General features: G+C 47.6%; 1 protein-coding gene and 1 long non-coding RNA gene across 3 annotated transcripts; one reads left to right on the top strand and one right to left on the bottom strand.

Moving 5' to 3' along the window:
• Nucleotides 1–36178: 36178 nt before the first annotated feature.
• LOC118206726 (transducin-like enhancer protein 1) lies at nucleotides 36179–64548 on the top strand. The gene is made up of 20 exons (XM_035379750.1): nucleotides 36179–37001; nucleotides 37541–37641; nucleotides 38612–38675; nucleotides 39219–39263; nucleotides 44264–44326; nucleotides 44985–45059; nucleotides 47992–48184; nucleotides 49711–49727; nucleotides 54562–54678; nucleotides 55367–55420; nucleotides 55639–55791; nucleotides 56249–56366; nucleotides 56766–56932; nucleotides 58929–59005; nucleotides 59440–59689; nucleotides 60482–60729; nucleotides 61036–61183; nucleotides 62204–62354; nucleotides 62752–62828; nucleotides 63860–64548. Exons 1-20 carry the CDS (start codon nucleotides 36978–36980, stop codon nucleotides 63965–63967), a joined length of 2250 nt encoding a protein of 749 aa, XP_035235641.1. The 5' UTR covers nucleotides 36179–36977; the 3' UTR covers nucleotides 63968–64548.
• On the bottom strand, nucleotides 48231–48567 carry LOC118206727. 2 transcript variants are annotated; one of them, XR_004761236.1, is made up of 4 exons: nucleotides 48497–48567; nucleotides 48375–48445; nucleotides 48330–48340; nucleotides 48231–48293 (listed from the first exon to the last, which is right to left on the bottom strand). It is a non-coding gene; the product is annotated as an uncharacterized LOC118206727 (long non-coding RNA). The 2 variants fall into 2 exon arrangements; XR_004761237.1 differs by having other exon boundaries at nucleotides 48375–48460; nucleotides 48497–48522.
• Nucleotides 64549–71777: the final 7229 nt, after the last annotated feature.

Raw genomic sequence — 71777 nt, 5'->3', positions numbered from 1 at the left:
TGTTTCGTTTTTTGTTTTTGTACAACTACTGTTCCGCATCTGGTGAAATTTTACTGTTATTATTATTATTATTACCATTTTGTTTCCGTTTTTATGTTTTTAATCTGACGGTTTTTTTTACCTGAACATATGTTCTGTGCCAGATCAACAGGTTGTATTAAGACAGGAATGTTTTAATCCCCAAAAAATGAGCTGCCATATCTGCAGTTCTTCCATCTTTTTAAAACCTATTTAGTTTCCACTTTATTGAAGATGTCACGAGAGTCAAGAGTGTTACTGTAACCAAGGGCTTTTGAAATAAACCGCCAAAGAAATTCGTTCTTTTTATTGGTTAATATGTTTAAGATCTGTGTATATATACAAACCATATATAGTACATTCTCGTTTGACTTACTCGCCTTATATATACCCGTGCTACCATAGGCTAGTTATTTCCGTGCATTTTTAACGCTAATTTTTTCACGTTTGTGTACAAATGACACTGGATTATTTATTTGTACCGAACAGCACGTTGCGGTGCTGGCGATAGACCGCGATGCGTTTGAAGGGAAAGCGGGAAATGGATATTTAATCTCCGAAGAATACGTCCCCGGGGTTCCAGTGGTGTGAGTCCCGGTTTGCGAGACCATCTGTTTACGCCGCCACCGGTCTAATGAGCCGCGCGCAGTCATTTGTCTCAACAAGCGCGAGGGGGGAGTCGGATATTTTAATTAAACAAGGAAAATGCGTGTCAGGCAAGGTTAATGTAGGTAATAAATTCAGCAACGCGCGGGGACAAATTAAACAATCACTTTAAATTCTGCAGCCCCTCTCCTTCAAACTAAAGTACAGCCTCGGTGTTATTAACCCTTTCACCTCTACCCGCAGGTAATTGTTATTAACCCCTTTGCCTGTACCCACAGGTAATTTGAGACTTCACTTCTCCACATTTTTCCGTAATTCTCCAGAGGATTACACTGTGTTACAGTGAGGACAGCTCAATGCGAATATTCACAGATTGACAACTCCGCTGCAATCTACCTTGTTTTTATTGTATCATGGGAACATGTACATGCGTACAGCGTACATACACACACACACACACACACACACACCATGCTGTAGGACATGTTGGGCTTTTGTTTTAACTGCCAGTTGTGTTGTAAACATTTTGTGACTGGTTTAGGGTTATGTCTCACAGCACAGCCTAGCACAGGTAAGCACAGTGCAGTGCAGACTCACTCACATGCACATCCTTATACACATATGCGCACATGCATACATGGGGGGCGACATAGCTCAGGAGGTAAGAGCGGTTGTCTGGCAGTTGGAGGGTTGCTGGTTCAAACCGTGTCGAAGTGTCCTTGAGCAAGACACCTAACCCCTAACTGCTCTTGCGAATGAGAGGCATCAATTGTAAAGCGCTTTGGATAAAATATATAAATGCAGTCCATTTACCATTTACCATGCACACTCATTCACACACATACATGTTTACACACACATACGTACACATTTACACACTAACACATTTACATGCACACATATGGACACTCATCCACACACATTTACTGGCGAACTCACACATTTACACACGCATACGCTCACACACTCGACATGCACACTGATGCATGCACATACACACACTACTCACGAATTGTGTGTCTCATGCTCTCTCTCACTCGTCATGAAACTGGAAGGATTTTGCAGTCTAGTATTCATCATTTGTAAAGTGATTTGGGAAGACTTGTTAAGGATGCTAAGGATAGAATGACGGCTTTATGCAGCTTTAGTGTACTAACTCTTAATCCCACCAGAGGGCAGTATTGTCATACTGTCCACAGTTTATTTTCCTTCTCTAAGCTTTTATTATTTTTCTACATCTACAGTTTTTTTTGTGTCCGAGTTTAACCTAATGTTTCTTTTGAATTTCCAGTGCGTCTCAATTTCTCATGAATTTGAGTGAAAGAAGAGAGAGGTGTGATTACATTAGCAGGAAGGGTTTAGCGCGGCGTAGCATGGCAACGCAGACACGGGGAGATTCTCTCCCTCCGGGCCTCTTTGTCGCTTATGATCCGTCGCTCGCTGCTCCTCCCGAGACCTGGCCTCAGTCGCCCCCCCCCCCCCTGGAACCCAGGTGAGCACCTGTGGAACATTCTGGAAGGATGCTTCCCGCTTCCGTCTGAAACTGTGTTGACTGGCCGTGCACGGTGGGGCCCAACACCGCCAGGTGACCTTACTCTGGAGTTCAGTGTTTTCTGTTCTCTCCGTGCTCCCCTGAGCTGATATCAATGTGTCAGAGGGTGTGGTGATCAGTTGGTGGGATGTCGCGGGTTGATGATGTCAGAGCTTGGTGGGATGTAGCAGGTTGATGATGTCAGAGCTTCCACGGGAGTTCTGTTCTCAGGTTGTAATTGAAGTCTGTCATGCAGAAAAATCCTCTGATTGAGTGAAGCTTTGCTCTGCTGCACTGCAGAGTGTGTGTGTGTGTGTGTGTGTGTATTTGTGTTCACTCACACACACGCACACACACACACTAACAGCAGTGGCAGGCAGGTATTGATTTGTGATCTGGGGGTTTTATTAAAGAGTCTGATGACTGAAATCTCTAACACTCTTATATTCTCCAAACCCTGCTTCTCAGCTCTCTCTCTTTCTTCCCCTCTTTCGTTTTCTCTCCATCTCTCTCATATTGATGTACATAGACACTATGGCTGGAAAGTAGAATCCCTTATAGAAAGCGAGTTACCTTTTTTTTTTAAGTGCAAATGGATGTAGAATTTGGAGATTTGGGGCCCCTGGTGGTCTAGAGTATGGGAGAAGTCATAAAAGATCTAGGAATATTACATTACCCAAAATAATCTCTTCTGTTGTTTATACAAGTTATACACATTTTTTATATGAATGGGAAATATCTGTGAATATCTATGAATATTTAGTATATCAGATGCTGTCTGGGTGTTGTATGCTAAGCTGGTCGTATCGAGGAAGTGTTTTAATATTTAAGGGTGGGTGCATATGATTCGTTTCGTCCTTTCAGACGTCAGTAACCTGACCTAATATTGGCTGATGTGAGCTGGGGACACACCGAAGAGAGTGTGCCACTCCTGGTGGAGATGGATAATATTTTTATTTGATGAGCGAGTTCTGACGGTTAATATTTGATGCTTTTAAATTAGCACTCCGCAGTTCCCCTGGCATTAATGCTGGGAATGTCAGCCAGTTCATCTGTAATGTGCGTTAGATATGATTTAGTGACAGAGGCAATGTTCAAGAGAGGAGGAGGAGGAGGAGGAGGAAGAGTCTTGCTGGAGAGGAGGCCGCACAGTCAGACTCTCTCTGCACAGTCAGACTCTCTTAATTATAATCTCGCTGCAGTATAGGTATGGGGCATGCCGCCCTGCCAAGGCGTAACTTGGCTGGATGGCATACCTGCCATCCCAATAATGATTAGTCTTCCTTTTTCTTCTTCGTCATCTGTATCTTCTTACTCTTCCTCTTCCTCTTCATCTGCGCCCATAGGGTGTTGCATCAGATCTTTGGGAGGAGAGGCTGGGACTGTGGGAGTTCTCCTGACTGCTCAGGAGGAGAATTTGGGACTGTGGGGGTAAATTCTGTCCTGACTGTGCAAGAGGAGAATTTGGGATTGTGGGGGTAGATTCTGTCCTGACTGTGCAGGAAGAGAATTTGGGACTGTGGGGGTAGATTCTGTCCTGACTGTGCAGGAGGAGAATTAATTTGGGACTGTGGGGGTAGATTCTGTCCTGACTGCTCAGGAGGAGAATTAATTTGGGACTGTGGGGGTAGATTCTGTCCTGACTGTGCAGGAGGAGAATTTGGGACTGTGGGGGTAGATTCTGTCCTGACTGCTCAGGAGGAGAATTTGGGACTGTGGGGGTAGATTCTGTCCTGACTGTGCAGGGGGAGAATTTGGGACTGTGGGGGTAGATTCTGTCCTGACTGTGCAGGAGGAGAATTTGGGACTGTGGGGGTAGATTCTGTCCTGACTGATGCTAAAGCGCTAACTCACCCAGGCAGATAAGCAGTGAGTATGGACTGGAGGTGTTGCCATGGTGAACGCCAAGAGCCTGTATCTTACCCTGCCCTCGTTCACCTCCCTGCCCCCTCGCCCCTCTCTCTCTCACACTCTCTCTCTCTCTCTCTCTGACTCGCTCACACCCCTGCCACTCTCTCTCTCCCCCCTCCCTCCCTCCCTCCTTCCATCCCTCCCTCCCTCTCTCCCATTCCCTCTCTCAGCAGGTAGGTGCGAGCGTGGATCCGACGGCAGACCCTCCTGCTCTCGCTAGATTGCGGTAATCACAGGTAATTAGACAGCGGGTGAATGATGGGGGGGAAAAAAAAATTTGGCGGATTGTTCCGGAGAGATGATGATGATGCCGTTTGTTCCGGCAGTCCCTAAATCAGAGGGAGACGGGCCCGGCAAACGAGCGTCTGAAGTAATGAGAGCTAATTAAGAGGCGCCGCGGCGGAGGACGGTGTCAGCTCGTTAAGTATGCAGCCTTTTAAAGCGGGATCAAAGCTCGCTAGATTGACCCGCAAACTAATTAAGCTCCAAGATGTGAGGCGGTTGTTTCATTTTAAACTGTTATTGTACTCCAAAAGACAGGAGCGTAAGTCATTAAAAAGGGATAATTACACAGGAGCTCTGAAGGGGAGCCGCGTGCAGAGCAGCGGGAGTGTACTCTAGCTGCGATTCGCAAGTCTGTACTGATAGAGCGCAGACCCAAACAGCACTGACACAGCACAGACACAGACAGTACTGACACAGCACAGACACAAGCAGTACTGACACAGCACAGACACAAACAGTACTGACACAGCACAGACGCAAACAGTACTGACAGAGCACAGACACAAACAGCACTGACACAGCACAGACACAGACAGTACTGACAGAGCACAGATACTGGTGTCTGTGAGACGATGTTCTAAAATTAGAGCTCAGGGTTCCACACCCCCGGGGGGGGGGGGTCCCTTCCTGCACCCCCGAATAAGCAGGTTTAAAGGATCGCAGACAAACACCATTTTGCGGTGAAACTGGGATCTCTGCAGTAAGGACGGCCCATTTGTTTTATCTGATGGTGTGTTAAACATCCGGCAGACCGTTTTTACCACCCCTGCAGTACTGCTTCACCGCGGCGCTCAGCTTCGGTGCTCCGCGTAGCAACGCTGACGTCGACCCGCTGTCGAAGTGGCACGTTTCAACGGCCCCTTCTCCCCCCGTGAACAAATTCCAGTGGAAATTCAACCTGCCGGGGGGGAGAAGTGGCAGGATTTCAGTGACGAGCGGAAATCGAGGGGAATTACGAGGTATTGATCCTGTGGCTTAATTAAAGGCAGAGATTTTATGGTAAAACGCAGAGAGCTGTGAATTTCGCTATTGGGCGATATTGGCTTAACGATGGACGTCCCATCATGCTTCAGTGGTTGTGCGGCTAAATTGTCGAAGAGCATCTGCATTAATACGTCACTCATTTCTTCGGTAGGAAATCGCAAGGTTCGCTCGTTTGCAGAAACACCCATCCTCTTTGTGAAACCTGTGAAGTTTTTTAAAAAACCGTAATAAACATTTCTGGCCAATATTTTCCTCAAGTTAAAAATAATATTTTCCTTAAGTTTTTCTCTTCAGCATAAGAAATCAATTGGATTCAGCTCGGATAAATGACTTGTCCAGTATTTGGCTTTGAAAAATCAGTTTGTTGCTTTAGCAATATGGTTGGGATCATTGTCTTGTCGTAGGATGAAGCGACATCCAATGAAACATTTATTTAAAATTGAGCAGATAAGATGCTTCTGAACATTTCTGAATTCATTCTGCTGCTGCCATCAGTAGTTACATCATCAGTGAAGACAAGTGAGACACTACCTGTGGCAGCCATACAAGCACAAACCATAACACCCCCATCACCATGTTTCACAGATAAGGGGAAGGGGGGGGAGGGGTGTTTTGGATCTTGTGCAGTTCCTTTTGGCCTCCACACAATCTTGATCTCGTTCCCATCTGTCCACATACCCTTTATCCAGAACTCTGCAGGCTCTTTTAGGTACTTCTTAGCAAACTGTAAGGCAAATTGGTTGTTTTTTTCCCCCCTCAGTACTAATCATATTTGTATTTCAAATCAAACACTGACTACGCTGTGTATGTATGCCAACTGTTTAGATCAAAACCTGGTATCATACAGCAAGAATGCTAATGGGGGTTGTGGTGGGGGGTGATGATTCAGACGAGCCAAGCTCCAGCTGGGGATGCTGACGTCTCATTGGCTGATTCACGGCAGAGGTGCGATTGGTGCACTTATCTCCGCGGCCCGGCGCTGGTGAGAGACAGGCCGCCTCCCCCACACGGCGCCTCGGCACCACGGCAACGCGGCTCGCGCAAACGAGAGGAGATAAATAGGTCATTATATCGTAATTAGGGAAGTACACAAAGGTGCTTCCCGGGCCAGATTAGCGCCATCTTCAATTACCGCCCCGTATAACTGGGCCGTTTCTAAAAAAAAAAAGAAACTCACGGGCGCAGTTTTAGCCGGCAGACGGCCCCCAGGGGAGGCGGGGAGAGAAACGAGTTTCGATTCCGTTTTTCGAAAGAGTCGCCTGGTGACACTCTGAGCGTAGCTGGCAGTGAAGGTGTGAGGAAGAGGAGGAGGAGGAGGAGGAGGAGGAGGAGGGGGGGGGAGGAAGAGAGGGTGTCCAGAGCGCCGCCGTGTGTAAATTCCCTCCTCCGGGAACGCTGTGTATGTGTGAAACGAGGCGCTGCCATCGACAGCCCCACGCAGTTAGGGTCCGCGCTCCCAGCAGCAAGCTGAAAATAACAACACTCTCAACACCCCCAAAAACCTCTCGGATTGGCTGTGTTCCGGTAGTCTGTCTTTCTCTTTCTCTCCTCCTCCCCCCGCCTTCAATTCGATTCAGTTCAAGAATGCTTTATTGGCTTCACCTACTACAATGCCAAAATTAATGCTTTGTTATTGAAGTAATTATTAATTAAATTACCAAAGCTTTATATAAACAATAAACTACAAAACAGTACTCCTCTCTCTCCTCACCCTGCCCCCTCCTTCCTCTCCTCCCCCCTCCTCCCTCCCCTCTCCTCTCCTCTCCTTTCCTCTCTCTCTTTTCCTCTCTCTCAAGTGTGGCTCACTTGTTAATAGCTGTGAGTGGAGGAATCTTTCTGAGCTTTTAACACCACTGTGAATCTAATGCCCAGCTGGAGATTCTTTGTGACACCATCCTGTCTGTCACCGGGCTTTTTGTTGTGATGTCATCGTGTCTGCGACCGACCCATTTATTGTGAGGTCATAATGTGCGTGACTGGGCCTTTTGTTGCGATGTCATCTCGTCTATGACTGGGCCTTTTATTGTGATGTCATCTTGTCTGTGCCTGGATGCATCCTTACAATGTCTCTTTCCAAGTTACAGAGCTGAATAGTTTGGATTCCGTGTGCTTAAAATGGGATGTTCTGTCTCTGTTATTGTTGATGCTAAGGAGTTCCATTGGCTGCGTTTTTGCGAAAATTCTTTTAGCTCTCGGTCAGAATTTGAGCCCGGTTGTCGACTGCACTTTCCAAATTGTTGTAACTGTTTCTTATCACACTAAGATATTTCTGATAGTTTTATTTTATTCTGGACAGTTTTATTATATTTCTGATAGTTTTATTGTATTTCTGTTGGTGTTATATTTCTGGTGTTTTGCATGTGCGATGTGTAACAGGATGCGTTATTATAAGGCATAGTCTGGCGTCTCCCTGGCGTGGGGCTCTGTAATAAAATGGGAGCTTCCTCCCGGGGGGTCTGGGACTGTAATAAAAGTTCCGGAAACATCTCTCATATCATCCTCTTGTAAAAAAATACCAAGAATGAGCCCGTAGATGAGAGAGGGTATTTGTATGCTCGAGGTTGCCGTGGAGATCTTTCCGTCTTTCCGAGCGAGCCCCAAAAAATAAAATAAAAAAAGCGAAATGAAAATATATTTCCCACTTGGGTCGGGGAGCTGTATGTGTAATGCGGCGCGTGAGCGACTTTGTTGGATGTCATATCTACAGGCTGAAATGCGACAGTCGGCAGTTCCGCGTGTAATATACAGAGTTCCCTCCAGGGGGCGGACGCACGGAAAGATCAGGGTTCGGGGCACGAGCTGCTGTTCGAGTTGCAGCGCAGGGGGTTCATTCAGCAGTGATGTCACTGACCAGGCTCCGCCCCTGACCATCTGTGTGTGGTCTTCTCTACATCCATGTGAGTTGTGTCACCTTGCCTTTGAAAAATAATATTTAAAAAAAACATCACAGGAAAGCGCTTACAAAATCTGATCTTCCCAGTTCATAAGGGATCATGGAATCAGCTGTTGCTAGGACGCCCCCCGCCCCCTCCCCCCTCCCAGCACAGGTAAATCTGCTTCCAGCTGTGCCCAAGCAAATGCCCATTTCTTTACTGTCCAATCAGAAGCTTCCTACGAAGGAGACATGCTGTAAAACTCTAACACACATGCACGCACACACTCTTCACAACACACACTTCACAGACACACACATACACGCACACATGCTCATACATAAACACACACACATGCTCATGCACATACATGCACACCCATGGACGTACACACACACATGCTCTTGTACACACACACACACACACGTGTACATGCCAAAACATATCCCATCTGAGTGTACAGAGACCCACATTTTTATTATAAAACAAAACCAACACTGAATACAGAACACAAGACCGAAAAAGAGAGAGAGCGTCCAGACAGAGACCACCTTGGTTGAAAGTAGTTGGGAGTGGTTTGGAGTGGTCGGGAATGGTCGAGGAGTATTCTGAAACTGTCAATCTCTGAAAAATCGAATCCTCTTAATGAGCACTGCAGAACCACTCCAATCAGCTGAAGATAAGAGTGAGTATTGACAACTACAACAGTGCACACTCACACACCAGCACACATACACTAACGTGCACACACATGAACATACATCCACTCATTCGCACGCACACACACACACACACTCACCCAGAACACTATAACTTAACCAAACCCATTTTTCGGTGTGAACAGTTTTTCAGTGAACCATTAAATGTTCACAAACATTAAATATTGACAAAACTCCCCAGCCCCCTGCTGCAGCCCTGCTGCGGAGCAGAACCCGGCTCAGAAGATCATTAATGAGACATCAAGCACAGAAATTGCCTTTTTGTCAGGCGCACCCGATAATTTCTGTGATATATTGAGGGGAGAATGAGGTCTGAATTCGCAGCGACTTCATAAAAATCTCTTTTCAACAATTTAGCACCTAAATGCTGGGCCCGCCTCTGGCTGGTGGAGGAAGAGGTTATTGATCACCTCCTTAGCAGGAAGTGACATTATCAGGACAGGTTGGTAGGTTAGGTGGACTTTTTCTTCTCTGGTATAGTGTGTTTTGTTTGTTATTTTGACCTTGTCAGCTCCTGAATTTTTACGCAGGTGTGATTACGGTGCAGGTAGGGATGGGACAGACGGCTGTGGAGGTGTTTTTCGGTGTCGAGCCAGTGAAAGGTAGGGATGGGACAGACAGTCTTTAATGGAGGCTTCTGTAAAAAAGAATCTCCTGTTAATATATGCGGACACCGCAGCCCTGATTTAATGTGTGTATGTGTGTGTGTGTGTGTGTGTGTGTGTGCACATGTGTTTGTGTGTGTGTGTGTACATGTGTTTGTGTGTTTGTGTGTGTGTGTGTGTACATGTGTTTGTGTGTGTGTGTGTGTACAGATCTATAGAGGGCAGCAGATAATCTGATACCAGGGGAGGGTGGAGAGATTGATAGAGAGAGAGAGAGAGAGAGAGGGCCCAGGGTTGTACAGCCTGTTTGTATCTTTGGGTTTGATATTTACATCATCAATAAAAATGCAGGAATAAAAACACTTTCTACTGCAGCATGTCACCATGATGTATATTCTGTGTGTGTGTGTGTGTGTGTGTGTGTGTGTGTGTGTGTGTGTGTGTGTGTGTGTGGGTGGTGCTTGTGCATGTCTGTCTGCCTATCTGTCTGTGTGAGTGCAAACTGCCTTTAAATACTGCCACTTCTTGATGAATTTAATCAAGTCAAAGTACTTTAAGGTGTGAATATTTATGGGTAGTTCACGGTTGTTGACAGGCCTATGTGTTCTGATAATTATTACATTCTTACGAATTACTCAATGACGGAAATGCGAGCTACATACTCAGATATGCCACAAAGGTGATTTATTCATTCAAGTAAACACATTAAATATTCATACAATAACCGTGGCAGCATTCCACAGGTCAAGTGTGTCTGTTGATTAATTTTGCGAAGCTGGGGACAGGTGAATTCTGGCAAACGTTTCCCACAATTATATTTTCTACCCCAAAATTATGTATGAATATTTATTTGAACTAAAAAAAAAAATTGAGATCTCACTGACCTTGGCACAGTTGCGTTTCATATGACTGTTTGCTAGTGTTTTTGTTGTTGTTTATGATGAATTTAATTGAGTAGCAGAATTCTAATAATATACATATTAGTTACCAATGCTTAGAGGCTTTAATCTTACAGTGAGGGGAGGAAACACACCCCCAGGACCGAACCGGGCTGGAGCAGCGCTTGTAATTTATGGGTCAGTCGGGAATAGGCCGTGTAGCACCCCCACATGTGGGACGGGGCGGAGAGAACCCCCTTATTGTCCTGTCTCCGCGCCGGGCCTCCTAACTCATCCTGACGGGGGGCAGTAAATTATCCGAACTCGGGGCGCTGTGTTTTCGCACGCTGATTTAAACCTGTCCCGGGTTGCCCCAGCAGCCCCCGGGCCTAGCCCCTAGCCCCCTCCCCCAGAGGAGCCCATCTGGAGGAGTGATCAGGCAGCCGATTGGCCGGCTGCTGCTGATGGAATGCTAGTGCAGGCAGGTGATTGGACGGCCGTGGGCTGCCAGGCAGCCTCTGGGCTGAAACTGGAAACCGTTCATGTGGCTCTGTGATGAGGGGACCTTCACTGCCAAAAACAACAGCGCTTATAGAGAGAGAACCCCTGAATCTCCCGCTCAGAAAGACCCCTGAATCTCACACTCAAAGAGACCCCCTGAATCTCACACTCAGAGAGACCCCCTGAATCTCCCACTCAGAGAGACCCCCTAAATCTCCCACTCAGAGAAACCCCTGAATTTCCCACTCAGGGGAATCCCCTGAATCTCCTGCTCAGAGAGCCCCTGAATCTCCAGCTTACAGAGCTTTAATCCTCTGGAATTTTTTGTGCAGAATCATGATTCAGGCGGGAAATGAGTCTCAGTGCAGCACTGCACTTCTCCACCACGCCCTGCCACACCCCACCCCGCCCTGCACCACCCTAACCTGCCCCACCCTGCCCCACCCCACCCCACCTCACCATAACCAGCATCACCCCACCTCACCCTGCCCCACCTCACTGCCCTGGCATTGCGTGGGTCGGGCTGCACACTAATGGGCGGGCTGTGCAGTGTCCGCGGTCTCTGGCCCCTCGTGTATAAATATAACACGTGTGAGCGCTCTGCAGGCTCCGTGCCCAACGACGACTTCCTTCTGACTGACGAGGCGTTGACAGCATCTGACACAACCAAAATAACATTTCTGTCTGGGGCCAAATGCAAAAGAAAAAATGCAAAGGAAAAAATCTGCATTTCAGACTATGAGGACTCTGTGTGTGGACATTATGAATGTGTATGAACTATGAACAGTGAGGACTGTGTGTGTGGACTCTGTGAGGACTCCGTGCGAGAAGTTTGTGAGGACTCTGTGTGAGGATTTTGTGAGGACTCTTCTCCTCTGTTTTTCTCTCCCTGCAGAAAGGAACATCAATTCCACATCCTCCACACTTCCGCTGTCCCAGAGAGCTTTCAAAGTGTGAAAAACCCAAACGATTTCACACACAGCTCTCGCTCCCGCTCCCTCCCTCATCCACCCTCTCTGTCACTCACACTCTCTCTTTTTTTCTCTCACCATCTTTATCTCTCCCCTGACTGAGCCAGACTCTACTCCACTGTGACCTCACAGTGGGGTCGCTGTGGAAACAGGGAGCGGGTCGCACAGCGCCCCTTAGTGGGGCCACACAGGTCCTGCGGGTGAGGTCGGGGTCTCTGGTGTTCACCGCGCTCTAATTGGTTTATTTTTTCCACAGATCATTTGTTTAAAAGCACCTTCATTTCAGCCCGAGAGTCCTCTCTCTGCAAGACACTGCCAGCACAAGCCTAGCCCTAGAACAGTGATGCTCATAAAAACTTCCCCAAGAGAGGTTATGGTAAATGGTAAATGGACTGCATTTATATAGCGCTTTTATCCAAAGCGCTTTACAATTGATGCCTCTCATTCGCCAGAGCAGTTAGGGGTTAGGTGTCTTTCTCAAAGAGACTTCGACATGCCCAGGGCGGGGTTTGAACCGGCAACCCTCCGACTGCCAGACAATTGGTCTTACCTCCTGAGCTATGTCGCTCCGTGTGTGTGTGTGCGTGTGTTTGTGTACGTGTGTTTGTGTGTGTGTGTGTGTGTGTGTATCTACACCTGGATGCATTTTCTTTGGAGATGCTGAAACGAAGCCCTTGATTGACATAACAGGAGCATGACAATGGGAATAATATTAATATTTTACTCATTCAGTCAATACTTACCTGCTAGATGTGCTACTGTCTCTGAAATAGAGCGATACTGGGAGAGACAGACTGCTCTGAAATAGAGTGGTTTTGGGAGGGAGTGAGTGCTGTGAAATAGAGTGGTTTTGGGAGGGGGTGAGTGCTGTGAAATAGAGTGGTACTGGGAGGGGTTGAGTGTTCTGAAGGGGGGGGGCAGACAGAAGATGCTACGCAGGGATTGATCTGTCAGTGTGATTTATGGTTTATAGTTCGTGATTTATGCTTTATGGTTTGTGATTTAGAGTTCATAGTTCATAGCTCATGGTTTATAGTTGAGGGTTTGTGGGTTATAGTTTATGGTTCTTGTTTTGTGATTTGTGGTTCATAGTTCACCATTCATGGCTCGTTGTTTATAGTTTTTTGTTATTGGTGTGTGGTTTGTGATTTATGGTTTATAGTTTATAGTTTATGGTTTCTAGTTATTGGTGTGTGGTTTGTGATTTATGGTTTATAGTTTATAGTTTATGGTTTATGGTTGGTGGTTTATAGTTTATGGTTTGTGGTTTTATGGTTTATGGTTTGTGCTTTATAGTTTATGGGTTATGATTTATGGTTTGTGGTTTATGGCAAAATTGGTTGTGTTGCATGTGCACTCTGTGCTTTTTGGGGCTTGGTTACTGATATCTGTGTGGCTTTTCCTTTAGGGTCCCATCTCTCCATTTCTGCCTGGGACACCGCCAAAATGGGACACACCAGCGGCCATCTCTCACTCAAACGCAGAGGTGAGTCCCTCCATAACAGGCACAGCCCCGCCCCCACACAGTCCCGCCTCCTGCGGCCCTGCCCCCTCATAGCTCCACCCCCTCATCATAGCTCCACCCCCCAGACGGTGCATTAATCATGACTTGGGTGGGTGACAGGATCTCACAGCTGGCAGGGTGGTAGAGCTGTGTCTGTGCCCCTTTGTTTATGCTTACATTATTAATGTATTGCACGTGAGTGTGGGTCTGTGAGTCTGTGTGTGTGTGTGTGTGTGCTTGTTATCTGGGTATCCCTCTTCTGTCCCCCATTCATATCTGGGTCTGCCCATTTCTCTTTCTTTGTCCTTTCTCTCTCTCTCTCTCTCTCTCTATCTTTCTCTCTCCGTCTTTTTTTTCTCTGTCTGTGCCACGCCCTGCACTATAAAAATCTGATTTTGGCATCAATGGGAATGAACTGCATACTCTGATTGTCTATCAATAACTGTGGTAAGCAGGCCCAAAAAATATAAAAAATAAAAGAACCAAACTCGATGATGCCTAATAATAAAAATTTAAAAATAAATAAATGAAATAATAATAATACCTTCCCCACCCACAGGGGGTCACACACACCATACACCCTTCCTCAAGCCCACACGCACTGAACACTACACATACATGCACACACAATACAGACACACACGCAGTCAACACAGCATGTGCATGTGTTTGTGAGCGTGCGTGTGTGTGTGTGTGTTACCTGATTTATTCGCACAGCTCAGTAGCTCTAAGTGCTCCACTTCAGTCCATGCAAATCAGCCCATCCAAACAATTTCTGTAATAACTGTTATGATAACCTGTGCCGAACCAAGAGGTAAGAGCAGCAAATGATTTCAGCTTTACCTGAAAACAGCCCATTGACGGGTGAATTGCATTGTGGGTCCGCGACCCTCTTGAGCTCTGCTCAGCATTCAGACATGACAGGCGCTGCAGAGAGCGAGTGTCTCCTAAGAGACCCTGACAACCACTTCACACACTGGAGAGAGAGAGGGAGGGAGAGAGAGACAGAGGGAGGGAGGGAGAGAGAGAGAGAGAGAGAGAGAGGAGAGAGAGGGAGGGGGAGAGGGGAGAGAGAGAGAGAGAGAGAGGGAGGGAGGGAGGGAGGGAGAGAGGGAGGGGGAGAGAGACATAGAGAGAAAGATAGAGAGGGAGGGAGAGTGAAACAGAGAGAGAGGGAGGGAGGGAGAGGGGGAGAGTGAGAGGAGAGAGAGAGGGAGAGAGAGAGAGGGAGGGAGGGAGAGAGAGAAAGAGAGGGAGAGAGGGAGGGAGGGAGAGAGAGAGAGAGGAGTGAGGGGGGGAGAGACAGAGAGAGAGGGAAGAGGGAGAGAGAGAAGGGGGGATTATATATACAAAGTACTGATTATTATCATACCGATTATGCCATTCCTGTGCTAGTTTATGCAGAGCTATTTTTGAATTAAAGCACAGGCAGTTAAACGTGCTTAATTTTCAGGATAATGAAAACCTCAACAAAATGGACGGCACTGACCAGCATGCGCATGTGCGATTCTGAGGATGGCCACATACCTTTGATCTGCATGAGTTAGCAAGCTAGCCAAATACCAACAAACACCATTACATTTCAAGAAAGGAATATTGCCATAGTTACCATGGTCACCACGCTTATGTTGGGACTGAACAGCTAGCCATTTTTAGCAGTAAGTGCATGAGCTTTTGTGTTGTACATTCCAGTGCTGGGCCAATGTACCTCAGTCGCTGGCTAACTGCCATAGCTAGCTACTTGCTAGCATTATTTGTTATCAAAACCTCCTTAGCATCAGGAATGGCCAATTATGTACTGTACTGTAGGCCTCCTTGCTAGCTTAGGAGGCCCACGTACACCCTGGACCCTGGGTGGGTGAACTGAACATTCTGTTTGCTGTTTAATAGCATTAGCACAAGATGAGCACCAGTCATGCAATATCATTCTCCAAATAATACGGTTACGTAACAACAACAACAAATTTTTTTAGCATGGACAGATTGTTGATTTGTGCACTTTTAAACTATCCAGTGTCGAAAAGGTATCAGTTACATGTATCTGGCTTATTTTACTGCCCAAAAAAAGCACAATTATAATGACATCTGCCATCTATTAATCATGACATGAACACACAAACACTGCACGCACGCGAACACACACACGCACACGCACACACACACACACACACACACACACAGGTAATTATCGATGTCAGATCTCCGGGTAATTGAGGCGCGGTGAGTGCAGTGGTCACACGGGCGCGCGTTGGGTCGTTAAAAACGCATCCGCTTGTTTGAAAGGCACTCAGCGGGAAAGGAAGGACATCTCTCTCGCACGCAGGCGGCGGCGTGCGCCCGCGCGGCCATTCAAACCCGCCCTCCGCTCGGGCTCGAGTCACGGATACCGCATCTCTCCGTAGGGCTGCCGCTCTTTACCAGAGCAGGGGGATGCTAGTATACTCCACCCACACACAGAGAGACGCTCATGGGCTCTACCCACATACAGAGGGACGCTCATGGGCTCTACCCACATACAGGAAATAGCTCATAGGTGCAAGACTGACCCCGCCCCCACGCAGAACCCACAACTGAACTGAGCCCGCCCCCTAAACAGGACATACCACCCCTTTAGCCGGGAGGGACTGACCCCACCCTCACATAGGACAGACCCCCACCCCCTCAACGGGACTGACCCCATCCAAAGCTAGAACTGACCCTGCCCCCGCCGACTGTTTCGATTCTGAAGTTCAGGCCCAGAGATCTGTCATGTCCGTGAAACCCTCTATTGGTCAGCGCTGTGATTCGCTGTCGTGAAGCTGCTGAATTATTAATGAGCGCTCCTCTGTTAGTGCCGAATCCTCTCCAGGCTGCCACAGGCGACACGACGCAAACCCCGCCCCTCAAACAGACACCATTTCTCAGCCTCACACACCAACACCTCCCTCACTACAGACTCAGGGATAGATTTATAACGCTTGCACATTTTATATCTCAGATCTGTTGACAGTCGCTGTGTGTGATTATGGCTGGCTGTTTCCCGTGTAGCCTGCCAGTGCCACCCTTACCGCCCCATATCTCTCCTTACTAGTGAGTAGGAGTCTTACACCCAGCGCTGAGAGAGCCACACAAGAGCCACACTTTACAACGTTATCACCTGGGACTGACTCGCAAATACACACACAACATATGAGGTTACTCTGTTTCTTCTTCAAAAGCACACACACACACACACACATAGGCACACACACACACACACACAATCAAATGGCTTTATTATTTGAAGGAATAATATTTATTATTGTCCCGAGGCTCTCCCTCTCTCTCTCTCTCTCTCTCGCTCTCTGTCTTTGTGTGGGTGTATGAATGTGTGTGTGCACACACATTCTGAATTACAAGCTACCACTTGGTATTATAGACTTTGCGAGATAAAAAGATTTCTATGTAAATGTAAATCGTATGCCAAAAAAACACACTTTAATATTGTTTGTACAATGTTGAGTGTTTCCTCCAAGGGTGAATTCATAAATTTTTAATGCTGATAAAGAATAAGCAAGCAACCAGATTCATTCTTTAATTTCCTCTAGACAATGAGAAAATTAGCATTTTCTTTAATCCTGAATCCATGAGTTTTATTTGATCATTATTGTGTTTCTCGCCATGAAGGACAAATGCGAGGCTTCCATCCTGTTCTGCGTTGTGTGGATTTTAATTAATAAGCCAACAAAAAACAAACAAATGCTATGATATGGCAAATTTAATACGTGAAATCCAAAAGTAATATATTCGTCTGCAGTCAATTTAAAAAGCAAACTGCCGACCCACTTTCCAGAGAAGGGCCTCCTCAGACCAGGCGTTCAGACAGATGACAGTTGAAGCTTTGGCTGATTGCTGTAATGATGTGCTCATTTGTTTGACAAGCATTGCTATTTTCACTTGAAGTGAAATAACTGTTGACAAAATGTAATTATATCAGGAGAACGTATTGTGAGGACGAACGACTCTGGAAATAAAATTTCATTGTTCTTCGCTTGTTCTGCTGCACACAGGATTCTCAGTCAAAAACCCCTGGGAGCTGCACCTGCTTAACTGTGTCACTGCCTGTGTCACTGCCTTCATTTCTAATGCGAAATCATGTTAGTAGGTGTGCAGTGTTGTCTTAGAGAAACAGATAATAAAAACAGAGAACTGCTCCGCCGGTATCTGTTCCCAAACTCAGTTCTTTGGCGGTGCACTATGAGTAAGCACGCGTTTGTGTCAGGTTTGTGAAACTCTGACCCTGTGCGTGTGCTCAGATTTTGAGTAAACGTATCCGTGATTTATGATGGGTTTCATAGGAAGTGTGGACACAGGGGTACTCCGCACTCACCGCGTATCGGGAGCAGAGACTCGCTGTGTTCCTTAAACTAAAGTCATCAGAAAAATGCTTCCTTCTAAGGTGCCTTATTTTGGTTACATTTGAAAGTGGCATCTGATGTATCATTCACCAAGCAGAATATCCCATGGGTCTTTGCAGTTACCTCAGGCTTCTAACATCTGTTAAAACAGAGGCAGCTGAAAACAGAGGTAGCAGTCACGGTGGCAGCAGAGGAGCTTGTTTACAACTGTATGCAGCGAACTCAATAGTTTGTTGTAGCTATATTTAAAAAATCCATTTAAATTATTCAATACACTGGTGCACTGTTGTGTAATGTTTTTAAGCCTCGGTTTGCTTTCAGTGAAGTAGCCAACTAACTTGACGTCAGCCTGCCTTCAAAGTGCTTTCCAAATTCGTTGCCTTTTGAAGTTTTTTTGAAGGAGCTCACTTCCTGGAAGTAGACAGCGAGGCAGCCGTCCATTTAAGACACGGCCTCTGTGTTCCAGGACAGAGATTCACTGAGTTTCAGGGGTGAATCCCCGGGCCCCTGCCATGTAATTCAATAATAATTCTGATGTAAATAGATGCTGATGTGGAGCTAAATAGCAGAGATTAAACTGGAGACTTGCTGCCCTGCTTTGTGCTGACTACAAAATCAGTGCGTCAGTCCTCCCACAATACACCAGGGTGCTGCGCTGCAACCCTCGCACGGTGCACCAGGACAATATGTTGCAATCCTCCCACAATGCACCAGGGTATTGTCTAGTGTAACATACACTGATTTAGTACTATTTGTTCCAATGGTAATCAGGAACTAAAGATGATATTACATCATTAAAAACATCAGAGAACTGGGAAACGAAGAGTTTAATTCTGACCGAACTTAAAAGCATGTTGGCAGCCGTTTACTTTTTATAACGTTTGCAGATTTTCCAACGGTTTGTTTTTATTGACTGTGGTCCACAGAACCAAGGCGCACACGTATCCACGTTACCGACCCCGTACGGAGAGGAGGAGGCGGGGCCTGCTGGCTGCGGGCTTCTCGTGCGATCCTTTCATTACTCTCCTCACGCAGACTCGGCTGCACGCGTGCAGTGTGCGGGTCGGTCCCGCGCCGCCTTTTGTTATGAGTGCTGGTTTTCGGCCGCCATGGAAACGGGTGCGAACGGGGTGTCATTGAAGCGAGGCTGCAGAAGCCTCTCTGGTGCAAAGCTGAGTTTTATACCGCATTGTGTGATTCGCGCAGAAGGACGGTCTCTACAGGACCGAGTGTGGGTAGGGGCTCTGTTAGACCATGTGTCTGAGCTCTATTGGACCATGTGACCGGGCTCACTGTGAGCTCTGCTGCTAACCTTTTAGCCTGAATGGCCTTGAGCAGCTCCTTCTGATGAATGCTGAAGCCTTTTCATCATCAAAGAAGAGAGTGAGAATCACCCCTTCACTGCAGCATCATTATGCAGTTATGTGTGTGTGTGTGTGTGTGTGTGTGTGTGTGTGTGTGGTGTATGTGTGTGTGTGTGTTTATATGTGTGTGTGTGTGTCTTTGAGTGAGTATAATGGGCCCTGTATAATTGGCCAAATCTGCCAAGACACATCAGACATGACTCTAATTAAACATCAAAAACTTTTTATCACCAAATTCATCTGGTAAATGTGGATGTTGCCATGGTTATCTTATTGTTTTAGTAGTATTTTAATGGATACTTCTCATAATGTTGGTTCTATTAGCAACAGGCAAAGCCACTGTAAGACCCTTTTATGTAGAAAAGATGGTATCTGTTTTTAAAAGGTGGTTCTTATTGGTAACAGAGGTTCAAATGCCTCCAAGTTCAAATGCCTCCAAGTCCAGGTTATAGGCCATGATCAAGGAAAGACCTCCACCCAAGTCTTGTAAAGAAGATAAACTCTAATGTTTAATTTTATAGTATTTGACAGCAGAAGGGTAAAAAAACAAGCTCTAAACACTGAAGTATTGGTTTATCAGCTCATAATCTGCGTACTAGCATTTGGTTTCCATTTAACTATAAAAATAAAAAAAATCCAGAGCCCCTTAAATAACTCCCCCTCCCTCCCACCCGCCTCCCCCCCCCCCCTGCCCTGACATAGAATGCACTGCTGATCTGTTCCCAATTAGGCACAGCAACTTAGACACAGCAACTTTTAAAGACACATTAGCAACGAGCACAGGCCGCCCCGCTGCTAACTGACCCCACTTTGTTCTCCAGTTGTGGAAAATCTGGGCTTTAACGGTCCCGTAATGCGCTACAGACCGCTACTGCTAGCCCCAGCTGCGGGCCTGGCCTACGATTAAACACTGCCCCCCCCCCCCACCCCCAAACCCCCTTCAACACCCCCAACCCCCAACTCCCCCCCTCCTCCCACATACTCACAACACAAGCACCAAAAAACCACTAAACCCCCTTTTTTGGAAAATTCCTTGCGCTTGAAAGTGGTACTGTTCCAATGAAAACCCGCAATGAATTATATCTCAATCAAATAAATACTGAAGTTTATAAAAACAGATTTTTTCCCTCCCTTTAAGTGCAGATGTGCAATCTGAGCTCTGCTGTGCCAGTGCCAGAACCCCTGAGCTCTGGCTCGGGCACACCTGGAAGAATATCTTTGGGCTCTTTGTGGCACTTTGATTGGCCGCGTGGTCACATGATCCGAAGGGTGATGAAATCCCATTGGACGGCTCCAGCCCTGGGGGTGAACGCTGTGCCTCAGCTTTAAATGGCATTAGCAGACAGACAGTATTCATGTGTTCATGTTCATTGTGTGCACTCCATGTTTAAGTGACTTCATGAACGTCCTCTCTCCGATTTAGAGTTGCTGTGGGAGTACAGTGTTTCACCAGCTAACGTCCGGACATTGAAGCTGTTCCATATGGAGCAGGTATCAGTGAATAACTGACAGAAAGGACAGATACCCCCAGATTTCCACACTGGGATTTTGTAGAGGGGGGCTCACCTACAGGCACGGCGCCCCCAAGGTCAAGGTTAGAGTACTGCGCCCGGGTGTCCTAAAATGGATGCTGCCCTGAATTCCAGCTGGTTCCGTGCAAAAAGAGCTTCTGTGTTGTGATGCTTTAGCTGTTGGCGGAGAGGGAGAAACGGCAGGGTCTCTAAAAGCAGCTTCGGTGGCGCGTGCTGGCATTGGCGCGCGGGAGCACTGCCGACCTGTTAAATCAGCCATTTTACAAGGCCGTAAGCGAACCAGCCGAACCGGAAAAATAGAAAACGTGAGTGCGTTTTGCGAAATGGACGTGCTCTATATTACGAGCGGGATGCGGTCGGTTAGCGGCGTTCTGTAAGGCTGGAGCTGTCAAGAGAACCCGCCCACCAACCCATCACCCCCCCCCCCCCGCCCCCTCCGCCCCTTGTTTGTTCCTTTTATGGAAGTGATGGGCGACCCATCTGCAGAATTATCTGACTCTTGTTGAACGATTTCTCCTATTTCTGACTGCTCTTCTCAGTGTGGGGGAGAAACTCCCTATCTCTCTCTCTCTCTTCCTCTCTATCTCTCCACTTTTTCTCCCTCTTCATGTTAGACACATTTTTTTATCAAATGGAGAGGGATTCTGTGCGGGAGGGTAGTCCGGCGCACTGGCCACAGGGGGGACGTGAGGAGGCGTGGCTTCGCTTGGGAGCATCCAGGCATTTCTGCTCTCTGCTTTAGCGCGTGATTTAAGGACAGAGAGCATGCTGGGAAACACCGCTCGCATGTGTGTCTGCGGGGATCTGTGTCCCCTCTGCATGGTGCGCACTGAATTCAAACATATACGTGGTGCTTAGTATGAGCAGTGTGACTTTGACACTGTGTGTGTTTGTGTGTGAGTGTGTGAGAGAGAGAGTGTGTGTGTGTGTGCGTGTGTGTACGTGTGTGTGTGTGTGTGTGTGTTTGTGTGTGCCTGTGTGTGGGTGTGTATGTATGTGTGTGTGTGAGAGTGTGTGTGCGTGTGTGTGCGTGTGTGTGTGCGTGTGTGTGCGTGTGTGTGCGTGTGTGTGCGTGTGTGTTTGTGTGTGTGTGTCTGTGTGTGTGGACTGAAGTAGCTTATTGACGGGAGGGTTTGTGCACCAGTGAACATTTACACAGGGTTGTACTGCATCATTCTGAAGTTTAAAAACATATTTTAATAATACATAAACTAATCATAATTACCCTGAGTAGGCATACGTCCGGTAAAGCACTTAGAAGATTGCATATGATGCAAATGCATTTTGATTTTGTTTCCACAGCAACATGCTGATTATATTTATTAGCCACTAAAGAGAGATAATCCGGGGCAGATATTGCAGGCATGGCAAGTTCCGTCTTATTGTTACATGCTGGTTTGGAATGTAGGATCTGTTCTGTTTTCAGTTTACTGCCTTACATTGAAACCAGAAAGCGCGCTCTCTCTCCTTCTCCTTCCCCAGCGCATGAAAGAGAAACAGACTAATCAAAACATGTTGCTAATTTAAAAAATGTTCTGCCCTACTTTCAGATCTGACCAACAATATCCTGCAGATTTAGTGCAGGGAGAAGCGAGCGGTCTCTTTGGTTCTGGGAGAAAAAGGGGATCTAATTCAACCCGTGTGCCCCGGTTTGTGTGTGTCCCTTGCTTTCATTAGGCCCATGTGTTTCTGCGCAAGACGGGTTCAGGAAAGAACGGTTTCACTGCTGCACGAAATAAAACTGTGCTTTTACCTCTCGGCTCTCTCTGGGTGAGTTCCTCCAGGGGTCTACGGGCTAAAGGTGGGCAGCTATCTTTTAAAATGGGAAACGGTGTCTGTCATCCTTGCATAATCCCGACCACACTATCCTCAGGTGGAGAGAGAGAGAGAGAGAGAGAGAGAGAGAGAGAGTGGGAGGGAAGGAGAAGGGCGCTGTATTTTTAACAGATCCCCTCAATCAAGACGTACCTACAGTGTGTGTGTGTATGCGCGTGTGTGCGTGTGTGTTTGTGTCTGCCTGCTCGTGTGTGTGTGTCTGCTTGTGCATGTGCATGTCGAAGCAGCTGTAGCTGGTTATTAGAGCGATGTCTTATTACGAATTCAGCGCTGTAATATAAACAGGCTGGGCCCGGGGGTGCCGGGGTGTTTTCTGTAATATCGCCAGACGAGGACCTGTTTTATGAGGACAGCGTATTAATGCATGTTAATGTATCTGCTCCGCAAGGCTGGCAGAAGATACACGGCATGGTTTGTCTCCGTGGTTACCAGAGCCATATAATGCATTTTCTAACTCCCGGAAAAAAGGTAAAAGATGGCAATCTCATCTCGATTCTATTTCTATAACTCGGAGTCGGAGGCCAGTGTGACCTTTACCGTTCCGTGGAATTACTCCAGAACGTCTCGGGTTCGAATCAGACGTTAACAAAGGTTAAACCCTTTCTTCCTCGGGTCGTCCTCTGTGTCTCCGGGAACCCCGGCGCGTTATCTCTGCATCTCGAGGGCGTTCGCTCGCCGCGTGAATTTAATCGCTCGGGTCTGACAGCACGAGAATACGACAGCAGGGCCCGTCAGTCAGAGTTCAGTATTAATAACCGAGTGTGGGTAAAGCCGTGACCTCTGCTCGCTCGGTGAAAGGATATCGTTTCTTCCTGGATCTTCAGGTGACTCTGCTGATCTCAGGTCAGTGTTTCGGGCATGATCTCTCCTGCTCCTGGTTGACCGCGCTGAACTGAGGTCAGTGCAGCAGTAGGACACTACACAGGAAAAGAGTCTTGCCAGAATGAAGTGTGCCCAGGCCTCTTCATTCTGCCACCAGGGGGCGCTGTTGTGGCTGGGTTAGCCACAACATCGACAGTTAACAATCGCCCTCAACAGCTAACAACCACCCTCAACAGTTAACAACTATCCTCAACAGTTAAAAACCGCCCTCTACAGCTATCACCAATAGTAGGAAGCGCTAATTTTGGAACTCAGCCATATAGCATTAACCCTCCTAATTGAGTGCCTGTCCCAGGCCAGATAAATTTAGCCCTGGTTTCAGATGCTCATGGAAGGGTCTTCCCCTGTCTGAGGTGAACCTATTAGTGCCGCACCGATCCTTCCTCGTTAAAAGGTACTGGTGGCTAATGCCTAGTGTCTGGCTAGCGGCTAAGCTGCCCTTAATTGCCTTAGCGATCGCCGGTATAGCCGGCCCCCAGAAATCGCGGACAAGCCATAAGGGACGCCCACGCACCCCGCTAAAGCCCGGGCCGTTAAAAAAAGCAGCTCTCCCTCCCCTTGCTTCACTACCCGTGGGAGGAAATGGAAACACAAAGCCGCTGATTCCCATTAGCGCTCCCCAAATAGAGCGCAAAGGCTTTAGGGGCACTGCCTGTTTTAGCCACACAAGCTAATCAGAGGGGGACTGGGTCATTATGCCACCGTCCCGTAGCCCGGTTGGAGACTATTTGAGAGTTTTGCTCTTTATATCACACTTCCTGTATATAACACATCTTGTATATATTACACTTCCTGTATATGACTTATTTCCCATGTATAACACTTCTTGTTTATCACAGTTCCCCTAAATTAAATGGACTGGTAAATGGACTGCATTTATATAGTGCTTTTATCCAAAGCGCATTACAATTGATGCCTCTTATTCACCAGAGCAGTTAGGGGTTTGGTGTCTTGCTCAGGGACACTTCGACACGCCCAGGGCAGGGATCGAACCGGGAACCCTCCGACTGCCAGACAACCGCTCTTACCTCCTGAGCTATGTCGCCCCTAAATTACACTCTTCCTACATATCACACACTTCCTGAATATAAAATACTTCCTGTATATCACACCTCTTGTATGTATTGCACTTCCTGCATATCACACTTCCTGTATAAAACGCACTTCCTGTATATCATATTTTGCATATTTTGACATTCACAGCAGTCAGATTGAAAGCGCCCGTTACCTGCAACAGACACATTACTGCCCTCATTACTGTGTACACACAGCTTTACCTTTGGATTCTATATCTGAGCATGTGACAGGGGGGTTTGGGGAGTGTGGTGTAAATTGGTGGGGTTAACCCCCAGCTTTGTCAAGCTCCAGTGGGTGCAGATGGGTCTGACCTGCTGCTTCTCCACCCTGCCCTCTGGTGAGTAGTGCACAGGCTGTGGCTGTCAAACGGTGCTGGGGGTCCATGTGCGGTGGATCTGGGTTCTTTGAAGGAGTTAGGGTTGCGAAACGGTGCAGATTTCACGGTGCTGATTGGAGCTAATCCGGGATTGGACAGAGATTGGATTGCGTTAATTGAGGTCACGGAATCCTGGGGCAGGGTGGTGACCGCACCGTGGCAGATCACCTGACGGTGTTTGATATCCTGCCGGTCAGGCCGTTTTCCCAGGGGTGTCTGATTCGCAGCTCTATGCTCTGTGTCATTTTACTGCATTTTTCTGCTTACAGTAAACCACCTGTACGTCTGTTCCACCTGCAACCAGCATCGCCATGGTAACTTCTCTATAAAAGTGTAAAGCAAATATTCACACATTTTCTCAAATATTGTTTTATTGGTGTCTCATTATTTTGATAATATATGTAATGTAAATATGTTATATGTGAGCGGTGTAACTGGGTAGTGATCAGTGTAACAGGATAGTGAGCAGTATAACAGGGTAGTGAGTAGTATAACAGGGTAGTGAGCAGTGCAACAGGATAGTGAGAAGTGTAGCAGGATAGTGAGCAGTGTGGCTGGATAGTGAGTAGTATAACAGGGTAGTGAGTAGTATAACAGGGTAGTGAGCAGTGTAGCAGGATAGTGAGCAGTGTGGCTGGATAGTGAGTAGTATAACAGGATAGTGAGAAGTGTAGCAGGATAGTGAGCAGTGTGGCTGGATAGTGAGCAGTGTAGCAGGATAGTGAGCAGTGTGGCTGGATAGTGAGTAGTATAACAGGGTAGTGAGCAGTGTACTATAACCACCCTGCTAGGCTGGGCGCTGCAGCTCAGCGGGACGTGCTGTGACAGCTTGCATGTGGCTCAGACCCGTCCCACTCACAACATTAGATTAGTGAAAGAATGCGTTTTACTGTGGTGCCAGAGAGCTTTATGGGTATTAATTCCATGGTGTCAGTTTAAGATTAGAGGAGAGGCAGAGCCAATCCCTCACTCTGAATAGAACCGGTCTAATTGAAATCCCCCGATTTGAGTTGTGAAATGTTACATTAAGCGCTGAAGTTTCTCCTCTGGGCTTTTGAAAAGCACACAGCTGCCACCGCTGTGCTGGTTAATCAGGGAGGGGGAAAGCAGCCAATCAAATGGTAAGAGTTCTGAGTAGAATACTGATCACCCATTTATTGATCCCTCCCACAATGTGTCTACCCCATCCTTGACATCAGCCTTACGCTTCAACACCAAACCTACTGACCCCCACCAACCCTGCCCCTCAACACCACCTCTACCCCTCAGCACCAGCCCTGTCCCTGAACACCAACTCCGACCCCACAACACCAACACCAACCCTCTACCACCACAGCAACCCAGATTTAGAGATCTCTCTGTGCCCCTCTCTCTTTCTCATTCTCTCTCTCTCTTTCTCTCTCTATCTCTCTCTCTCTCTCTCTCCCTGTCCCTCTCTATGTCTCTCTCTCACTCTCCATTTTTCTCTCTCTGTCTTTCACACTTCATCAAAGTTCCACCAGACGTCAGGCATATTATCTGTACAGGCTTCCCAGTGTGCTGGAGATGGCCTGGGGAGTGGGAGGGCGTGGTGGTGGGGGTGAGGGGAGGGGGGACGCTGGGGAGGGGGGGGGGGGGTAGGAGGGGTAAAGCAGTCTGTCAGCAGCCTCTCCAAACTCCTGTCAGCAGCTCTGAGTCTCGCCAGGACGTTGGCTCGGCGCACACCATACAGAAACAACACAGCGCAATTCTAAACAGAAAACGGTGATAAAAATGTTCCGTCATAAAACTGCCCGAAAATGAGAATAAAAGTCAGATTGTAAAACAACAATAGCACCGAGCACTAGAGCATTGCAGTACCAGTGATGGTTAACATAGGTATAACATAGACATGATGCAGATTGCGTTTTACGTGGGATTAGTGTGAGGGGGGAACGGAATTTAAATCTTACAGTGATCCTTATTGGATATTCATATATTATTAAAAAAAAAAAAGGTTGTATAATTTCCTTGTGCCTGGTTTCTTTCAGGAGTGATCTCTCTCTCTCTCTTTCTCTCTCTCTCTCTCCAGTATGTTTGATATGAGGAAGACTTTCTCTCAGGGGCCTTTGGGTCGTGTGGTTTGTAATAATAACCGTGTAATTACTCATTAATATCTGCCTCATATCGCAGAAAAACACGCCCTGTGATATCATGGCAAACTGACAGCAGCACTGAAACTCAGGCCCAGTTCTACAGGACCTCCAGACTATTTTTTATTTTTATTTTTTACATTGTTGTTCATAATCTGCATGAAATTAATCCAGTCCAATATTTCACTACCGCTGAGGCTGTCCGGCTTGAACAGGGCCTGTGCTGGGAGGGTGGGGGGTCCCAGAATCTCAGGAGCTTTGCGGGTACGCACAAGCCTGGGACGGAAATGAGTTCTGCTCGGCTCGAATGCCTGAGGCATATTTCTTCTTCTTCTTTTTCTCCTCTAAATGTACTGTTTGTCCCGTGTGTCTCCACAACCGGTAGGTTTCTCAAATTCTCCCGCCAGAACAGTCTTAACCGTGTACCTGGTGAGTTTTTTGATACACAGCTCGACCAGGTTTGAGCTTTCTTTCCACTCTCTTCCCACCTGAACTCAACTCAGTTCACCCACCTGGAAAACCAGAGGCTAATTTTGTTAAATCTGTCTGGATCAGGACCTCTTCTCTCACTGTCTCTCTTTATGCCTCTCTCTCTCTCTCTCTCTCTCTCTCTCTCTCTCTCTCTTTTCCTCGCTCTCACTCTCTCTCGCTCTCAGGCCTGCTATTTATTTACTTCTCTGTTCTTACTCTCAGATCTGGAATGAAAAAACAAATATCTCACCCTCCCTTAGTGGAAAAGCAGTAATCTGATTTCACACACACACACGCACACACACGCATGCACGCACGCACACACACACACACACACACACAGCATTTCAGGGCAGTGACGGTGCTGAAAGCTGAGACTCTTGAAGCTTCATTAGGGTTTGTCCTGTTTGCATTACCGTAGGACAAATTTCAAAATAGAGGGACCTCCCAGGGAAATGATCACAAACATTTCAACATTTACTTTCTCCTCCTTTCACAGTTTTACTTTCTCTCTCTCTCTCTCTCTGTGTGTTCCTGTGTTCAGCAATGTGCTCAGAGATGCTCGGTGCTGCTTGTGTGGAAACTCGGAGTGATTCGTTTCGCGGCGCATGGGCATTCCTGGAGTCCAGGGTGTGGAGTGGTGGTGACCGCAGCAGACACAAGGCCTGTGTCCAGTCATTAAACACTGGGGCCTGAGCTGCTTAAGCTTTAATTCTGCTGTGTCCCAGCAAATCCACCCGCTCCCTTTAGATCAGCACCACCAAAGGGCAGGTGGAACCACTCTTTAACTGAGTCGCTGATTCATTTAATCAATGAAGATGGGCCCTTGGGATGGGGAATCAGGGCTGTGTGTGTGTGTGTGTGTGCGTCTGTGTGTGCGTGTGTGCGTGAGTGTGTGTGTGTATGTGTATATGTGCTTGTGTGTGTGTGTGTGTGTGTGTGTGTGCATATGTTTTTGTGTATGGGTGTGTGTGTGCATGTGTGGGTGTGCAGGTGTTTGTGTGTGCATGTACACGTGGACATGTGTGTGTTTGTATGTATGTGCGTGTGCATGCGCATGTGTGTGTGTATGTGTGTGTGTTGAGCGAATGAGACGCCTGCCCTTGGCTTGTTCTTTGTGCTTGGGTGCTCATTGGCTCTTAGATGAGATCCTCTCCCTGGTGGGTGAGCTTCGCTGCTCCTAACATCCCCCTGACTCATCTGTGTGAGGGTGAGTGAATTATGTTCACATAATTACACTAGTCATTTCCTCTTCCTCTTCTACAGTCCCTCATGTGCAGTGGCTCTGTCCTTGTGTATGTGTGCGCGTGTGTCTGTGTGAGAGAGAGAAAGTGTGTGTGTGTGTGTGTATGTGTGTGTGTGTGAGAGAGAGAGAGACAGGGAGAGATAGAGATAGAGAGAGAGTGTGTGTGTGTGTGTGTGCGTACACATAGTAACACTGAACTTCAACATTAACATTTACCCTGAACATTGATTTAAGTGTGTCCGTACATTATTTTACACACCATTATGTCACAACATTTAGATGGAAATACATTTATGAGATGAGTGATTATAACGAGAGCACTTTCCGGGGGATCACGCAGCCAGTGTTTTACAGAGGGAGTGAGACTCTGGCTGCATTCCAGCCATATTAGCTGAGAATGACAGACACACCTGTAGCATCTGCTGTGTGGCGTGTAGGATGCATTGTGCAGGTATTTCCCACTTCATAAAGGACACCTTACCTGCTTGGAATTTCATATTTATTTTATTTTATGTCTGCTTATAAAACCAGAAGGGATATTTTTCTCTGCTGTCAAAAAAAAAACGTGACTGTCACATGTAGATCATCTACGGTTTCTGTGCTTCCCAGTAAATGGCTGGATTCCACCCTGAAGCAGATATGCTGTTCGTGAAGAGCGTGCCTGCGGGACCTGGAATCGAACCTGCAACCTTCTGGGCAACTAACATTGCTCCTGAACCGATGTCAGGACAGACATGTGAGTCCCCGTCCCCGTGGTAACCCTGCGTCAGTGCCCCCCCCCCCAGTAACGTCTGTAATCTGCGAACGCTCAAGCAGCCTCTCCCTGCCCCCGTTCCTGTTTTTGGATCTTTCATAAATAATTTGTCTCCACTTCAGAATATTGCCCAGAAGGCTACAGAATGTTTGCAGATTCGCAAGAACGCTTTTGAAATGGACGAATTCAGAAAATGCTGACTTCTTAGAAAGGATCTTTTGTAACGATTAGACTGTGCAGTGCACACACAGAGACACGCATGCACATGCACACACGCATACACACACACACACTACATGCACACACACACATGCACTCACGCACACACACACAATAATGGTATTTTTGTTCTTTTGTGCTCATGGACGGAATGCAAACATATAGCACAGAGAGAATGTACAGAAGCGGTTGAATGCATTGGCTCCTATTTTCTTCTGCTGCATTCTCTCTTCTCTCCGCTCCTCCCCGAGTTCCTGCCGCTGGGTGCATATAAAACACACCATTTAATATTCTCTTTTATCAGCTGCCTTTCAAAAGTAATGAATTGACAAAAAAATAAACATTTCTTCTGAGCGACACACCACAGGGGCTTTCAAACTGCAGCAACTTTCAAAATGAACTGCCAGCTGGTTCGTGATAGTAAACAGCTCCTGGCTGTGTTGGGGGGGGGGGGGGGGGGGGGGGGGGGGGGGGGGGGGTTTGGGTGGGGCGGGGTGGAGGGGGTGCTGGGTGGGGAACATTCAGGGTCATGTACGTGAGTTTCGCTGAGGCACTGTTCTATTCGTGGGGAAAATATCCAGACTGGAGTACAAATTTTGACTGTTATTATTTATGTTTCTGTTATTATTGAAACTTTTCACAGAGATATGAATAAGGAAATTATAAGGATACAATACAGGAGTATTTTTTTAAAAATATATATTTTTTGTCTTTCTGAATCTGCTTGTAGATCAGAGGTGAGTGCAGCCGACAAACACCATGGCAGTCTTTCCCAACTCACCTGACATAAACAAACCAAACAAACCCAACCAAAACCCAAACAAACCAATGAAACCCAAACTAAACCTAGAGGAACCAATCAAACCTTACCAAAACCCAAACAAACCAATCAAACCCAAACTAAATCTACACCGACCCAAATAAACCAGTCAAACCTAACCAAACTCAAACAGACCCACATGAATCAACCAAACCCAAACAAACCCCACCAAACCCAACTGAAACCAAACAAAACCCAGTCGAACCCAAACAAACCCGCACCGATGATACAGGGGGTAGACATGAGATTAGCTCTGAGCTCAAAGGAGTTCTGACCTGATGGGCAGGTATTTACTGCAGCGCACTGTACCCCCAAACGCATCACGCCTACAAGCCCCAGGGCTCAGTGTAGTTCTCTCATCTCCCCACCGCAGGGCATCGCAGTTTCCCCCTGTGATTCCCTCTCTCTCTCTCTCTCTCTCTCTCTCTCTCTCTCTCCCGCTCTCTCTCTCTCTGCAGCTGACGGCCAGATGTTCCGACAGCTGTGACACGATCCAGCGTTGTGAGGACCGGAGCTCGGCTTGTGTGTGTGTGTGTGTGTGTATTCGGAAACCGTGCCCTCTGCCCCAGCCTGTCTGGAGGACGAGGGTTTCCACCGAGCCCTCGTTTAGCCAGCGAAAAATGCCCGCGCTCTCGGAGGGCTTCACGTGTGCTTAATTGGGCGCGTGGATGAGAAACATGGACAGCCAGCGAAACTCCCCAAAAACAAAACCAGTCTCCCCAAGATGGGAGTGTTTTTTTTTGGGGGGGAGGGGGGGGGAGGGAGAGGGGTCGTTCCCTGGCTCTCTCCCTCTCTTCTTTCGCCCCCTGACTGTTTTCATTCCTGATAGCAGTTGTTTGTGTATGTTCCGATCCGCTCAAATTGCCCACAGGTGCTGGGGGGCGTTTATTGGGCAGATTTTTTTTTGGTTTTTTTTTGTTGGCTTTGCAAATTAAACGGAGCTGCAGGATGAGACGGGACCGGTCCGGATTAAAGGGGCGAGGCGTGTGGTCCGCACACTCCAGCTGACAGGGATCAGGCAGGAGTCCCGAGTGCTGAAGTAGTTTGGGGGGGTGGGAAGGGGTTGAGGAATATTTTGGGGGTGGCGGTTGGGGGAAGGTCTCAGAGTAGTTCCAGAAGCCTTGTGTTTTCCTGGCGGACGGATAGAGCCTTTCCCCACACCCCCCCCCCAAAAAAAGAGCTTAATTACAGCGTCAGTGAGACGCGCTGCGCACCTCGTCGCGGGCGACACGGCGACACGTGTAAGCAAACAGCACATCCGTCTAATCAGCGCGGAAAAACCAACACAACAGCCATTAAGCATCTGCTGGTGGTTTCCCTGTTAGCGCGAGGCGGGTGGGGGGGCCGGGGGGGGGGCCGGGGGGGGCCGGGGGGGCCTCACGCATGCGGAGGCCTTTGAAGTGCTCCTCCAGAGCCGCGGCGGCGGCTGATAGGCCGGCCCGCGTGTCATTTCCATAAACGCCGCTCGTTCCCCCCTCTAGTGTTCTCAATTAGAGCGCGCCGCTCCCCCGCAGCGGCCCGCTTTCCCGCCAACGCGCTCCTGAACGCGCGACTCCGTCTGCGGTTTGAGCGGCGAGCGACGGCCTCTCTCGCTCTCCATCTCTCGCTCTCTCCCTCTCTCTCTCTCTCTCTCCCTCTCTCTCTCACTCTTTCCCTCTCTCTCTCACTCTTTCCCTCTCTCCCTCTCTCTCTCTCTTTTTCACTCTCTCTCACTCTTTCCCTCTCTCTCTCTCTCTCTTTCTCTCTCTCTTTCCCCGTCCGGCCGTTTCGGTTCGTCTCTCTCGCCAGCGCGCCGATGCCCCGTGACCGGCCTCGCGTGCGTCGCCACGGCAACCCCCCGCTCGCGCGGGCACGTGGTGGTTCGTTGGCGTCAGTGACTTATAAACCACACTGGCGCCCTTAACACCCTCAGCAGTCCCACCGACAATGCTGCCATTAACAAAGAGAACGGGCCAACGGGTCGTCTACAAAATGGAGGCCAGACGGATGGTTCGGCAGTCATAGTCTCTGGGTAGACGGTCAATAGCCTATGGTCACTGTGGGAAGCAGAGTTTTGGAAACTCAAACTCTGGGACGTGTGTGCTTCACGCAAATTAAAGACAGCAATGTTTCGGGGTTTTTTTTTTTTTTTTCTGCTGCTTTGAAGCAAATTGAGAACACGTTTTCCCTGGTTTTCGAGCGCAGTGCTCAGTGTGGTGACTTCAGAGCTTGAACACGGACTGTGTGGTCTGTTTGAACGTAACCCTGACCAGGTGATCTGGGGGTATTAAACGTGAGTCTCTCTGTGGTGGCTCCAGCGAGTGAGAGTTTTGGGTTGTTGTTGTCTTGCTGTAGTTGGGACGGTCTGAAGGTCCTGTTGAGCTGCCATCGGTCTGGTTGTGGTTTGGGTTTGGTGGTTGTGTTCTTTCTGACTTGCGTGACAACCCCACATGCTTCACTCACGCTGGAATTAAATCACTCACTCAAAATGTGTGTGTGTGTGTGTGTGTGTGTATGTGTCTAAGCTTGTGTGCGTGTGTTTGTGTGTATGTGTCTGAGTGTGTGTGTGCGTGTGTGTGTGTGTGTATGTGTCTGAGCATGTGTTTGTGTGTTTGCGTGTGTGTATGTGTCTGAGCTTGTGTTTGTGTGTGTGTGTGCATGCTTGTGTGTGTGTGTGTGTGTGTGTGTGTGCGTCTCGTGACTAATTGACTGCTTTCCTCTTAAGCTCATGTATATGTGCGGAGTGATTTGTGTCTGCCTGTCAGCCCCGCTGGGCTGGCTCAGGGCTTACACAAGGCAAATCGTGTCCTTGAACGACCTGTTATGCAAATCGGCCGGAGGGCACGCGGGCTCTGAGCTCACAGACCTGCGCCCCTCCGTCACATCCAACATGGCCGCCAGGTTCTCACATCCCTCATGTAAATACACAGGTGTGTGTGTGTGTATGTGTGTGTATCACAACTCTAATCTGATGAGCATGCCAGCAGTTCACACGCTGCTACTGTATGTGTGGCTTTATCAGTGATTTATCTCCTTTTTTTTAATTGATGATTTATTGATGACTTACTGGAGTGTAGCTGTGTTTTGATCTAGTCCTGGACCGCACTGGATGTGCTTCTTAATTCCTTTGTTTACTGTTTCCCCTGCAAAAGTGAGGAAGAACAATGACCCAGATTCAGACCCCCCCCACCCCTGTCCCCCCACCACCCATACCCCCCCGCCCCCCCCGCCAGGTTTCTCACTACACCTGGCTCCAGTTAATATGCCAAGTCCTGTTTTATTTGCCTCTAAACACTCGTCATTTGCTTATCCGCAAAATAAGAAACGAACGGTATTTGAATAGCAAATCCCTGCAGGTGACCCGACGCGCAGGCCAAACAGAACAGAACAGGACAGGAGTGACGGCTTATGCATGCAAGACACACGCACAGGACCGAGGCGAGGGGGGGGGGGGGGGTGCCGCAGCATTAACAAACAGCTTCGTTTGCCATTTCCCCAGGAAACGAAGTCGCGCCTCTGATTAAATGCAAAGCAGTCTGGGAAGGAGAGAAAGCTCTGTCAGGTGAAAGCAGGTGACCAAACGCAGCCACACACCGCCACAGAAAAAAAAAAAAAAAAACGTAGCAGGTGAAAAAACACATTTGCATCGCAGAATATATATATTTTTTTCAGGTACGTTTAGCCTGGGCCATTTAATAGAGGCACATTCCGTCCACTTGTACAGGCGGACATACACTGACACCGCACAGGCTGTGTTCTGTTTTAAAGGATTTTAGCAGCTCTTACCCACCGGGGGAATTGAACCTAAGAGCTTCTGGCTATCAGTTAACGGCCCTCTAACCCCCCCCCGTGCTGGTGCCCTTGTTGAAGCAAGGTGTACCCTGTGCCCCACAGGATGATATACCTCAAATAATGCATGATCAGAGCAGGGGCCTGATAACGCAGGATGGGCTATGAGAGTTGATTACAAGTGTTTATGCTGGCATGAGGCCCTGTGAGCTCTGTGGTGCTGGGTGTTTGCGGGGCCACTGGGCTCACTGTGTTTATGAGCGGTTGGGCCACGGGGTCATTTCACGGATGGCTGTTATCAAGTGTAGCGCCGTGGCGCATTCGTGAAGATGCGACACGCATCGGCACTGTTGTGTGTGTGTGTGTGTGTATGTATGAGAGAGAAAAAATGGGAGAGGGAGAGAGTGAGAGAGAAAGGAAGAGAGACAAAGAGTGAGAGAAAGAGAGAGAGATTGTGTGAGAGACACACACACACACACACACACACACACACACACACAACTGTCGGTCAACACTTAGATAGGTATGGTTAGGTTACCTGATCCAGAACCCTTTTAGAGTTGAATTAACACTGACCATGTTACTGTGAATGATGTTGAAAGAATGTTACCTGTCCCTGACTCTGTGTGTGTGTGTGTGTGTGTGTGTGCATGCGTGTGGTTGTGTGATTCCTGCCATGTGGGTCATAACCCCTCCCCCCCTGCCCCCCACTGCATTGTGCACCATCTGCTTTCCTCCCCCACCAAAAACACCGACCCCGGCCCCCCAGGCACAGGTCATGACCTTCGACCCTGCTGCATCATGCTGTGGTTAACTTCCTGCTTCTTCCTGACCCAAGTTGTTGAGTTCCTGTCCCTGGGCTGGGGCTGTTGTATGTAACCTATGAGTGTGGGTTGTGTGTGTGTGTGTGTGTGTGTGTGCGCATATATGTGTGTGTGTGCATATATGCGTGTGCGTGTGCGTGTGTATGTGTGTGTGCGTCTGTGTACGTACAGAATGTACTGTGTGTGTGTGTGTGTGTGTGTGTGACATTGTGTGCGCAACTGGATGCATATCTAGAGTGAAGAATAACAATATAGAGATGGCAAAAGACCCAGTACAGTCATTCCTGCATTTTTTTTTTTTACTGATTTATTTATTCATTTACATCTTTATGGATACTGGCAGTCAATGGGTACAATTCCAAAATTCAAATAAGTACTTAAAGTCAACTATGATTTATTAGCATTGCATTGCAAAGATGAATTTACAAATATCAGCCATTTCAGCTGCTCCCAGCTATCGGCACTACAGAACAGAATTGATCGCGGTATAAACAGGACGCATCCATCGCAATAATTAGCAGTTGTACACTGTTACAGACGGTATCATCAGAGAATTGCATATGCAAATGACGTTGGGGAATACAACCCAATCCGCGCAAATGAGACGTGCAGGATAAATACAGAACGATAGGGAACATAATAGCTTTCCCAAGGACATCTTTTCATTAACACTAATTTAACAGACATAAAATTGTTGCCATCTTGATTAATAAAGCGCGATTTAACATACGGATTAAATGTTTTTTAAAAGACATTCTTAGGTGAAGTACATTTTTACAACACTTTAAGGAGTTTTAAAATAGCGATGGTAGAAAGAGCTCAGACTCGTATCTTCATTTCCACGGGAGCGACAGATTGGCGTTTGTCTCTTTAAGGACCGCACCGTCAACCACGTTACTTTGATTGACAGTTGAGGATTGTCACTCTCCCGCAGACCGACCTTCTCCTTCTCCATTCCAATCTCGGCGCTGGCGCGCCTGCCATTGGCTGTCGTTCGCGTAGCTCATCATGATCGACAAGCAGGGACTCTCAGGGATAAACCCCATTGGTGCGTTTTTCTTGCAACGACTTGTTCCCACGTGGGTGCATAGACTCTATTGGCCGAGTTCAGTTTTCTGGGGTGGTCCTATGTCCGGTTAGCGCTGGGAGTGTGAAACCGCGTGTGAAAGTACCCAGTGTGTAGGTGTAGGACAGGGAGTTGCATTGTAATTGCTATTATAGAGATTATTATTATCAATACTCCTGCTTTTTTTGTTACAGAACATTTTCTGAACCAGGTACCTTCTCGGACCTCTATTTCCGTTTACTTGTTGTATTATTGACCGTTATTAATGCTCGAAAACAACTTCGATCCGATCGTTAATTGGCGACACTTTTGTCGCGATGAACTTTGGAGGATTTTCGCTTGCAGATTCCCTTTTTTGACGTTGCGGTCGGACTTTCGGTGAAAACGTCTGTGCTGTTGTTCGTGTTTTACTTTCATTTCGATCCATTTGGATATCATTCCCGTGGAGACTGCATCGTTGCGCTCGAAGGAGTGAAGATATTTCTGCACGGGGCGGGGACTTATTTTTCTTCACCTGTTTTTTTCCCTGATGGTTCTTGTTGTGATTTTATACGTTGATTTTCTGTTCCTCTGCTGGAGTACCTTAAGAGATCAAGGAACAGGCTCACGCCCGAACTCAAGTTAGTTGATTTAAGAGCCGCGGCGACTGGAGCTCTTGTTTTGCTCTGTGGAGTAGACACCGACTGGACGGGGGGTCGAGGATTGGTGTTCTTGTAAGGGCCCCATTTTCATCGGGGACGATCCAGGATGACTCTGTCATAATTCATAATTTCTCGGGAGAGCTTCTTGGTTTTTTATTTTCAGAAACAGGTTCAAATATAAACAACCGAGACCAGCCGATTCTCGGCCGAAGCAAGAGAGAGCGAGCCATGTTTCCGCAAAGCCGCCACCCGGTATGTCCAGGAACGTCCATCAAAGAAACGGACACATTTTAAGTTCTTAACTTGCTTTTATTGACCTCGCGTAACCTTCGCAAACATGGTTTGTTACTTAGTGAGTGTAAACTCTGGTGCCTTTGTCGGCGCTGTCGCGTTGGCCACATGCGCTTTGCTGCAGGGTACGGATGCTCGTATTAAATCCGCTCTGGTCTCAAGCATCTTCTTTGTTTGTCCTTTGATTAAGTACAACAGGCGGCCAGGCTCGCTGTGGCTCACTTTTAAATTGGTCTCATGTGATGTAGTCTAGCTAATTGGACAATGACCTAGACTCAAATGGGTTTCATAGCTTAGCCTAATAATATGTTGGTGATATTAACGATGTTCGTTAAACTAAATATTGTGTGTTTTACGTCGGTTACATTTAGTTTTCGCCGCTGTTACAGTTGTGCTTGTGTTGTTTACGGAAATCCCCTGTTTTACAGAGTACAATTTGCAGGATTGTATCCTGGGTTTCTATGTGTTTCTGATGTTGTCGATGTGTGTTGCTTTGGCAGGCTCCGCACCAGGGTCCTGGGCAGCCGTTTAAATTCACAATTCCCGAGTCCTTGGATCGGATAAAAGAAGAATTTCAGTTTCTGCAGGCCCAGTATCACAGGTTTGTGCGCTATCCGATTTACATCAGAAGAGTCAAAACTGAAATGTGTGTGTCGGGCGTGCGGCGTTTGCATGCGGGTCTTTGTGTCGGGTCTGCGGTAGGTAAGGCTGTGGTTTGGGCCTGGAACCACAGGGGGGCGTTTCAAGTCAGCCTCGATAACTGCTATTTCCGCCTGTCCGCAGCCACGAGCTGCTTCTCTAAATATACGTGGTGTGTGCGGACTGAGAGAGAGAGATTGAGCGAGAGTGTGTGCTTTGTGTAAATAAACACAGCCGCCCAAGAGTTTAGAAGTGAATGGGTGGCCTAAAACACTGGTCTTTGGGAGCGTAGTTTTGGTTGTTTAAAGTGGATTCCGTGTGGCAGCCACGTGACCCACAATCGTGCTTCCAACTTCCTGTGTGACGTCACCACATTTGTCAAAAGAACTTTTGATTTCTTTTCGCCCTGAATGATCCGGACTAGGCAGATGCTGAGCCCTAGTTTAAAATGCAAGACAAAAAGTAATTTAAACACCGTGTTAGTGTTGCCGTTGTGATGTTCCTGTCAGTCAGGACTGGACCCTCTGCTCAATGTAAAAGAGGAAGTTCCCCTCTTCCCCCCATTTTAATCTTGAGTGTGTGTGTGTTAACACAACAACTAACAACAACAACAACACATGTATTCAAAACTTGACACCTGCAAAACATGTCAATGTGACCATGTCACATTCATGCAAAATGTGTGGTTTGTAGTGTGTGTGTGCGCATATGAGTGTGTTGGTGTGTATTTTACATTTTAATAAGGTGTAAACTAAAATTTGTGAATAGAAAGTAATTAACTGAACATTCTAATGTTGATGTAACCATCACTGCTGGTGAATGAAAGCAGTGATGTTCTAGAGCACTGACCTACAGCTTTGGGGGAAAAAAAACCTTGTGGAAACGCTGTTCTTGAAAGGGTTGAGATGCTCTGTGTGTTTTTCTCCCCTCAGTCTGAAGCTGGAGTGTGAGAAGCTGGCGGGGGAGAAGACTGAGATGCAGCGCCACTATGTGATGGTGAGTCCTTCTGACACCACTGTGATGGGTTCACCATAACACACACACATACAGTCACACTCTCTCTTATACACTCACACCCACTTTCACACTCACAGACACTCACCCACACATGCTCTCACTCAAATACATACACACACACTCTCTTTCAAACACACACACACACTCACACAATGTGTCTGCATGTTTTGCGTGTGTGATGTGTTGCCATATTTTTTGTGTGTTTGTGTTTCGTGTGTGTGATGTTTTGCCATCTTTTGCATGTGATGTGTTGGCATGTTTTGCGTGTTTATTGGCATGTTTTGTGTGTGATGTGACGTATGTTTTGTGTGTGTGTTATATTGGTCTGTTTTGCGTGTGTAATGTGGTGTATGTTTTGTGTATGTGATATATTGGTCTGTTTTGCGTGTGTGTAATGTGGTGTATGTTTTGTGTATGTGATATATTGGTCTGTTTTGCGTGTGTGTGATCTGTATGTTTTGCATGGGCCTGAACGTGGGACTGGCAGTGCTGTGGCTGACTCCGCCCCTTTCTCTTTTACAGTATTATGAAATGTCCTATGGGCTCAACATCGAGATGCACAAACAGGTGAGTCCTGCTTTACCTGTCCTTACCCTCCAGAAGGGGCGTGGCCCACTGCAGGTAGGGTGAGCACAGAGGTAGTGTTTTAGGTGTTGCAACCCAACAGCAGGGAGGCTGAGGGGGTAGGTGGTGTTAGAAGACTGAGGGTGGTGCAGTAGCTGGTGTTTCAGGTAGGGGGCTGATGATGGTGCTGTTGGTGAGGTTAGATGACTTTACGCAGTGTTCAGAGACAGATAATGGTGCTGCAGGTGGACTTAGTTGACCAGGTGGGGCTAGGTGACTAGGTGCATTTATGTGACTGTAGGTGGGGTTGTAGGTGTGGTTGTGTGACTGTTGGTGGGGTTGTAGGTGTGGTTGTGTGACTGTAGGTGGGGTTGTAGGTGTGGTTGTGCGACTGTTGGTGGGGTTGTAGGTGTGGTTAGGCGACTGTTGTTGGGGTTGTAGGTGTGGTTAGGCTATTTGTAGCTATGTGTAGGGTATTTGTAGGGCAGGTTTAGGGCTGGGAGTGGGGTATATTTATAGCAGTAGTAGCGGTTGCTGGTAGGGATGTATAAGGGTGGGTGTTGTGGTTGCAGTAGGCTGTGTGTGGACTGTGTGCCTGTTCTCAGACCCAGGGGGAATTTATCAGCTGATGGACTGGAACTGTGTCTGATTGTCCCTCTGTCTCACTGCATTACACAGCCCTGGGGGGGGGGGGGGGGGGTGGGGTGTGGAGGGGGGGGGACAGATTGATTTGCCTACCCCAGGTCTTTATTCCATGATTACAGCGGGAATTGGGGAGTGAAGAGGGGGTGTGAGGGGGAGGGTGAGGGGGAGGTGGGGGGGGGGGGGGGGGGGTTCTCATTTCGCCCTGTTTCGGCACGGCCCCCTCGGGAACGGGCGCTGGGGGTCGGGGGGGTTAGCGGCCCGGAGGAGGGGCCCGGTAACCGCCCTTTTAAAAAGCCGCCGTTGGAGCGATCGATAGAGCCGCCGCCGCCGCCGCCGCGCGCTCAGCCAGGAAACCCCCCCGATCTGGCTGAAAGACAGGGAGCCCCCCCCCCCCCCCTAACCCCCTCCCACCCTCACCCCCCCCCCCCCTCCCCCACCCCACCCCAGCGCTGCATTGTCTCATTCTCAGGCCTTTAATGACTTGGCAGCTCCCTTTGTGAGCTAAATGGCAGTTTGACAGGGCCTTTGTTAGCGGGGGGAGAGGGGGCAGAGCCCTGGAAGTCTCTACCCCGGCCTCGCTGCGCCGCAGACCAGGCGCTGACCTCACCGTGGGCCCAGGATCAAGCAAAGGCCTCCTGCTGCCTCCTTTTCTCTCTTTTTCAACCCCATCCTTTCACGGAAAGGTTTAATTCAGCTGCTAATTTCGTCTTCAGCCCCGGCAGTGGGACTCCCACACCTGTGTCCCTCTGGGCCACCGTAGGGGGCGGGTTTACTCTGGTTCCTTTCTGACATGCTCCTGTGCGTGTCTGTTGCTTCCTCCCTGCTGAGAGGGCATACGGTGTCATACTGTAGATCCACTTAGCACACACCTGTACACTGTTACTGTAGATCCACTTAGCACACACCTGTACACTGTTACTGTAGATCCACTTAGCACACACCTGTACACTGTTACTGTAGATCCACTTAGCACACACCTGTACACTGTTACTGTAGATCCACTTAGCACACACCTGTACACTGTTACTGTAGATACACTTAGCACGCACTTACATACTCTGTTCTCCTGTTAATCCACTTGCCACACCTAAATACTGTGTGTTACTATAAATCTACTTAGTACATGTCTGCATATTGTGTGTTACTGTATATCCACTTAGTACACACCTGCATATGGTATCACTGTAGATACACTTAGCACACACCCATAACCAAGGCCTGCTTATGTTTTTATGGATGCACACACGTGGTGTGTGTTTGTGCAGTGTGTGTATGTGCGGTATGTGTTTGTGTGTGTGTGAGGTGTGTGTTTGTGTAGCGTGAGGTGTGTGTTTGTATAGTGTGTGTTTGTGTGTGTGTAGTGTGTGAGGTGTGTGTTTGTATAGTGTGTGAGGTGTGTGTTTGTATAGTGTGTGTGGTGTGTGTTTGTGTGTGTGAGGTGTGTGTTTGTGTAGTGTGTGAGGTGTGTGTTTGTATAGTGTGTTTGGTGTGTGTTTGTGTGTGTGTAGTGTGTGAGGTGTGTGTTTGTGTAGTGTGTCTGGTGTGTGTTTGTGTGTGTGTGAGGTGTGTGTTTGTATAGTGTGTGTGGTGTGTGTTTGTATGTGTGTAGTGTGTCTGGTGTGTGTTTGTGTAGTGTGTCTGCTGTGTGTTTGTATAGTGTGTTTGGTGTGTGTTTGTGTGTGTGTAGTGTGTGAGGTGTGTGTTTGTGTAGTGTGTCTGGTGTGTGTTTGTGTGTGTGTGTGTGTGTGTGTGTGCAGTGTGTGTATAGTACGTGTGTGTTGTGTGTGTAGTGTGTGAGGTGTGTGTGCAGTGTGTGTGTTTGTGTGTGTAGTGTGTCTGGTGTGTGTTTGTATGTGTGTAGTGTGTGAGGTGTGTGTTTGTATAGTGTGTGTGGTGTGTGTTTGTATGTGTGTAGTGTGTGTGGTGTGTGTTTGTGGTGTGTGTTTGTGTGTGTAGTGTGTCTGGTGTGTGTTTGTGTGTGTAGTGTGTGTGGTGTGTGTTTGTATAGTGTGTGAGGTGTGTGTTTGTATAGTGTGTGTGGTGTGTTTGTGTGTGTGTAGTGTGTGAGGTGTGTGTTTGTATAGTGTGTGAGGTGTGTGTGTGTGTAGTGTGTGTGTAGTGTGTGAGGTGTGTGTTTGTGTAGTGTGTCTGGTGTGTGTTTGTGTGTAGTGTGTCTGGTGTGTGTTTGTATAGTGTGTGTTTGTGTGTGTGTAGTGTGTGAGGTGTGTGTTTGTGTAGTGTGTCTGGTGTGTGTTTGTGTGTGTGTGAGGTGTGTGTTTGTGTGTGTGTGGTGTGTGTTTGTGTGTGTGTGTGTGCAGTGTGTGTATAGTACGTGTGTGTTGTGTGTGTGGGCCTCTGGTTCTGAGTGTCCGCTCTCTCCCAGCACATGCATGTTTGATGGGCCTCCTGCAGCATTGATGCTCTGTGCGTCACGGGCAGCGCTCGGGCGTCTTGTTGTGAAACGCGACTCTGTTTCCGCACGTTTCCTTGTCCCGCTGCTTAAATCGCTGTGGAGGAGAGCCCCGTCAGGGCTGTAGTCCTGCATAATGCAGGGACCCCCCGAGACGAGGGCGGCTTCGTCCCGGGTTCGGCGGTCCGATTTGGGGAGAGAGGAGATTTTACCCGGTTACCCGTCACCTGGGGTTTGAGATTCTGCTCTGAGGTAGCGAGTTTTTAAACGGGTCCTTTTCAGGGTGTCCCGTGGGGAAAGCTGCTACTTGCGCTGGTCTCCTCCTTCAGCTCTGAGATTCCGGTGGAACGCTCTAGGGCGGGGGTGGCCAACCCAGGTCCTGGAGAGCCACAGGGTCTGCTGGTTTTTGTTTTTTTACTCTGCACTTAATTGATCAATTATAGCAGTTAACTCACCTCGCCTGGTTTCTTCAGTCTTAAGTGGCTGCTGTATTTAAGGTGAAAACAAAAAACAGCAGACCCTGCGGCTCTCCAGGACCGGGGTTGGCCACCCCTGCTCTGGGGCTTTTCTGCTCTTAGAATGTGAATCTTGACACCCACTGAAAGAGGGGACATTTTGGTGTTTTCCGGGGACATTTTGGTGAGTTGTGTCCCGTAAAGCAAGCTGCGTTACTCTGGAGGACAGGAGGCCCTCAGACTGTCCAGCCAAATAAATGCCCCGTTCACCCCGCTATGAAACGCCAGGTCTCTGCGTTTGTAATCCGAACTCCACTTCAGTCCAGAGTGGTTTTTCCTCGATGTAGTTTTTTTTCCTCATTTGACCACAGCGATGAGCTGAATTCAGGAAGTTTCCGGGCACTTGCTAACGCTAATGGGAAATCGGCCGTATCCCATGATCCCCCTAGGAGGCCGCGAAACCCGATCCCTGACCCCGCCCCGACATCGTTGGAGTGCCTGGGACACCAAGATGGATGCCCCGTTACTCAGGAGGCCGGCCAAATTTGATTGGCTGCTGCAATTTGAGCAGAATCATTGGATTTGAGAGGAGCAGAGAGACGAGATATCCAATTATCCCCGTAATTTGCAGGGGAGACTTGTGTTGCCATGGAGACGCGAGTTGGAACAAATTAAATTTTAAGCAATGAAATAATCCTAAAGTGCTTATGGGAATAGGAGAATTTGTCAGTGACACTTGGTTAAATTGAATGTAGGCCTGGCGCAGGGCTCTGTGGGTGGATGTAGTGGGCGGGGGGCTGTGTGGGGTTGACTGTGCTCAGAACGCAGCTGTGCTGACTGCAGGACTGTTCTCAGCGTGAAGCTGTGTTCACTGTTCTCTGTGCAGCTGTTCTGACTGCTCAGTCTGCAGGTGTGCTGACTGTGCTCAGTGTGCAGCTGTGATAACTGCTCAGTGTGCAGCTGTGCTGACTGCTGACTGTGCTCAGTGTGCAGCTGTGCTGACTGTGCTCAGTGTTTAGCTGTGATGACTGTGTAGCTGTGCTGACTGTGCTCAGTGTGCAGCTGTGATGACTGTGCTGACTGTGGTCAGTGTGCAGCTGTGCTGACTGTGCTCAGTATTCAGCTTTGCTGACTGTGCTGACTGTGCTCAGTGTGTAGCTGTGCTGATTGTGCTCAGTGTGTAGCTGTGCTGACTGTGCTGACTGTGGTCACAGTGCAGCTCCAGTAGGACAGCAGAACCACATGAGGGCTGACCCTCAGTGCTAAAGCTTAGCCTGCTGAAGATTAGCTTTGGCTTTATCCCCAACCCCTTGAACTGCTGGATGTTTTCCCTTTAATCTGCCTTATTCAATTATTTCAGGCCCTGAGTGTGTTACAGAATTATCCCTGTTTACCATTTTTAGGTGTGTTACAGAACTGAACTGGTTTCCATGTTGTATTTACGTTCTGGCAGCGTTGTGTGAGCGTTGGTTAACGGCGCCTCTCTTCCTCAGACTGAGATCGCGAAGCGGCTGAACACCATCTGTGCCCAGGTCATCCCGTTCCTGTCACAGGAAGTAAGTGCGCGTGAGAGTGCGATGGTGCACGGTGTGCGTCTGTCTGAGTGTGTGTGTGTCTGTGTAGGTGTGTGTGTGTGTGTGTGAGAGTGTGAGAGTGTGAGAGTGTGTGTGTGTGTGTGTGTGTGTGTGTGTGTGTGTGTGTAGGTGAGTGAGTGTGTGTGTGTGTGTGTGTGTGAGAGTGTGAGAGTGTGTGTGTGTGTGTGTGTGTGTGTGTGTGTGTGTGTAGCTGTGTGTGTGTGTGTGTCATTCTCCTGACAGGATGGTTTAAATGGCTGGAGCTGCTGCTCACTAAATCCAGCACACGAGTGAAATGTGACTGTGAGCTGAGACTGAATTATAGATGGCAGGTTAACTGTGGCATCAATCTGTGTGTCTGAAGCTGCTCTCTCTCTCTCTCTCTCTCTCTCTCTCTCTCTCTCTCTCTCTCTGTCTGTGTCTGAAGCTGCTCTCTCTCTCTCTCTCTCTCTCTCTCTCTCTCTCTCTCTCTCTCTCTGTGTCTGAGCTACTCTTCCTGTCTATCTGTGTGTCTGAAGCTGCTCTCTCTCTCTCTCTTTCTGTCTGTCTGTTTGAAGCTGCTCTCTCTGCCTGTGTCTGAAGCTGCTGTATGTCTGTTTGTCTGTCCGTCCGTCCGTCTGATGGCTCTCTGTGCTCGCAGCACCAGCAGCAGGTAGCTCAGGCAGTGGAGAGGGCCAAACAGGTGACCATGGCCGAGCTGAATGCCATCATCGGGGTACGTGGACTTCCTGGTCTACCTCCTACAGTGTGTATACTTTCATTTTACTTCCTGGCATGGGGGATTGTGGGTCATGTTTGTGTGTGTGCAGTGATGTGGGGGATCATGGGTAATGTGTGTTCTGTGATGTGGGATTGTGCATAATGTTATGTGGTGGGGGATTGTGGGCAATGTGTGTTCTTTGATTGGGGATTGTGGGTAATGTGTGCTATGGTGGTGCATTGTGGGTAATGTGTACTGTGATGGGGAATTGTGGGTAATGTGTGCTGTGAAAGGGGGTTGTGGGTTTTTTCCCCCTCACAGTACTCCAGTTCAGTGTCTTAGTGGATGGATGACAGGATATCAGTAGTGATATTCACAAGGCGGGGGCCTGGGGGGGGGGGGGGTTTAGGGAAGCATGGTGATATTAGCATTTCTGGCTCTTTTGACTGCACCTCTTGGCAGTGTTTTTTTTTGGATGGCTGTGATGTTTGTGATGTTGCTGTGTCTTTGTGTTCCAAATGAATTTAATGAAGCATGTGTTTACCCTGTACCCCCAGAGCAAAAGGCCCCATGCTTTTTTTTTTAGCTGTCAAAGGGTAGACTCTGCTGGGGGAGTGGGGAGGGGGAAGGGGGCAGGGAGGGGGGGTACGGAATCAGCCGCAGTCGACGCGGCTAAAATAGACCTTTTGAAAGAGAAGAAATGGGGTTAAAAAAGAGGCCCTCGGCATTATGGGATCTGAGGAGGCACTAGGCCTTATGGGATTTGAGGAGGCCCTTGGCATTATGGGATATGAGAACATTCAAATGACTCATTTATCAATTTCTGTTAATTGCTTGTGAGAAGACGCTGCTGCTGGTGGTTCAGCACTTCCCAGACTCTTTGTGATGGTAATTAGACATGGGGGGGGGGGCATAACGGTTTAACAATGGGGGCAGCTAATCCATCTGGGCTCGGAGCTGCTGTCCCACCGGGACGACCCCTGCGGGGAGGGGGGATTAGGGCCGATAAAAGAACCCCCGAAAAAACGTCCTTTCATCAGTCACTGGCCAGCCTGACGCAGCTCCCAGCCCAGCGCTACTGGCATCAATTAGGGAAAATAAAGTGGGGGGGGGGGGGGGGGGGGAGAAAAGGGGGGGTGACCTTCTCTGTCTGACACCTCCCACCCACACACACCCCCCCCACCCCAAAATCTCTGGCCTGCAGGGGATTTGCGGCTTAAATTTTATTCATGTGGCTTTATAATACCTGACAGCTTATCCTTGCGTAAGTATATAACGCCTTCCCTCTGTGTGTGTGTGTGTGTGTGTGTGTGTGTGTCTGTCTGGGGGAGGGGGCTGTTTTAGTAAATTTGGAATTAGAAGCGTAGAGACGGACTCCAGCTCAGTGCACCGGGAGGGTCCCCACCGTACAGGAAGAGGAAGTCCTCTGTTTTTATTTGACCTTTCTCAAGGTCGCGCAGAAGTGGGCGTATCAGTGTCTTCGCTCTGTCTGTCGGTGCGTCCAGGCTGCGGGGCCCGTGTGCCACTAAACGCTCGGTTATGAATTATTTATGCGGACAGGTCATGTGCTCGGCTTAGAAGCGAACATTAATTAAGGTGATTAAATCATACCCCCCCCGTGTAAGCGTCTTTTCAAGCGAGCGTCCTGGTGAAGTCCGGGAGCATTAGAGTCTGCTCTGCCCACCCCGGGGCTCGGAGAGCTCGATAAATTTCATTTACTGTTTAACGTCTCTGCCTAATGGAGCGGGCTTTATTACGATGGCTCCTCGTCATAGTGTTTGCGTGTGCATTGTGTTCACTCCTGTGTGCTGGTGTGATATGAGTGTGTGTGTGTGTGAGTCCTGTTTGGTGTGCGATGAGTGTGTGATATTAGCGTGTGCAGTCTTTGTGTGGTGTGTGAGGAGTGTGTGATGCTAGTGTATGGAGTCCTGTGTGGTGTGTGATGTTGGTGTGTTTTGTCACCTGCTATATGCAGTGAGTAAGGCCTGTGACCATCCTCACCATCAAATGTCGTAAAATCCCCCCCCCCCCCCCCCCCCCCCACCAACCCCTGATGACACAAACACAATCCTCACACCACGCCCCCCCCCCCTTGTTGCGGTGATGTGTCAACCTCACCCAACCCCCATTCAATGAGGCAGCTGCCCCCCCACCCCCTCCAAAAAAAATCCCAGCTGTCAGTATTGTTCATGGCTGGACCCTGTTCACTCAAAGGGGGGGTGCAAGGCCCTTGGGGGAGTGAGATGGGGCAGGAGAGGGGGGGGGGGTCATGACTCAGACAGCTATTAGCAGCTTGAAAGATCTCCTAAGTACTCCATGTGGGAGAGAACAACAACTATGAAGGAGGGGAAAAAAAGAGAAAAGATTAGTTTGTACTGCCAGGAGACGATTCCAGGCCGTGTGATTGGTCCATCGAGCATGTCATCCAGCCAGTCAGTGCTCATGGTGTGGCCGAGTGGTACAGTTAGCACAGGAGGCGTAGAGTAGTCTGTACTGTACTGTGTCACACAGTGGACTGACTGTTTCATATAATCAGTGTTATCCTGCAGCTGTGGAGTCATTGGTTATTAAATCAGCGTTTTATCTGATCCAGTGCTTGGCTGAGTCCGTTATAGCAGCCTGTCCATATGCCGTAAAGATCTGCATGTGTGTGGCTCCTGGGCTGAGGCCAGCCAGATCCCAGCAGCGAGAGTGGCTCACCTGACCAGTGTGCTGTTAGCCCCCTGCGGCTATACTTACATAGTTACACTGACAACGTTACCCCGATGGCTAACTGAGCTTTAATGAACGGCTGGTTGATTGATTAGTCAGCCTTACCGATTGATTCATCGGTTCACTCATGGATTAATTGGATGGATGGATTTGCTGGGTTAGCTGATGTATTGACTGTATAATCGAGTGGTTGATTGTTTTATTTACTGATCGATTCTTTCTCTCTTTTCCGCAGCAGCAGCACCTGTCTCACGGCCACGCCCCCCCTGTCCCCATGACCCCCCACCCTGCGGGTTTGCCGCCCCCCGGCCTGCCTCACCTGGGGGGCAGCGCCAGCCTATTGGCTCTCTCCAGTGCCCTGGGGGGGCCGCCTCACCTGTCCGTCAAAGACGACAAGAAGAGCGCCCATGAGTCGGACCACCACAGAGGTGAGCGGCAGGACAGGATCAATTAGGACTGAGCGACCCGAGCCAGGTTTACCTGTGTGACACCTGAGTTTACCTGAGCCGGGTTTACCTGTGTGACACCTGAGTTTACCTGAGCCGGGTTTACCTGTGTGACACCTGAGTTTACCTGTGTGACACCTGAGTTTACCTGAGCCAGGTTTACCTGTGTGACACCTGAGTTTACCTGAGCCGGGTTTACCTGTGTGACACCTGAGTTTACCTGTGTGACACACCTGAGTTTACCTGAGCCAGGTTTACCTGTGTGACGCCTGAGTTTACCTGAACCGGCTTTACCTGTGTGACACACCTGAGTTTACCTGTGCCAGGTTTACCTGTGTGACACCTGAGTTTACCTGAGCCAGATTTACCTGTGCTACACCTGAGTTTACCTGTGCCAGGTTAACCTGTGTGACATCTGAGTTTACCTGAGCCAGATTTACCTGTGACACACCTGAGTTTACCTGAGCCAGGTTTACCTGTGACACACCTGAGTTTACCTGAGCCAGGTTTACCTGTGACACACCTGAGTTTACCTGTGACACACCTGAGTTTAGCTGAGCTAGGTTTTTGGCTTCATTCTCCACCCTGGCAGGGAAAGCTTGCTGCTTCTGCTTTTTGTTTTGTTATTTTTGTGTGAAGTGAAGGGGGTCTGCAGCATGTCTGTGGGGTCCAGCCTGTCTCCCGCTGAATCTCTTCCATTCTCTTCCTTTCATTCTGTTTTCCTTTCATCTCATTCAGAACATTCTCTCATTTTCACATCCCAGGGGTTCTGGCTCATGAATGCCATGCAATGTTTTCATGTTTTTTTTTGGTTTTGTTTTTTCTTGTTTTGTTTTTTCTTTTTAAATTCAGAATTCAGGTGTAACAAGGTGAAACTTGGAACGTGTATTACTAATATTGTACTATTTTTAAGAATATGGCATATCAATACATATTTAATGACATATTTAAAATAAATGACTTGAAAATAAGGGATATGTTAGTGCTCTCCTGTGTGTGGTGGGGGGGTGAAAGGGGGGGGGGGGTGCAAGCTCAGGTGTGTTTTTGCACTGTGGCAGAACAAGAGCAGCACAAAACTGCAACACCATTTCAGGTTAGGTCCTGATTGGTGAGTTTTCATTTTGTGCGTGTGAGTGTGTGTGTGTGAGTGAGTAAGATTGAGCAGAGATTCATTGAGGCTAATGGGGGACTCCTCTGTATTGCAATAATGACAAGAACTTGCACTTTGCGCCTGTTTTTAAATGGAATTAATTTGACTGGTAATTAATTCATTTTGCTGTAAGGTTTTGGTGGGGTCATGTGACCTGTGAGCTACAGGAAGTGTGTAAAACGAGCCTTAGTTTTCTGTGCTGTATGAGGACGTGTGCAATGCTACTCTGAATAAAGGCTGCTTAAAACATGACTTGCCCCCTGTGTTTCTAATTCCTCCTCTTCCTGTGTTTTCCTTTCTTTGTCTGGCTCCTTCTGAACGGCCATGTTTGTGCATTTCTCGGTAACCGTGGGAACAGACAGAGAGCCAAGCACGGTAAGTGGCGCTCCCTCTTCTCTCCTTTTGACCCTGTGCACAGGTGTGCAGCGCTCAGGTGTTGGTGCGCAGGTGAGCAGCGTTTGGACGGTAGTGTTCAGATGTTGCTGTGCAGATGAGTAGTGTTCAGATGTCAGTGTACAGGAGAGGCTGGGTCTGCCAGCAGTGTGTAACATTCCTGGGTTTGTTTGTAAAACTCCAGAAACAGGTGGCCATTGCTCACGCTGCATCAAACCTAGTTGGGCTGTGCTAACGCTAACTAAATGGATGCTAATGGTCTGACATGGCCAATGTAAGCTGGAGCAAATCTAGTTGATATTAAAGAGCTACTGGGTCTATAGCTATCCTGGTAAGTATAATGTTCCAGACAAATTCAGAGTTATTGTTAAACAATGTACAATGTTCTGGGTATTTTGGATAAACCAAAAAACTATGTGGTGCTCCATATGTGTTTTAGTTGGTTTGGCTTCTGCCATCTACTGGCCGGAGTAAGCCCATTTCCTTGGCTAATGTAGGCATCACTACCCTGACATTACTACATTACCCAGATAGCCAATCGGCTCAGCATTTAGCAAGATGCTCACATCCAAATTGACAAATACAGAATGCCTCAGTGCAGCAGGCCGTGGTGACACTGCAGGATCCCCATGCAGCCTGTGGGGCCCCAAGCGCCCCCCCCCCCCCCCTCGTATTTCTTGCTGGGGTGTCCCTCTGAGTTACGTGTGTGGCTTCTGTGTTGTTTAGCAGAAAATGTCACGGTTCATTGCTTTGTGGCACTGCAGCGGTTTTTGTGTTGGTTGTGGGACAGTACACAGTAGTTGTGATGATTTTGGAGGGATGTAGTTGTCTGTGTGGTGTTTTTGGGGTAGTGTAGTGGCCCGTGGGTGTAAGTGTGTGCGTGCTTGCGTGCGTGTACGTAGGGGTTATGGTTATTATGGCTGTGGTTGGGTAAGGGTTATATTTATGGTTTTGGTTGGGTTATGGTTGGGTTATGAGTATGATTGACGTACGTGTCAGACGTTCTCCCTCTGGCCGCCGTGCTTCCTGCTCTCGCCGCCGTGTGTCTCTCAGTCCTTCGCCGCGAGCGCGCGGGCTAGCGCGCGGCGTCCCGCGCCCGTCTCCCGATGTCACGCCGCTCCTCTCTCCCTCTCCTTCCCTCTTTCACACGGAGCCGTTTCATCCCTCCCTCCGCTCGTCCTGTCAGGCGCCGTAATGAAGACGCCCGAGCCCGGCGCGGCGCGGCGTGGGTTCGCTGAACAGAGAGCATGCTGGGAATCGCTCCCCTTAGCGATGACGGGGGGGAGATATCAAAAGACAACAGAAGAAATGTCTTTGGTGAACCCCGGCCCTCACGCTCCCAGCCCGGACGGCTCTGACAGCGCCGCGCGCCGACAGAGTTCATCACCCCTAGCAACCGCGCTGCGGAGACCTGTCTCCACCTCTCCCATCTCATCTCCACCTCCTCACCAATCCCCCACACACCCCCCACACACCCGCGCTAGTCTTCCTCCAGGCAAAATGCCTGCTTGTGTGGTATGATACGACGGAAGGTAGGAATCCATAAATCAGCATATGAATGAGAAACGCGTCTCCCGTGGTCCGCAGCCTGAAGGCAGCGGTGTTCCAGCCGCGGAAATGACCTTCGGGGCTAGTTCTTACGAGCCGCGTGACGTGAAAACCACGCGTTCGAGCGGAAAACGGTTCAGCCACCGCAGTGCGCTCACCCCACCGACGTCAGCGCGGAGATCGCCTGCGATTGGCCTACAATATCACATGGGTGGCTGTGTGTGCACTCTGTCACGTCTCAGTGTCTCATTGAGTGGATGAACATGACGACATCTTTCTTCTTCGCTGTTTTGGAGCGCTGCATAAACGAAAGCGATTTTAAAATCATCCTCTTCCGTCTGTCAAGGCTTCTGCCCCTTCACCGTAGCCGGGGTAAAGGGGTGTATATGATGGTGAATGGTTGTGTCTTGTGGTAGAGGGGTGTATATGATGGTGAATGGTTGTGTCTTGTGGTAAAGGGGTGTATATGATGGTGAATGGTTGTGTCTTGTGGTAAAGGGGTGTATTTGATGGTGAATGGTTGTGTCTTGTGGTAAAGGGGTGTATATGATGGTGAATGGTTGTGTGTTGTGGTAGAAGGCTATATTTGATGGTGAATGGTTGTGTCTTGTGGTAAAGAAGTATATTTGATGGTGAATGGTTGTGTCTTGTGGTAAAGGGGTATATTTGTGGTAAAGAAGTATATTTGATGGTGAATGGTTGTGTCTTGTGGTAAAGGTATATTTGGCGATAAAGTTGTGTATTTGGCGGTGAAGGGGTTCGTATGACGGTAAATGGTTGTGTCTCATGGCAAAAGGCTGTATTTGGCGGTAAAGGGGGCTGCCAGAGTAGCAGAGGCTGCCCCCCTGATTTGGGTTTTTTTTGTTTTGAGCAGTTTTCTCTTCCAAATGAGGCTTTAGTGGGCCTTTGTGAGAGGGCTTCACACAGGCCCATCACCATTGTTCCTAGCATTTAACACCTCAGTGAACAAATCGCCCCTTGGATATGCTAATCCTCCGCTTAAAGGAAGGCATTGTAACATGTTTTAATTCTCCTGCCAGAGTGCTGTGGTGGTGGTGATGGGGGGGAAGGGGGGGGGGCAGAAAGCCTTTGCTGCTAGAGGGGGGGCGGGCAGGGGGGGGTTGCCCAATCGCTCCAGCATTTCGTGGGTCACTGCGTCATTTTTCAGGCCGTTTAAATAATTTACCCCTGTATGGCTTGATGCGAACTCACAGACCCCTCCCCCCCCCCCCCCCCCTCCTCAAACACCCCCCTCAACCCCTCCCCAGGCCTCCCCCCCTCACAAGCAGCCATCTCCACCCCCCCCCCCCCACCCCACCCCCCACGCTTGTTTGTTAACGTCCCTGTGGCCGTTGATGCCCATGTCGTTGTCAGAACCTTTTTAAATGTATTTTACATAATTGTGGGGTGGTAATCCCCTGCCTGCAGGAGGACTTCGTGCCGCAGCCTCGAACGCTAAACCGCTGATCCCCCCCCCCCCCCCCCCCCGCCCCCACGGCTTCGCGGCTCATTGTGCCCCGGGGGATTACCGCACTTTATTCCCGGCATTAGGCCCGTCCCGCATTCAAAAGAAGGGGGATGTTGTTTGCGACACGCACACACACACACACGCACACACACACACACACACACACAGGCACACACACACACAGGCACACACACACAGGCACACACACACACACACACACACAGGCACACACACACACACAGGCACACACACACACACAGGCACACACAGGCACACACACACACACACAACACGCAGGCAAGGACTTGACCGGGCAACAACAGGGACCTCGGGAGTGCTCAACAGGGCCATTTGTACTGGCTGCTGACGAGTGTGTGTGTGTGTGTGTGTGTGTGATTACATGCAGATGTGTGTGTGTGTGTGTGTCCATAATGTGTGTCCGTATAGACGGCTTTCATATGAATATTGTGAAAGATGCTTATCTGGCATTAAGGCTGTTCTCCCTGGATGATCTGGGCATAATTATTTACCATAAGCCGCTGAAAGGCGGAATGTGGACAAACGTTCACTTTAGTCTGTGTGTGTGTGTGTGTGTGTGCCTGTGTGTGTGTGTGTGGGGAGAACAGTCAGTCTCCAGCTAATCTGCGCCTGGTGAGCTCTGAAATGTTCCGGATGGTTCTGTCCTGACTGAGCCTTATGGGCTGCAGTGGATTGGGAGCTGTGTGTGCTCTGTGCTGGACCTGTTTCAGCCCCCTGAGGGACCCGTTGAAGAGACCCTGTTTAAATGGGCGTAGGGTCACTAGTGTTTGATGGGTCTTCCAACATATCCTGGCTCTTAAATAGAACGGACCAATCAGTTAGGGCCTGTTCTTTGTTAACTAAAAAAAAACGACACTGACAAATTGGAAATCTGGACCAATCAGGCGATTCTTGTGATTTTTTTTTTTTTTTTTTAACACCAGGAAGGATTATTTTGTGCAGGTAAATGTGACTCTAGAGCCAGACATTTCATTTTCGGAGAATGGTCTCTGGTCAGTTAATCTCACACATGCGCATGAATGAGTCCCGTCACAAAAATACTGTTTAACATGCGAAAGGGGCGTGGCTACAACACCAGTGCAGACCGGAATAATTTCGAGTGGCTATTCTCTGGCTAGGATCGACGTGACATAACAATATGGCGTCATAACATAGACACGCATATTGAACTAGACAGGCGAGCATGCCCTCAGCTAACCTGAGCTTGTGAAGTCCCGGAAGTAAGCCTGTACTACTGCACGTGCTGAGGCCAGAACATTGGACCTTTCATTGAAGCGAATGGGGAATAACAGACTTTTGAAGGCAAAATAAAACTTCCCTGATGGTATTCTGAAATTCAATTAAGGATCATTACATTTCATACGAAAAGCAGATTGTAAAAAAATATGTAATATATAATAAAACATCTACATTTTAATAAATATTTTCCCAAGACCCCTGGACCAAAACAACAACTGATTCACAAACTGCTACACATAATGAAATTTATGCTCTCAAAAAGATTAACCGATGATGTTTTCTTTCGTGGTTGAATCACATTGGTTTTCTACATTGAATTCAATGGGCAGCAAGCTCTTTTGCCCTCAACATGCACAGTAGAGGCTGTTTCCCATTACTTCGTAGGCTTGACCTCCTGACCCCTCCTACCCTCTCCAGCCCCTGTGTATGCTCTATATGTGTCATAGTCCCAGGAGTGGAAGGAGGGAAACATGGTTGGATTTTTTTCTCATTTTAAAACCCAAATTGCCCCCCCCCCCCCAGAGTAACTCCCTGCTGATCCCGGAGGGCCTGCGAGGCTCGGACAAGCGACGGAACGGCCCGGAATTCTCCAGCGACACCAAGAAGCGGAAAGTGGAGGACAAGGACTCCAGCCACTATGTAAATTAAAAACCGTAATGTCAATGAAAACCATACGCGGCACATAACCTGCTATGTAAATAAAAACAAAGATACACAGCACATAACCTGCTATGTGAATAAGATACATCACACGTAACCTGCAGTGTAAATAAAAACAAAGATACACAGCACATAACCTGCTATGTAAATAAAAATCGTACACAGTACAACTTGCTGTGTGAATAAAAACAAAGATACACAGCACATAACCTGCTATGTGAATAAAAATCGTACACAGTACAACTTGCTGTGTGAATAAAAACAAAGATACACAGCACATAACCTGCTATGTAAATAAAAACCGTACACCTCACATAACCTGCTGTGTAAATAAAAACAAAGATACACAGCACATAACCTGCTATGTAAATAAAAACCGTACACCTCACATAACCTGCTGTGTAAATAAAAACAAAGATACACAGCACATAACCTGCTATGTAAATAAAAACAAAGATACACAGCACATAACCTGCTATGTAAATAAAAACAAAGATACACAGCACATAACCTGCTATGTAAATAAAAACAAAGATACACAGCACATAACCTGCTAGGTAAATAAAAACAAAGATACACAGCACATAACCTGCTATGTAAATAAAAACAGATACAGGCAGGACAGCATTTGAATCTGTGTGTCTGGCTGACTGCTGTCTCTCCGCAGGACAGCGATGGAGAAAAAAGTGACGACAACCTCGTTGTGGATGTTTCCAATGAGGTTGGTGACTCTTTGGGTGTGTGTGTGCTGTTTGTGTAAAATGTGTGTGTATGTATATGATGTAGTATGTGTTTTTTGAGAGTATGTATATGGTGTGTGTGTGTGTGTGTGTATGCAGTATGTATATGCTCTGTGTGTGTGTGTGTGTGTATGCTCTGTGTGTGTGTGTGTGTGTGTATGCTTTGTGTGTGTGTGTAATGTGATTTGTCTCTTCTCAGGACCCCTCCTCACCTCGTGCCACGCCCATCCCCTCACCCAGAGAGAATGGTCTGGATAAGACACGCCTCCTGAAGAAGGACACCTCCAGTAGCCCCGCCTCCACCGCCTCCTCTGCTAGCTCCTCCTCCCTCAAGTCCAAAGAGTTGAGCATGGTAGGTGTGGCCACAGCTGGTGGGGGTGGCATTTGAGCTGTATGATGTTCTGTGCAGGTGAATAATGTGCAGGTGTTTGATTTACAGGGGTATGATGTCTGAGTATATAATATCTGTATGATGATACAGGTGTATGCATTACTGGTGTGTGATGTACAGGTGAATAATTTATAGGTCTATTGATGTATCCATGTATAATGTGCAGATGCATGTAAAGGGGGTATTATATACATGTGTATGATGCACAGGTATAATATGTACAGGTGTATAATGTACAGGTATAATATTTACAGGTGTATAATGTACAGGTATAATATGTACAGGTGTATAATGTACAGGTATAATATGTACAGGTGAATGATGTTACAGGTGTATGATGCACAGGTATAACGTACAGGCGTATGATGTTACAGGGGTATGATGTACAGGTGTATGATCTCCTTGTCTCCTGCAGCAGCATGAGAAGTCCAGCACCCCCACCCCCCGGGGGGACGCGACCCCGGGCCCCAGCGCCACGCCTGGCCTGCGCCCCAGCCTCGCGAAACCCCCCTCCATGGAGCTGCCACACCCCCCCAGTAAGCCACGCCCACTCCTACGTGACCATGTGCTTACACATGTGTCTGTGCTCAGTTTAATGTGTGTGCATTCAGTGAGTGTTCAGTGTGTGCTTGTGTGTGTTCAGTTTAATGTGTGTGTGTTCAATTTAATGTGTGTGCGTTCAGTGAGAGTTCAGTGTGTGCTTGTGTGTGTTCAGTTTAATGTGTGTGTGTTCAGTGAGTGTTCAGTGTGTGCTTGTGTGCGTTCAGTGAGTGTTCAGTGTGTGCTTGTGTGCGTTCAGTTTAATGTGTGTGCGTTCAGTGTGTTCGGTGTGTGTGTGAGAGTGTTGAGTGTGTGTGTGTTCGGTGTGTGTGTGAGAGTGTTCAGTGTGTGTGTGTTCAGTGTAAAATCAGAGCTGTGTGTGTTTTCGGCAGCAGGCTTGCGGACCCCGCTGGCAGTGCCAGGCCCGTACCCCGGCCCGTTTGGCATGGTGCCCCACGCGGGTATGAACGGGGATCTGACCAGCCCGGGCGCCTACGCCAGCCTGCACAACATCTCCCCTCAGATGAGCGCCGCCGTGGCGGCATACGGACGCTCGCCCATGGTGCGTACCGCACACCGCACACGTACCACACACGCGTACCGCACGCCACACGCATACCGCACGCCACACACGTACCGCACGCCACACGCGTACTGCCCGGGACATGCTTATCACACGCCACACGCGTACCGCACACCACACACACCACACACGTGTACCGCACGCCACACACGCGTACCACACGCCACACGTGTACCACACACCACACGTGTACCGCACGCCACACACGTACCGCACACCACACGTGTACCGCACGCCACACATGTACCGCACACCACACGCGTGTGCGTACCGCAGGGGACATGCTTATCACACGGAACACGCGTGTACTGCCTGCACGTTACACGTGACGCGTGCGAGAGAGAGTGAGGGGGAGGGGGAGAGAGTGGGGTATTATGGTACAGCGTGGAGAATGGTAGAACATGGAGGTGAATGGTAGAGCGTGGGGGAGAGAAGGAGATAGTGGAGGAGAGTGGTAGAGCATTGAGGGGAGTGGTAGAGAGTGAGGGAGGAGAGTAGGAGAGAGTGGTAGAGTGGAGGAGAGTGGTGGAGAATGATAGAGAGTGGTAGAGAGTGGAGGAGAGTGGTAGAGAATGATAGAGAGTGGAGGAGAGTGGTAGAGAATGATAGAGAGTGGAGGAGAGTGGTAGAGAATGATAGAGAGTGGTAGAGTGTGGGGAAGAGAAGGAGAGTGGAGGAGAGTGGTAGAGAATGATAGAGAGTGGTAGAGTGTGGGGAAGAGAAGGAGAGTGGAGGAGAGTGGTAGAGAATGATAGAGAGTGGTAGAGAATGGAGGAGAGTGGTAGAGAATGATAGAGAGTAGTAGAGTGTGGGGAAGAGAAGGAGAGTGGAGGAGAGTGGTAGAGAATGATAGAGAGTGGTAGAGAATGGAGGAGAGTGGTAGAGAATGATAGAGAGTAGTAGAGTGTGGGGAAGAGAAGGAGAGTGGAGGAGAGTGGTAGAGAATGATAGAGAGTGGTAGAGAATGGAGGAGAGTGGTAGAGAATGATAGAGGGTGGTAGAGTGTGGGGAAGAGAAGGAGAGTGGAGGAGAGTGGTAGAGCATTGAGGGGAGTGGTAGAGAGTGAGGGAGGGGAGGAGAGTGGTAGAGAATGATAGAGGGTGGTAGAGAGTGGAGGAGAGTGGTAGAGAATGATAGAGAGTGGTAGAGAGTGGTAGAGTGGAGGAGAGTGGTAGAGAATGATAGAGAGTGGTAGAGAGTGGAGGAGAGTGGTAGAGAATGATAGAGAGTGGAGGAGAGTGGTAGAGAATGATAGAGGGTGGTAGAGAATGAGGAGAGTGGGTCCATGCTGACTGAGCTTTAGTCCTGTAGTTCCTCAGATCAGCTGCAGTAGTTAAAACTCAGATGTGAAAATGAGTGTCTGCTTTCTCTGGCTCTCAGTCCCCATCCGGCCTGCTTCTCATTACGCTTACAAAACACCGCATTTACATTTTTACATTAAATCTTTGCTTTGAAAAGGGTAACTTGGTTAAAGCGGTTTGTTGGTGATATTTAAAATTTCACATTATGTTAAATGAGTTTTGCCCGTAGCTCAGTCGCTTTTGTAAAACATTCATTATTCAGAGAGTGAAAGCAGGCTCGTTAGTCTCGGGGGGATAGGCTTCTGCAAGCGCGCGTGCATGTGCGCAAGTGTGTGCATGTGTGTGTGTGTGCATGTGCGTAAGTGTGTGTATGTGCATGTGCGGAAGTGTGTGCATGTGCATGTGTGTGCGCGCGGGCATATGTACATGTGTATGTGTGCATGCGTATGTGCATATGTACATGTGTATGTGTGCATGCGTATGCGCATGTGTGTGTATGTGCATGAGTGTGTGTCCATGTATGCCTGGGTGCAAGTGTGTGTGTGCATGTGTGTGTGTGCTGTGATTCAGGTTTCTCAGAGTTACTATTGCAGTGTATCTGCATGTCACTGTATGATTTAAATAATACAGGCCGTTTCATCCTCACTCTGTGTGTTTGTGTGTGTGTTGAGCAGGTCGGCTTTGATCCGCACCCCCACATGCGTGTACCTGGAATGCCTCCCAACCTGCCCGGGATCCCTGGAGGCAAGCCGTGAGTACCACACGCCACACGCCACACGCTACACGCCACACACAACACGCTACACGCCAGCGAGACGCGCGGATGAGTCACCCCCCCCCCCCCCCCCCCGCGCTCCCCTGACGCGGCGGCTCCTGCTGAGCTGTGATGTCATCTCCGTCTGTCCCTGTCTCCTCCCCTCTGCTGCCCCCTGTCTGAGAAAAGCGAATATTACAGCAGGAGGGTGCCTGTCCGCTGTCCTTTAAATAAAGAACAGGCTGAGATCCCACAGGCCACACGGGAGAGCTCGATTGGACAGGCCTGCTAAAAAAAAGTGCTGTGACGTCAGAAATCTATCTGATTAAGTTTAGATTCTTCTGGAGGAAACGTGCCTTTTAGTTCAGTTTATCAACTTCCTCTCCGTCGCCCTCCTCCTCTTCTCCCTGACCGTCCTCTTCCTCGCGCAGGGCGTACTCCTTCCACGTGAGCGCGGACGGGCAGATGCAGCCGGTGCCCTTCCCTCCGGACGCTCTGATTGGCCCGGGCATCCCGCGCCACGCCCGGCAGATCAACACGCTGAGCCACGGGGAGGTGGTGTGCGCCGTCACCATCAGCAACCCCACCCGCCACGTCTACACCGGCGGCAAGGGCTGCGTGAAGGTGTGGGACATCAGTCACCCCGGCAACAAGAGCCCCGTGTCCCAGCTCGACTGCCTGGTGAGAGAACATTCTTCTCCTCTCTCTTTCTCTTTCTCTGTCTTTCTCTCTCTCCCTCTCTCTTTCTGTTTCCCTCGGTCTCTTTGTCTCTGAAATTCAAATGCTTTATTGGTAAGACATATTTCAAAATACCTATTGCCAAAGCGTAGTGATGATAACAATTATGTGACAATATTTATTAAAAATTAAATAATATTTGATTCAAATGATAATTATTATATATTAATATGTGAGTGACCTGCCAAAGCAAACATATTTATTTATGTATATATATACAAATTTATTGATTTACTACTGTTGTTGTTGCTGCTATTATTGTTACATTTATCATTATTATTATTGAACATATTATTGCTTTGGCAATAATTACATTTGTGATTTACATTTGTTTTTCGTGCAAATAAAGCAACTTGAATTTTAGTACTCCTTTATTGTTGCTCTCTCTCTCTCTTTTTCTCTCACAAACACTCTCCCTCTCAGTCTCTCTCACACACACTCACTCTCCCTCTGTCTCTTTTTCTCACACACACTCACTCTCCCTCTCTCTCTCTCTCACACACACACACACACACACACTCCCTCTCTCTCTCTCTCTCTCACACACACACACACACACTCTCCCTCTCTCTCTCTCACACACACACACACACGCTCTCTCTCTCTCTCACACACACTCTCCCTCTCTCTCTCTCTCACACACACACACACAAACACGCTCTCTCTCTCTCTCTCTCTCTCTCTCTCATGCACACACGCAGTAGGAGCTGTGCTGTAACTCCTCTTGTCTCTCAGAACAGGGATAACTACATCCGGTCCTGCAAGCTCCTCCCGGACGGCTGCACCCTGATCGTGGGGGGGGAGGCCAGCACGCTGTCCATCTGGGACCTGGCGGCCCCCACCCCCCGCATCAAGGCGGAGCTCACCTCCTCCGCCCCCGCCTGCTACGCCCTCGCCATCAGCCCCGACTCCAAGGTCTGCTTCTCCTGCTGCAGCGACGGCAACATCGCCGTCTGGGACCTGCACAACCAGACCCTGGTCAGGTGAGGCCTGCCCGCTACAGGACCGACTGCCCACTCAGCAAGTCTGCTCTCGTGTATCTATACTCTTATTTATATCTATGTTCTCGTGTGCATCTATACTCTCATTTATATCTATGTTCTCATGTGCATCTATATACTCATTTATATCTATGTTTCCATGTATATTATGTATATCTATATACATAAGTGTCCCTTATATAAGGGGTTACATAGACAGGGCCAGTTGTATTGATTTTCGTGTGTGTGCATGTGTGTGCATGTGTGTGCGTGTGCGCGCGTGTGTGTGTGTGTGTGTGTGTGTTGCAGGCAGTTCCAGGGTCACACAGATGGGGCCAGCTGTATTGATATTTCTAATGACGGCACTAAGCTGTGGACGGGAGGTCTGGACAACACTGTGAGGTCCTGGGACCTGCGGGAGGGTCGCCAGCTCCAACAGCACGACTTCACCTCACAGGTACGGCCTCCACCCGCCTGTGCACCTACACCCAGCCTCCACCCACCTGAGCCTCCACCCACCTGTGCACCTACACCCAGCCTCCACCCACCTGTGCACCTACACCCAGCCTCCACCCACCTGAGCCTCCACCCACCTGTGCACCTACACCCAACAGAGCCTCCACCCACCTGTGCACCTACACCCAGCCTCCACCCACCTGAGCCTCCACCCACCTGTGCACCTACACCCAGCCTCCACCCACCTGAGCCTCCACCCACCTGTGCACCTACACCCAGCCTCCACCCACCTGTGCACCTACACCCAGCCTCCACCCAACATAGCCTCCACCCACCTGTGCACCTACACCCAGCCTCCACCCACCTGTGCACCTACACCCAGCCTCCACCCAACATAGCCTCCACCCACCTGTGCACCTACACCCAGCCTCCACCCACCTGTGCACCTACACCCTACTGAGCCTCCACCCACCTGTGCACCTACACCCACCCTACACCCAACAGATGTAGCATCACAGTGTCTCACTGCTCAACAGCGACCCCTGCTGGTTGATCTAGCGCCTGTTGAATATTGCCTGTGAATACGTTTTGTGGTTAGAATAGCTAGTAGTAGGAATTGAATGTCTTCAGGATACTGTTGAACAGCAATGTGTTTGTGTGGGTGTGTGAGAGAGAGAGAGAGTGTGTGTGTGTGTGTGTGTGTGAGTGAGTGTGGGTGTGTGTCAAAATAAAATAAGAAAAAATTTTAAAATGTAAAAGTTCAAATTACTTAAAAAAACATTAACAAATCCCATTTCCACAAGCCTAAATAAATGTAATTAAAATGCATATCACTTAATTAAAACCCCCCAAAACATTTATGCCTACTGTTGACACATCAGTACGTCGCTCGCTTGGGAGAGAGGGGCGTCGTGAGCTTCTGTAAATTCGGAGATTGGGCTACGGAGGGAAAAGGGATGGGGGGGAAAAGACACTGTTTTAATTTTGTGGGTTTTTTCAACCCTCCCCCCCCCCCCCACAGATCTTCTCTCTGGGGTACTGTCCCACCGGCGAGTGGCTGGCCGTGGGGATGGAGAGCAGCAACGTGGAAGTTCTGCACGTCACCAAACCCGACAAGTACCAGCTCCACCTGCACGAGAGCTGTGTGCTCTCCCTGCAGTTCGCCTACTGCGGTAAGGGCCTGCTGCTTCGGGTTAGCCTTGCTGGTAAACGTGTGATTCAGTTCTGCAGAAACTGTGATTCAGTTCTGCAGGTAAATGTGTGTATTAATACTGCAGGTAAATGTGTGATTCAGTTCTGCAGGAAACTGTGATTCAGTTCTGCAGGAAACTGTGATTCAGTTCTGCAGGTAAATGTGTGTATTAATACTGCAGGTAAATGTGTGATTCAGTTCTGCAGGAAACTGTGATTCAGTTCTGCAGGTAAATGTGTGTATTAATACTGCAGGTAAATGTGTGTTTTATTTGTGCAGGTAAATGTGTGTTTTAATTGTGCAGGTAAATGTGTTTTATTTCTGCAGGTAAATGTGTGTATTAATACTGCAGGTAAATGTGTGTTTTAATTGTGCAGGTAAATGGTTTGTGAGCACTGGAAAAGACAACCTACTGAATGCCTGGAGAACACCTTATGGAGCCAGTATATTCCAGGTAAGAACAGGTCACCATAGAGACAGTGTATTCCAGGTAAGGGCAGGTCACCATAGAGACGGTATATTCCAGGTAAAACAGGTCACAATAGAGCCAGTATATTCCAGGTAAAAACAGGCCACTACAGGGACAGTGTATTACAGGTAAAACAGGTTACTGTAGAGACAGTATGTTCCAGGTAGGAATAGGGCACTGTATCTACAGTATATTCCAGGTAAAATAGAAAATATGTCACTATATATAGGGACAGCGTATTACAGGTAAAAACAGGTGTATTCCAGATGGGAACTGACTTAATGATAGCTTGTGTGTTAAACTCTATTTCAAGTGTCCCGTTAAATCATGCTGTTCATTAATGCATTTAGACATTTCCTGTGTCCCAGTATCTGTTCTTAGGGGAAAAAATAAATTCACTGTTTAATGTAGCAGGCTCTGTTAACCATGATCATCTCATCTGTCTGGCACTTTAACTTAAGAGTTCATTTTATATTCTAATAGGATTTACAGTCGGGTCTAGAATTATTGCAATCCTTGATAAAGATGCACAACAAAGACTATAAAAAATAAAATAACCCAATTACTTAGATATATGGTAATTTTCCCACATGTGGAAAATATTGTTCTTTTTTTGAATGGTTCAATGGAATCATGCAAAATAATATATTTTTTTTATAGTTATACATTTATTTCTGAGAATGGGTGGTACACCCGTTTTCCCCTCCTTGTGATTAGTACTTTATTCTTTTCCTATAATATTTGATGAGGTTTGAGAACTATTCTTCCCTGCAGAACCTTTCAACATCCTGGATATCCTCAGTTCTGTATTGGTTCTCTGCTCTCTTCAGTTCAGACCACAGAATTTTAAAAATAAAATAGGGTTTAAGTCCAGAGACTGCAACGGCCTTTGGACCCGACTGTGTGCGATAACTTGTAAAGTTAAATATGTTTACAGAAGCTGTTTGGTCGTTGTTCACATAAATGCCCCAGGAACCCTCAGGGTATATCTGTCTTGTGTTCTCTCTTCCTCGCAGTCGAAGGAGTCTTCCTCGGTCCTGAGCTGCGACATCTCTGTGGATGACAAATACATCGTCACCGGCTCGGGGGACAAGAAGGCCACCGTGTACGAGGTCATCTACTGAATACCAAAGTCTTTTTCTTTTTATCGAATCTATTTTTTTACGAACCTAAACTGAACTGAATTCAGGAACCACGCCGAATTCCACCTGTCAGCTCCAGTGACCGAGCCGTCCAATCCCGATCCAGATTCCAGGTGGCCTGGGGGTGCGGTGGGGGGGGGGGGGGCGGAGCCTCTGCAGGGCGAGGTGGATTGACAGGTAGCTGCACAGGTGGCAGAATATTCGGTGGATTGCGAAGTGGATTTCACTTTTTTTATTTTTATTTACCGGACGAAGAATGTGTGGCGTCTCAGTGACCTCAGCCCTTCCTGCTGTCACATTCTGCAACCTTCGACCCCTGACCTCTTACCTCTAGTGATGTCCTATCCACTTCTCTATGCTTATGCCACCTTGATATCCTTTTTTTTTGATGGTCAAGCTAATGTATAAATTGTATATATTTGGTTATTACAGTAAATTCTTTTAGTAACGACAATGTTTGGTATGTCTTTTTAAAAATAACATAGCAAGGATAACACTTGGTCTAAATACTGTCTAATATAATATGATGGATTCGTCTACACAATAAATGTTTTTTCTAACAATTGTTCTTTCTTGTTCTCTGATTTCTTAAGATAATAAACACGTTTTTTAATATGTTGTGTAATAACGGTGCAAGTGTGAAGTAGCCCTGCAATTATCGAAAGAGATTTCATGACATTGTTATAACATCAAAACACGATTACATTACAGATTTAGCAGGCACTCTTATCCAGAGTGTCTTACTTAGTGTAAGACACTAAGTGTCTTTACTTAGCATTAACATTGCATCCATTTATACAGCTGGATATATAATGAAGTAATGCAGGTTAGGTACCTTGCTCAAAGGTATAATGACAGTGTCCAACCTGGGAATTGAACCTGCGACCTTCAGGTTACGAGACCAGGTCCTTTCCCATTGTACTACACTGCTGCCCAACATGTTAATTTTTAGTTTTTAAAAATTGGCCGCTTCACTCCACCTTAGGGAGAGGAAACTCTTCTCAGAATCTCTGCAAAGCTGCTACTGGGAGCACAGATATCCATTAAGGAAATAATCTGTCTCAGGTGTGAAGTGCAGGGTCTGGTAATGTAAGATGTACAAATCTGTAAAATGAACTCCCTCAGGGTTTCCTCACCTAGACCTCCACACCTCAGGGGGGCGCTCTGCATATTCACACGTGTGAATTTTTGTTTAAAATTTTTTTTTACATATATATTTTTTTTTTTTTTTTTTTTCTATGAAAAAACATCTTAACCATTCATCAGACAAACTATACTTCACTTTAAAAAATTCACTTTTAAACATTTATGATGGTTATTATACCAGGATATGTTCTGTTAGTTAGGTTACATGTCTGAAGACTGCAATGTAGAATGAAAGCCTCTGTGAATTTATAAAATAAGATGCATATTTAAATGTGCACATCAAATAGAACCAGAATTATTTTAATGAATCGAGACATTTTGTTCATAAAACAGTAAATATTTTTAAATGTGATCTCTGAAAAATATTTAGCTGAGAATAGCTGGTGCGAGGATAATTTCCACAGGTCTGGCACCTCTGAGCAAACACTCTGGTGATGAGCGATTTTCTCCCTGAATGCCCTGAGTGTCTTTTATAGACTGGCTGGAGAAGCACGAAAGCCAGAAGGTGTTTCGGTAACGCTTATTTACGTTCGCGCTTTGCATTCGGAATGGGGAGCGGTAAAAACGAGACAGGGTGTTTCCTGATGAAGCTGATCTGCCGCCCCCCCCCCCTCTGCAGCCCTGTCAGAAAGTGCTCCGGACTTCACCTCCTGGTTTCTTCTCTGAGGAAAGCAGAGCCCTGAAACGGGGGGGGGGGGGGGGGGTCGGCTGGTGAGGAGGTCATCAGGCACCACTCTTCATTATGATGGGAAAATCCATTTCACTGGAAAATTTGCAAAATGCATAACACTACAGTCTACATACAGACCACAGTCTACATACAAAAGTACGTAAGACTAGTCTACATAGTCTTGCATACGAAAGTGGGGAAAAATGTTAACTTCTGAATTTTTTAATTCAAATGGATGAGAATATTTATTCAAAAACCGTGGTGAAATTAATGAAAATATATCTGAGGACATTTCTAATGAAAAATCTATTGTAATAGAAAATCAGCAAAATACATAAGACAATGGTCTAATGTCCAAAAAGTGGAGGGGGGAGGGGGGAGGGGGGAGGGGGGATGCAAAATTCTAAATGTGCGATATTTCTACTCCAATGGATGATAAATAAACTTTATTCAACAACCATGGCAACACCAATTAATTACAATTAGTTTTAGGACATTTACTATTAAAAATCTATTTATCTGAACAATCACAGAAATATGTAAGATTATAGTCTTATGTCCCATTCATGAAAAATTCTACATTTTTCTCTTCAGGTAAATCATTCATATTTATTCAACTGTGGTGAAATTACTGAATGAAAATGTGCTTGAAGATTTTTATGATGAAAATATATTTCACTGGAAATAGATTTTTACAATATATTTTAAGGACAAAATACATTACTATGTTATTATACTTACAATTAAATATACTACTGTAGTGTAATGCTCCAATAATAAAACACGACCTTAAAAACAAATTACAGGAGCTCAGGAATACACTCTGGACAGGTTGCCATCTATCATGCAGCACACACACACACACCATTCACTCAGACCTGTGGAGAGTTTGCATGTCTTTGGGCTGCGGGAGGAAACCCAAGTAAACATGGGAAGAACATACTGCACCCAGAAAGGCCGGGATTCAAACCTGCACACCCTAAAACCCCATTTCATTCAAACAAGGAAATGTGTTTTATGAAAAATGTATTTTGCAGAAACAAATACTAAATATGTAAGGGTATAGTGTTACATCCCAACAGTAAAAAATACTGGGTTGTCAAAAATGAAAGCTTAACCCATGAACAAACCCTTTCCCTACATAGATAACCCTAACATTGGCTCAACCATGATGATTACTGTATTCTTAACTCTACCCATAATTTTTACCCAAATTCTGACCCTACAGCCCATTTCTAGCCTTAGGAGTCTACTGCAAATATGTGATTTTTCTAGCCCCAAGAATCATCTCAGGCATGGATGAAAAACTAAAATCTAAATGTCACTGTTTCAACCAGAGAAATGCAAGAAAATGTGTTTTACATCATTTATCATGAAAAAAAAGCATTGCCAATCTGTCAAAATAACTCTGAACATGACCTCCATACACAATAATCCTCGCACAATAAGTACCATTAATGATTTATTTCAGACACGCTGGATCTTCCTGAAAGATTCATAAATATTCTTTTTTTTTCTTTTTTTTAAATGAAGCTTCTCTTCTGTTTCAGTTTGCAGTGTGTGGGATGGAGAACGACAAATAGAAGACAATGGCAAAGGGAAACTAACAAAAAAATGGCGCAGTCTTTAGCAGAGAAATGCAAGGAAATGTGTTGTACATCATTTATCATGAAAAAAATAATAATAAGTAGCATTAATAATTTATTTCAGACATGCTGGATCATCCTGAAAGATTCATAAATATTCTTTAAAAAAAAAAAAATGAAGCTTCTCTCGTGTTTCAGTTTACAGTTGTGTGGGATGGAGAACGACAAATAGAAGACAATGGCAAAGGGAAACTAACAAAAAAAAAAAACAAAAAAAAAAAACCGTGCAGTCTTTTAGCGAGACCTGAACAGCCGTAATGGGATTAGCGCGCTCGAGCCCACCTGCGGGGACGTGTTGGGGGTGATTAGCGAGGACCGTGTGAAAGTATCGCGCACAAACACCTGGAGCCACTCTGGCCCCGACATCAGCTGGAGCCCACAGATACGAACGCTGCTGTCATCTCAACGCTAGGAATAATCACCTCCCGGCATTCTGTAAGCTATATTAATCCACAGATTTCACATTAAATATTTAAAGCGTGGGACAAGCTATTTGCTACAGTGTCGATAAAAATAGGATTAGTGTCTGATAGAGCTCCTCTAATCTCTTTTCCGTGGGAGAGTTTATAAAAGAATCTCCTCTGTTTTAGGAATTAATGCAGCTTCTGTTTTCAGTGTTACCTTTAGAGCTTGATCACACACGCATGCACACACACACACACACAGCACAGAGCTTCTCTTCTCACAACGTCAGAGGCTGTGTGTGTGTGCGCATGAGTACGTGTGCGTGTGCACGTGCGTATGTATTTGTTTGGCTATTGGCTCAAAACCCAAAATCCTCCATACGCTCAGATTAATGGGGTAACACTGCTACCAAAACATTCTCATCTTCTTAAGGTAGGAATGGAGCACACTCAGCTAACACCAACATCTTCCCCAGGACTGTAAAACATTTTTAGAAGCTTACGTGATGCGTGTGGAGATCAATTAAATCATATCAGTGATCTGTAGTTGATGCCCGAGGATGCAGCCACCATTACAGACCCCAGGACACACACACACACTATCTCTCTCTCTCTCTCTCAGTCATTATGGAAACTGCAAAAATGAACCAAGCGGGATTGCTTGCTGGGCTGAGCTGGGAGCTGGAGGCCGAGCGGCTCGTCCTCTGACATTAAACCGCCCGCAAATGTCAGAAAAGCATCGCCGCGCGCGTCATTGGAGGGAACCAGAGAAACGGAGCTCCGTTCAAAAGCCTTCATTAATTTGCGCAGTGTTATTATTTCCCCGTTCCCCGTTCCTCAGGATGGCGCACGCATAATTAAACTAAATCGCGGTTGCCGGGGAGAATTACGTCGTTATTAACGGCTCTGAAACTCCGCGGCGCTGTCAGGGGGAGATCTGGGCCGCGGCCCGCATGTTTTAGCTTCGTTTCAGATAAGCGGCTAATCGCCCGCTTTTTCAAAGGCTCTGAAACAGGGGGCGGAGCCACTCACGGTCTTAATCCGTATCTGCGTTGGGCAGGACGCGAAACCGACACCGCCAGAACCAGAGCCCTCGCGGAATGCGCCGTTACCAGAACAGGTGGCGACAGAGGAGTAATTCGGGGGTGATTTCCCAGCATGCTGTGCAACGTTTGGACCTCCTGCTTTTGGATGACCTCACAGATTCAGCATTGGACATGTGCATGGATGTCGCACCCTTCTCCCCTGTTCTCTCTCTCTGCAGTGAAACGCCTGCATAACTTGAAGTTAAAGGGAAAAAAAGAGAGAAACAAGATTCCGTTTTTTCATTTATTTAAAAAAAACAGCACATCAAAGCCTTCCAGCAGAGCTTTAGTCTATCACACATGCAGTTGAAGTGTAGAAACGCCAGGAACCATAAACTCATTATCTGTATAGCCTACTGTACGCTGCATATGAAAATAATCATCATAATCTTCAGTGGTAAAAGGAAAAAAAGGGGGGGAGGGGGGGTGGGTTGTTAGTCACCCTTATTATATTATTGTGTGGCTTTTAACCTGACAATCACTAATTATTTCAATCCCACAATGCATTTTCTGTTGTTTTTCTATTAAATGTAAAGACAGACGGAAATTGGGGTTCCCTGTGTGACTGAAGAAGTTTTCATATATTCAGTGTTTCAAATTTTCCCTTAAAAAACTCCTATATCCTGGAGAGGTATATAGCACACCTGTCCAGTCTCCTTTCAGGTAAAGGCACAGGGAACTGAATCGAGGTTCACCTTTAATTCAGATATTTAATTTTTAAGATTTCAGGTGCATTCATATATTCATTTTCAATGAAATTTCACACACAAGCAGACACACAGGCAAGCATGCACACACACACACACACAAGCCCGTGCACACACACATACAAAGACAGAGGCACACACATACAGAGAGAGAGAGACACATGCAGAGGCAAACACATGCACACGGGGGCGCACACACACACACACACACACACTCCTGTGCAGAGAGAGACTAAATGGTTCCTGCAGTGACAGCCGACTCCGGAGAATAATGGTGTAATCATCCCCTCCAATCACCTGAGAGAATGAAAATCTCCAGTGATCTGATTGGACCTTGGGGAAGAATGAGCCATGATTGGGCATTAGGGACTGATCTGTGCATCATGTCCTGCACTCAGTCCAGGGTCTGTTAGGCAAGTGTGTGTGTGTGTGTGTGTACTGTATGTGTGTGTGTGTGTGTGTGCGTGCGTGTATGTGGGAGAGGGTTTGTTCAGGCTAATTTCATAATTTTTGCATTCATTATTATTATTATTATTATTATTATTATTATTGCTGTTGTTGTTTATATGGTCCCAATATATTACTCGTGCTATTAATTATTAATGTCAGTTCTGCATTTATAACATTATGGGGCTTCTTGCCCTGTGACACAATGCTAGTTTGGGCATATCCTAATGATGCCAGCGAAAGAGTTCCCCATGTGGAGCTCAGGGGTCGAAGGTCAGCCTGTGTGTTTAAATCATTAATGCGCAGCTCCGATGAATAATGCAGTAGGGATCAGCTCACTGAACAGCTATGAGGTCATCTGAGACTGTGGGGTGATGCGCACACACACAAACACACAAACATACACAGACACACACAGACATACACAGACACACACACACACAAATTTAAAAAATGTAAAAAATATTTGCCAGCTGCTGGAGGTGTAATCTATGAATAAATTAATAATTATTCTCATGCTCAGAGAGTGTGAAACCTCAGCGGATGGAGCCTGTTTTTAATATCTAGGCAATTTCATGATTGGCAATGCGTGCAAGATTGTGTTCATCTGTGGCTGGACATTATGGGAAGCAGAGAGAGAGAGGTGTTTACCCCAAGATGAAGATCACGCTGCATAATCTCTGACACATGCTATTATGGTTTGTGTAGTAAGCACACAAACACATGCATAAATAAATGCCATTTGACTCGAGTTGTCAAAGCATTTAAAAAAAAGAAGTAATTCTGCTCATTTTCAGGCCAAATATGCATGCTAACGCAGCGCACTAATTGTGGTGCGGTTTTTGGGGTCAGAGGTCGAGTCGTTTAGCGTACGCGAACATCAGAGGGGTGCTGATGCGCGCTATAAATCCGGCAGTCTGGCAGGCTTGCTCAGGAGCGTCCGGGCGAGAGGGGAGGGGTGACCTCTAGTGTGAAACGCGTTTAACTGCGCTGTCCGAGGGCTCGGTGGAGATTTCCCAAACACGCTGTGAAACGTGTTTAACTGCCGCTGTCCGAGGGCTCGGTGGAGATTTCCCAAACACACTGTGAAACGCGTTTAACTGCGCCGTCCGAGGGCTCAGTGGAGATTTCCCAAACACGCTGCACACTGGACATCCCTGATCAGATCACTGTGAGTCTGCACAATACACAGTCTACTTCAAGTCCCCACAAAACACACTTTGAAGGGACAGTAAATTGAATTTTTGTCTTATGAAAATGGTTAACAGTCTCAATAGGGAATTAATGACTTCCAAGCCCAAAAAATACAATTTCAAAAGACCAGCATGACCACAGAATGGAAATAAACACTCAAGTTAAATAAATGTGTAATTTCTACATCTGTAATTTTGTGAGTGTGTGTACAAGTGTGCACATGAGTGTGTGCATGTGTCTGTGTGCATTTGTGTGTGAGCATGTGTAAGTGTGTGTGTGTTTGAGAGTGCAAGTGTGAATGTGTGTGTGTGAGCATGTGTAAGAGTGTGTGTGTGTGTGTGTGCAGGCTTGGCAGGCTAATCAGGGCATCATCTGCAGCACCTTTGTCATGGTAAACGTTCACCCTGATGGCTCAGAGCATCAGACTTTATCTCTGACGGCTGATTGGCTCTCCGGAGCCCCCCCACCACCACCACCTCCCCACTCCCCCCTC

Source organism: Anguilla anguilla, chromosome 10 (genome assembly GCF_013347855.1).
Source record: "Anguilla anguilla isolate fAngAng1 chromosome 10, fAngAng1.pri, whole genome shotgun sequence".
NCBI lineage: Eukaryota > Metazoa > Chordata > Actinopteri > Anguilliformes > Anguillidae > Anguilla > Anguilla anguilla.
Note: the sequence above shows the minus strand (reverse complement) of the source record. Positions and strands in the feature narration are given on the sequence as shown.

Coding starts and splice junctions, on each gene's coding strand:
- LOC118206726 (XM_035379750.1), top strand. CDS start 36,978: ATGTTTCCGCAAAGCCGCCACCCG. Junction 56,933..58,928: donor CATACGGACGCTCGCCCATG/GTGCGTACCGCA, acceptor TGTGTTGAGCAG/GTCGGCTTTGATCCGCACCC. Junction 62,355..62,751: donor CCTGCAGTTCGCCTACTGCG/GTAAGGGCCTGC, acceptor TTAATTGTGCAG/GTAAATGGTTTGTGAGCACT.